At 33.3% G+C, this 72,089-nt stretch overlaps 2 protein-coding genes across 2 annotated transcripts; one reads left to right on the forward strand and one right to left on the reverse strand.

The window, feature by feature from the left end:
• Positions 1-33,024: 33,024 nt before the first annotated feature.
• Positions 33,025-34,546, reverse strand: LOC133037819 (uncharacterized). Its single transcript, XM_061115459.1, has 3 exons — positions 34,393-34,546; positions 33,914-34,311; positions 33,025-33,801 (listed from the first exon to the last, which is right to left on the reverse strand). Exons 1-3 carry the CDS (start codon positions 34,468-34,470, stop codon positions 33,630-33,632), a joined length of 648 nt encoding a protein of 215 aa, XP_060971442.1. The 5' UTR covers positions 34,471-34,546; the 3' UTR covers positions 33,025-33,629.
• Positions 34,547-55,559: 21,013 nt separating this feature from the next.
• On the forward strand, positions 55,560-58,728 carry LOC115717046 (ethylene-responsive transcription factor ERF027). The gene has a single exon (XM_030645987.2). The coding sequence runs from the start codon at positions 55,715-55,717 to the stop codon at positions 56,489-56,491; it is 777 nt and encodes a 258-aa protein (XP_030501847.2). The 5' UTR covers positions 55,560-55,714; the 3' UTR covers positions 56,492-58,728.
• The last annotated feature ends 13,361 nt before the right edge of the window (positions 58,729-72,089 follow it).

The raw sequence follows: 72,089 nt of genomic DNA on the forward strand, positions 1-72,089 counted from the left end.
ATTTTAAATATTTTTTTAAATAATTTCGAAATTTAAATTATTAATTTTTTTAATTTCGAAAATAAATATTTATTTTTTTTCGAAAATTATTTTTTTTATTTATTTAATTATTTATTTAAAATTAAATAAATCCTACTTCCAACTATCCAGCTAACCTTGTTGCAGGAGTATGTGGTTTTAGCATGTATGTAAGTTTTCAAAACCTATTATTACTTGATTGCAAATAGCCATGGTTACTTTTTGCCAGATCTAATGATCTGATGGCTCCCTTGGTCAAGTTAATAATTTGTAACAGGTAAATTTTACAATCTTCTTTCATCTGTGTATGACCTAGCAACATGATAGGATCCATCCAAAGTGTGCCTGTGTGAGCCTATGTGTTTATTTTATTATATAGATGCATATAGGTTGTTGCTAAATAAAATGTCACACCATGATAGATTTTATTTAGGTCCATTTAGTTATTGGACTTATTCAATTAATAACAGTTAGTTATTTTAAGGTTAAATTCCTCTCTTTTGGGCCTTGTGTGAGAGTTGGGAGCCATAGAAGTGGGTACGACATACTGAACCCAGCACCCTCTCACATGAACTACCCCAATTGTGAAGGCCCATTTGCCTGATTTGAATAACTCTACTAGGTTAATTATAATAGTTTGACCTAATAAAATTGAATTAGCAACATAATTAACTTTTAAAATATATGAAATTTATTTTCGTTTTAATATTTTAAAGTTAATTTTAAGAAAAACACTTTTAGTTTAGATATTATTTCTAGACAAACTATTTGTATTTTTCTTATATTTAATTAAATATAGAATTTTAACTAACTAGATTCTCGCTGGAGCTTATTTAATTAAATATTTCTATTTAAGTTATAAATTATTTGTAACAACTGATTTTTCTTATCTAACTTAAATTTGAATATTTGATTTAAATTTTAAATCAAGTTGAGGAATCCTAGGCATTAGTTATTAAAGATTCTTAAGATATTTTTTTAAGTTAATATCTTTTCGAATATTAACTTAAAATGAAATATTTTAGATATTTTTTAGGTTAATATCTTTTCGAATATTAACTTAAAAAGATATCTTCAAATTAAGTGGTTATAACTTAATTTTTGATATTTAATTAAATCTAAATTTGAAATTATTTTAGTTTTAGGTTTTTTCTATATAACTTAAATTAGATATTTTTCAAATTTTTTTGGAAAAGATACTTAGTCAAATAAGATATTTTCTAGATAGTAATTTCTAGACTACTTATTATTTCTAATATTTAAATAGGAAAATATTATACTTTGTGAAATTAATTATTTAAATAATTAATTTTGGCACAATTTTATTAAGTATATTTTTCCTAGTATTAAACTAGAAATAAATAATTAAGCCTTCTCTACACTTAATTATTATTTCTTGAATTTAATACATTTAATTAACTTGAAAAATCTAAATATCTAAGTTGATTTTCATCATGATACTTAAATATTTATTGATTTTTCATGACACTTAATTAAATAGAAAATTATTTTTAGGTTGAAATTTAATTTTTCAACTTAAATTTAAATAATTTTCAATATATATTTTTCTTTATTTTCTTAATCAATTTCGAAAATTGCATTTTATTTATGCAATATTTTTCGAATTTTTAATTTTGAAAAATAGATTGAGTTGTAAATTAACTATTTATTTTAATTAATTCTTGGACCAACTACAATCAATGATTTTTTCATTTAATTGATTAATTTAAAATAAATGAATTTAAAATATACATATTATTAGAAATTGAATTAATTAGTCAAAAGAAAATCTAGATAGGTGATATTTTTGCTTGAAGTATTTCTTTTCTATTTTTATTATTTTCAAAAATTGTATTTTTTATATACTTTAAATTTTCGAACTCAATAAATATATTCTCAAAGGAAATTTTTAAGTTGCTAATTATTTAATTTAATTCAACTTAAATTAATTTTCTTAATATTTATATTTAAGATTATTACTAAGATGGAAATAATTAATTTTATTTCAATCACCATCTAAGTATAATTTTATAAATATTATATTAAATTCTTATTTTTGAATTTCAATTCTAAATTTCGAATTTAATGAGAATTTATTTATTAGAATAATAAAGAAAATACATTTTAAAGAATGAGCTTTATTATTATTAAGATATTCGATCTCCATTGTGGGTTTTACACCGCGTTTGTTTTAGTGAGTAATCCTCCCTAATGGAGGAACGTTCATTAGCAATTTCGCACCGTTTAATCTCGCATGATAAGTGGTTTGTAAGTGTTTTATATGGTATAGATCACCCTAATGGTGGCGACCATATCTGACTTGCAAATTGCGAAACAATGGTAGAAGCTCATGAGATAGAATAGCCTTGACTCTCGCCTAAACGGGACAACGCTGGATTCCAATCTTGATCGAATAAAAGGTTGCTAGAATGTTTAACATTTTAGATGAGCTGACAACTCTATTCAATGGATGGTAGCTTTGACTCTCGCCTAAACGGGACACTGATATCAGTTTTTGTTGAAAAACCTTGGAAATTATTTAGGATTGAATTTTTTAAGTATTTTCTCATATCATTCCTACTTGCTATGTGCTTATAATTTCTGAATTGATTTTGTGTTAAACCATTATTAATTTCTATTTGTTGATTTCTATTATTTTGTAGTATCCTGTATTATCAAAATGAATCCCATGTTATCACTGTTGACTGAAAACAAGCTGAATGGATCTAACTTTAATAAATGGAATGAGAACATTAATATTGCTCTCATAGGAGAAAGTGCCTTGTTTGTTTTAACTGAGCTGTCACCTGAAGTGCCTGGGGACAATGCTTCCAAAGCTGTGAAAGAAAAGTATGAGCGTTGGTAGAAAGCAAATGACAAAGCTCTATACTTTATGCTTTCAAGCATGGTTGACACCCTCAAAACTCGGTTTTGTAAAACCGAAAAGGCTGCTGAAGTTTTGACGAAGTTAAATGAGCTATTCGGTAAGGCATCACTTCAGTCACGCTTTGACGCGACGAAGAAGTACATTAATGCACGGATGGAACCTCATCAAAACGTGCGTGACCATGTTCTCCTCATGTCTAGTTATTTCCAAGAAGCCCAGGATCATGGTGCTGAAATGGACAGTGCTACTCAAGTTAGCCTTATCTTGAATAGCCTGACTCTAGCATTTCTACCATACACATCAAATTATGTCATGAATAAGAAGGAAATTGACTTTCATGAATTAGTCAATGACCTTCAAACTTATGAAAATTTGATTGGAGGACCCAAGAAGAAAGGGAGCAAACCTCATAATCCTGGAAATGGTAATGGGACGATAAAACCTGAAGCAAATGTTGCCTCTGCTTCAAAGCCCAAATCGAAGAGGAAGTGGAACAACACCAAGAAGCGAACAAAAGCCATGAAGAATAAAAAGGTTGCTCCTTCTAGTGATGCAACACTTAAAGGAAAGTGTTTCTACTGCAATGAGAAAGGTCATTGGAAACCCCAGTGTCCTAAACTTCTTGCAAAGAAACAAGGTATTTCCATTTATAAACTTTAAGAGTTTTAGTGAATTATTATCCAATTGGATTTATGATTCTGGACTAACTTTGTTTATTTGTTTTCTTCTTCTTATAGGCCAAGCTCCTTGAACTCAGATGAGTTGGATCAAAAAGCTGAACCAAGGGTGAAATCGTCCAGATGAAGATGAAGCTCTTCAATTTATTTTTCAATTAATTGTTTTAGTTTAAAGACAATTTGGATTTCAAATTTTAGTTAGGGATATTTATCCCTGTTTTTCTCATATTGTTGCAATACATTTTTTTTATTATTAATAAAGTTTCTTTTATTTTCGAAATCAATATTGCAATTTATGAGTTTGAGCTTCATTTAATTTATCTTCATCAATTATTACCACATTATATTTGTATGTTTGTATGTGTAAGTGTTTTTATTATTGATGCAAATTCTATAATATATACAACTCTTCATAGAGTTATATTAAACACTAGAAACTATTTCTATGTTTATTAATAATTGTTTATTCTCATACAATTATTAAGAATTTGTTTAATAAAAGGATCTTATGATCTGATAGGGGTGAAGAAAAGTTAAGAAAACTATGCAGTTCAATGATCTTTTATATCTAATGAACTCTGGATAGTATTCAACTCCACATAAACTCTATCACACTAAGAGAATCATGATCTTTACAACCTTTAGGGGTGGATCATAATCTCTATATACTTAGGGGTGGAGGTTATCCATAGTACCTTATATGTATATTCTTAGGGGTGGAGCATATTCCACAATTCCCTATGTAACACATATCTTCTTTAAACATGGAAGTAATATAATGAGTCAGCTATTATCAATATAAATTCTTGATCTTGATTGTATGTTCCATTTCATTTTACTGTTGTAAGTAAAGTTTGATACCTATGAAAGTTCTTTGTTAAAGTTTCACACTACCTTAATTGAGTGGGAGAATTTTAAAGCTCTATACCCATCTTCATCAGGTTGACACTTGTGATAGGTACTTAAGAACACTACTGAAAAGCAAATCTAACCATTCACATGGATAGGAATAGCTTATCAGAATTATGAGAATAAGATAAAGAACTCTAGTTCAGTCCATTCGAATGACTTGAACCTAGAATTCTTAATCCTCATAAAATTTTATGGGATCTTAATTTTTGATTACTTTATCTCTGGCATGTATTTTTCACTTCAAATACTAGTCTGCTATGTTGATGACTTAGTCTTAACTTAAAGTTTTAGACTAATACAAAAGTCACAACTAGATAACTCTCTAAACAATCAGAGGTTAAAAGTATTATTTAACCAGACATCTGCTATTGAGTGGGAGCTATCTGAGATGTAATCAAATAGGGAACATTAGAAGATATTCAAGAAAGATTTATGAAAGTGATCTATATGTTAGATATTAAGGAACTGTGTATCAGTTATCCTTGTATCTCACCATCTAATTTCGATTTCTATAAGATGGGTCTTACTTTGGGGGTGGAGGAATTATTGTATAATAATTCAAGCTCTACCAGAGAAGAATTATAACTTTGTGTATTCGAAATCCAAGAAAGTTATATCACTGAAGATAAGTCTACACTATATTATCTCAATTACATATTTTAAAATATGAGAGATAAGTCTTCTGTTTATTCAGATGTACTTTTAGAACAGTAAAAGATTTCAGTATCCCTTGATGAGTAAAGCATATAGTAAAGGATGTTTCATAAGTGTATTTATGAACTAGTTTCCAAAAGTTTGGGCGGATTCAAATATACTACACTTGATCTGAAGATCAAGATATTAGATTGACCTATTTGCGTAGTTTGTTTTATATTAGTGCAAGTGGGAGTTTGTTGGGTTTTATGCCCTAAATAAAACTCTTTACAATCTGATTAGTTATCAATATAAGAAATTTGAAGTGATTGATGATTGCATGAAATTTACATGCTAATGGTTTAAATATGTTTATTACATTTACACATAGAATCAGTTAAATCCAAATCATATGTTTATTCACAATTATAGTATCGTCAACACAGTGGAATGTGGTTGTGATCATATGAATCAAAAGACTTGGTCCCTATTTCATCGGTGTTATTGGATTTACACTAATGTGATAATCAGCGATGATGTGTACTTACACTTGGAGTAAGTGTTATGTTCTTTCTAGGACATTAGTAAAGTATACTAGTTTCGAATGTATGGAGTACACATTGGACTTGACCGATATTGCAACTAAGTTAAGATATTACAAACTTACCGTTATACATATCTTTCCAAGTCAATATCAGTAGTTGATCTTAAGATTAAAAGAATCTAAATCCTGATATGCTTAGGCTCAACTCAGGAGTGCTATTCATGTTCTTAGATTTATTAGTTAAGCCTACTTTTGGGTCAGGGTGATACGTATATTTTGGGAACATGATAGTATGATTGAGTGGGAGTGCTGAACATAAATATGGAATCTATAGCTTCTACTTGTGTATAGAAGTCAAGTGATGATTCCCTTCGAGCTTAGCAAATAGAAGTAAATGGATGAGCTCTTCTTTAACAGACTAATTATTAGATCACTAAACACCATTTACAGGTAGCTAAGTGTTTTAAGAGGCAAAATACATTGAGGGGTGAGAACGGTAAAGAAATCCCATCTCAATGTAGATCATCTATATAGAGGATCTTTAAATCACAATAAGATTATAACAATGGTTAAATGAGATAGCATATTGATATCGTGGAACATACAATATGCTCTATATAAGTCTGAGAGTGCAATTCTAAGTTCTAAGAGTGGATTCAACGAAGAATTAATAAGTAGGAATTTACTTGGTAAATTTGGTTCACTTATTGGAAGCTCAGCATATAGATCCATGGTCCCCATTCTAGTTGAGAATATTCTGCTTGTAAGACTCATTAATTGATTCGTGATTGATCAATTATAATTCTAAAGTTAGACTATGTCTAATTTTAAGAATTTTCACTAAGCAGGGGTGAAATTGTAAAGAAAAGAGTTTCTAGGTTTATTTATTTATTAATGGACTTTATATGTCTAATTAATAATTAAATTAAATGACAATATTATTTAATAATCTATTTTAGTTATTAAATAATTAGTTTTGGCATTTAAAAGGTTAGAATTGGAAAATTGGCGTTTTTGAGAAAATAGAGATAAAATTTGATAAAACTGCAAAACCAAGTGGGGCCCACTACTACACCTTGGCCGGCCACTTAATGAGGTTTTTCAAATTAATATTTTCATTATTTTAATGCCAAATAATTCCTAACCTAAACCTAGTAGTTGCCTATAAATAGAAAGTGATGCTCAGTCACATAACATGCTTTCATTAGTAATCTGACAGAAATTTCTCTCTTCAGAAAAATTGAGCCTTCCCCACTTTCTATACCTGGCCGAAACCCTCTCTTCTCTTTTCCCTTCATCAATTTCGAACCCTAGTGAAAGAGTAAGTGCCCACACACAGCAAGCAGTAACTCAATCATAGATTGGAAGACTGTGAAGGATCAAACTTGAAGAAGAAGGACATTCGGGCTCAGATCTTGATTATACTCTGCTACAGAAAGGATACAAGGGTTAGAGATCTGAGTGGAAGGAGACATTAATTCCGCTGCATCAATGTAAGGTTTTCTTAACTTTATATGTGTTTAATTTATCGTTTTAGAAAATTCATATTTAGGGTGTTTAAACAACATACTTGTGAGTAGATCTAAGATCCTGGTAAAATAAATATCCAACACTTCCTCACTATGATTGAGGTATTACTTGATGTGTGTGGGCACTACTCTATCACTCATAGATTTTGAAACAGAGAAGGTAGAGAGAGAGAGAGAGGGTGGCGGCTTTGAGAGAGTTTTTGTGTGAGAAAATTCTGTCAGAATGTTGTTGTACAAAAACTGAAGCCTTTACCTTCTATTTATAGAAGACAACCTAGGGCTATGGTTGAATGTCTTGGCATTTAAAAATTGAAAAATCAATGTGAAAAGCTAAGTAAGGTGGCCGGCCTAGGCATTGTGGAAACAAGGCTTGCCACTTTTCCAACTTTCCTTTTCCTACATTGTTAGTTTCCTGTTTTGTCAAAAACTGCCAATTCCTTTGTTCAACCACATAAATGTCAAATCTAATTATTTAATAATTAAAATTAATTATCAAATAATATATTGTCATTTATTTATTAATAATAAAACTAATTAAAGTTTCCTAATTAATAAATATGCCTTTCCAAATCTCTAGTTACTGTTTTGCCCTTAATAAGTGATAAATTCTCAATTAGACACAGTCTAACTTTAGAATTATAATTGATTAATTAAAATCATTTAAATGAGTCTTACAAGTAATATTATCTCAACTAGCGGGGGGACCATGGGTCTATATATCCGAGCTTCCAATAAGCAGATCAAGAATTTACTACTTAAATTCACTGACTTATTAATTCTTCGTTGAATCCACGCATAGAACTTAGAATTGCACTCTGAGTATATAGAATGCTCTATATGTTCCACCATATAGACACATCATTAGTTATCCATTGTTATAATCCTAATGTGATCAATGATCCTCTATATGGATGATTTACATTGTAAAGGGACTTAATTACCGTAACACCCTACAATGTATTTTATCCTTAAAACACTTAACCCTGTATAAATGATATTTCAGCTAAGTGAAATGAGTACTCCACCATTTATCTCGTTTAGTTAAGCTCGAAGGAAATCATCCTTTGCTTACTATTCGCCAGATAGAATCTATAGATTCCATATTTATGTTAGTGCTCCCACTCAATTGCACTACCGTGTTCCCAAAATATACGTACCACCCTGACCCAAAAGTAGGCTTAACTAACAAATCAAAGAACACGAATAACACTTTTGAGATTGAGCCTAATCATATCAGGATTTCGATCATGTGATCTAGGATCAACTTAGTGATATTGAATTGAATAGATATTATGGTAATTTTTATAAATCTATTTCAAAGTTCAATATCGGTCCATTCCAATGCATACTCCATGCATCCAACCTGAGCTTTACCTTAACCAATGTTCTGGAAAGAACATAGCATTTCTCCAAATGCAAGTAAACTCTGTTGTAGATTGTCATATCAGTAAAACCCACTGTTCTGATAAATCTAGGAATCCTTTATTCACATAGTCATGTTTACTTTCCACTGTGTTGACAACACAATAAACATGATCAAGTATGTGAAAGGGGTTTGGATGAATTTATAAATCAAATAGACAAACAATTGATAAAGTGAACCAAAACATACACAAAAGAATTAAAAATACTTCTGTTACTTTATTGATATTGAATAATTTTGATTTCATTGAAATGGAGTTTTATTTAGGGCATAAAACCCAACAAGTTATTCAAATGCAAGATCGGATCAATGGTTCCATCATATGACGAGACATGCAGGTATTTGAATCCTGAAGGAAAAGGGGTATTAATTATATCTAGATGATACAGCTCAAGCTCCTTGTCAAAGTCATATCCAGATGGTTTCCCTAATTCCCCCACTTGATATCTCATGAACTTGAGCTCCAGCTAGTTTATCTGAAATTCGATTGGATCCTCTTGCTTTAGACAAAGCTGTTGGCGAAGGTCAGGTTTCTTCCAATTCAAGTGCTAACGTAGATCCGGTTGGGAGTAATTGCTGGCAGACCTTGTCTTACTCACAGATTGCGTCCTACTCATAGACATTGTCTTTAAGTGGCTCACGGATTTACTTGTTCCCATACATACTTGATCATTAAATCGTTGAGTACTTTCTCCTCTTTGAGTTGATCAACTATGAGTACTTGACCGCCTCGAGGTCACACTTCCTTCTTCACGCTCTGTTCTTTCCCCCCGATAGCGGTTTGTCATTAATCCCCATTAGGGTCTGTACGAGTCCTTGCTCTATGGGTTTGGGAAGAATGCTAGAGATTTCCGGTAGGTGACCTCTGTTCTCCTAATTGAGTCCCAAGATCCTCCTCATTGTCTTGAGGGGTTTCTCGTTCATCAGTTTCTGGTTGTCTCCAGTCTAGCTGCTCGCTCTGATTTATAGGGGGTGTCTCATGTTCCTTGGGTTGTTCCTTCTGGGCATTTTCCTGTCTCCTTGTTCGTGAGCCACGAGGTCTGCCTCGTGGTCTTCTCACTCCAGGTTCAAGTTGAGTTTAAGCATTTGTCCCTTGTGCAACCTTGGCCGAGGCAACATCACGTTCTAACTCAACGTTTCAACACTGCATCTCTTCCAGACAGCGTCTTAGGCGAAGATTTTCCGTTTCATAAGCTCCTTCTTCCATAGACTCGGCACCTCCACGATTGGGCCCTTCATCCATCATCCCAGGGTTCTGTCCATCCCCACGCCGAGCGTGTTGTCCACGCACACATGACCAACGTCGGGTCGAGTTCTCCTGGAATGTGGGGTCTGTGCACTGGGGCCACCCTCAGGTTGAGTCCTCCTGCAATGGGTAGTTCGTCTAGACCGCGGGTTGGTAGACCACCTGGAGCGCAGAGGCTCTTTCCCAGGATGATGGTTAGTTTCCTCATGTGGGGTGTTAACATTTTTCTAGATTTTCAGCTATGAAGGAGGTGGTTTTTCTTCAACAGAAGGGAGGGTTTTTTCTGAGCTTTTTCACAGAGGCTCTTATTGAAAGCAGCAAACTGTTAACGCATATTTTTGTTAACTAAATTTGAGCCTCACAGTAGTGATTTGACACAGAAAAATAAAGGCTATAAAAATAAAAATATGAACACAGGGTTTTTTACGTAGTTTTGTAGTAAAAATTCTGCATAGTCCACGAGTCAATCTTATTCAGATTTCTAATTATTTTTCTCAGGGCCTCTCTCGTATGAGCTTTTCCTCCCCCTTTCATCTTTCTTTGTCACTATTTATAATTACATAGTGGACAATTAATTACACAGTTGACTGTAATATGTTTACAACAATTGTCCCTATAATTATAGGATTTGATTACATATCACGTAGTGTAAATGCGGTTTATGATTTGAAAATCATGGAACAATGATTTTCCCACTTTCACTGGGTCAAAAAAATTGTGTATTAAACACGTCTTTAATTGTTGTATCTGAAGATGTCTCCACAGAAACTTGGTTCCAGTGATCTCAATAGCGAGTTGGGGCTATTTTTTCTTCCGAGGTTATCGATGCATGTCTTGTGACGACCGTAGTTCTTAATGAGTTCTTCGGGGCTCGTTTGAATGCAATCTTCTGACTTGCCAGGGTTGTAAGCCTCGCTGACGTTAGCTGGATGAAGCTATATGAAGTCTTCCCATAGCGAGACGGACACCTCGCTTATTTGGTCTTGAGCCGCTTATGTAATTAATGAGTTATTCCATAAAAAGCGATTCGATTGAATCACATTTCCTTTATCCTGACACTTGTCCTCCATTGAGATGGCAGCCGAATTTCGGGTATAACAACAACTACTACTTGGATGGAAGTTAATAAGAATATAAACACTTACAATAATACTTATCTTTCGAGATTCTATTACGTTAAATTGCTAATGAACATCCATCTATTGCGGATGAATCTCACTAAAATAAGAACTATGTAGAACCAACAATGGAGATTGAATATTCTTACAATAAAGCTCATTATTTAAAGTGTATTTTCATCTAATATTTATTTTAATTATATATTTTTTAATTAAAATTAATAATTTAAAAAATTCTAAATATAAATTTCAATTTAATATTTGTAAAATTATACTTAGATAGATCTGAAAATAAATAAAATTATTTTCCTTCTTAGTATTAATTCTCAATAAATATTATGAAAATTACTTAATTTAAATTGGTCCAAAATTAATTAAAATTAATTTTCAACTCAAATATAATTTTCTAATTAATCTATGTAATTAATTTTGAAATCTAATGTATTTTGGGGGATGTAGCTCTTGATTACAAGTTGGCCAAAGAGATGTATTGCAATGCTCAGGAATCAGCAGCCTCAAATCCAACTAATTCTATGTTACAGCTCTCGGTCAAAGAGAAACATCAAGCTTACATGACAGCCAAGGAGAGATTAGCTCAAGTTCGATGTCAGCAAAGCAAGATCAACTGGATCAAGTTTAATGATGAGAACTCGAGCTACTTCCATGCAGTTATGAGGAAAAGAAGACTGGAGAACAGAATTACTACTTTCACTAAAGGGAACATGGTTGTGGATGACTTTGATGAGGTGGTTACTCACTTTGTCAAACATTTTGAAACTTTTATGGGAAGCAAGAGCTCGGCCAGCATTATGTTAGATGAGAGTTGTATAAAACATGGGAATTGTCTGAACGTGGAACAACAAGTTAAGTTGATAAGGCCCTTCACTAAGGATGATGTAAAAAAGGCTCTCTTCAGCATTCACACAAGTAAAAGTCCTGGTCTTGATGGCTTCGGTTCGGGTTTTTACAAGAGTCTCTGGAGTAATATTGGTGACGATGTTTCAATGGCGGTTCTGGATTTCTTTGCTAGTGGTAGGCTCCCTAAGGATCTGAATGAGACTGTAATCTCCCTAATCCCAAAGGTAATCAATCCTTCCTCTGCTAAGGATTACAGGCTTATAGCTTGTTGTAATACGGTGTATAAATGCATCTCGAAGATGATTTGTTCCAGATTGTCAGAAGTGCTCCCTAAATTAGTGGACAGTAATCAAGGAGCTTTTATTAAAGATAGATCGTTGGCTCAGAACATCATGATCTTTCAAGATTTGTTGAAAGGGTACTCAAGGAAAAATGTCTCTGCTAGGTGCATCATGAAAGTAGATCTAAGCAAGGCCTATGATACGGTTGATTGGAATTTTGTGAATGATTTACTTAGAATGCTCTGCTTCCCGTCTCGCTTCATTAGTTGGATCATGACTTGTCTGAAGGGCACCAACTACCATATCCTTTTAAACGGCAGAATCCAGGGCAGCTTCAAAGGAAAGAAAGGGCTTCGCCAAGGAGATCCGATGTCCCCATTATTATTTGTAATGATCATGGACTATCTCACAAGGCTGCTTCGACAATACTCGAATGAAAAAGGTTTTGGCTTTCACCCTATGTGTAAGACTCTTCGCTTGATTAATCTGTGCTTTGCAGATGATCTGGTTATCTTTTGCAAGGGAAATCTTAACTCGATAAGGCTCACTTATGAAGCTTTTGAGAAGTTTTGCAGTGCCACGGGTTTGTCGGCCAACACTTCAAAATCTCACATTTACTTTGGAGGTGTTAAAGCAGAGACAAAATCCAAGATTTTGGAGTGTGTGAAGATAGAAGAAGGGGGATTTCCCCTCAAGTACCTTGGGGTCAACCTCAGGCCTACTAAATGGAAGGCTGAAGACTGTGGTGTTATCTTAGATAAGCTTAACAAGAACCTCAATTGTTGGGCTAGTAGAAATCTCTCCTTTGCGGGTCGAGCTCAATTAATCCACTCGGTTTTGCTTGGGATAAGAAATTACTGGATGGGAATTTTTATCATTCCCTCTAAGATAACAGCAGCTATTGACAAGAGTTGTCGAGACTTTTTGTGGGGTTCTTCGGGGAATAGAAGTAAATTCCATCGAGCTTCTTGGGAGAAGGTGTGTCTTCCCAAAAACTTTGGTGGAATCGGTTTTCGAGAGGGGAAGAAGTGGAATAAAGCTTTGTTGGCTAAAAATTTGTGGGCTCTCGCTAGTAAACAAGATTGTCTTTGGGTCAAATGGATTAATTCGATTTATCTGAGGAATCAAGACATATGGAGCTACACCATGAAGTATGATGATTGTTGGTACTTCAAGAAGATTTTGAACTTAAGAGACAACTTGGATGAAGCAAGACTTTGTCAAGCTATTAAAGGTGGTAAGTTCAGCGCCAAAAGGTACTATAACTTGTCTATTGAAGTGGCTAAGGTTGACTATGCTAAAGCTAGCTGGGATAAACTCATGGTGCCGAAACATAGATTTATTTTTTGGCAAATCTTGAACTCCCAATTGCTGACCCGAGATTACCTTGGTCGAATTCTCTCTATTCAAAATGTTCAATGTCCTGTTTGTGAAGCTGAAGTTGAGACGCATGAACACCTTTTTTTCAATTGTATTTTCACCAAACAGGTTATAGTTGCTGTCATGGAGTGGTTGGGCTGCTTCTCTTGGCCAAGAACTCACGTGGAGCTGCTGAACTGGTGCAAAAATCTGAACCAGCAGCCTCAAATGAGGGTGCTGAATACAGTCGTTGCAGCGACTTTGTACTCAGTCTGGAAGAATAGAAACTGCTGTATTTTTGATCTTTGTTGTGCCGCCCCTAGAAGAGTTAGTTTGGATGTGCGTAAAATTGTTCAGCTGAGGTTACTGGGTAAGGGTCCGTTTGAGGATTGCAGGAAGAATATGTATTTTTTAAATGTAATTAACAGTTGGTAATTGGGTGGCTGCTGCCTCTTTCTGGTTTCGGCAGCAGCTGGTTCTCTTGTTGGCTTTTTGCCTTTGTGTGTATTGTTTGTCTTTTTGAATAAAGTTTCCCCTTTTTCAAAAAAAAAAAGAATAAATACATTTTTGAAATTAGAAAATAAAATAAAAGAAATTCTAAAAAATTATAATAATTTATGTTGATCCAAAATTAATTAATAAATTAATTTTCATCACAAATATAATTTTCCTATTGAATTAAATTTCTAAGAAAAATATGAAATATTTAAGTATCTTGAATAAAATTAACTTAATCATTAATTTTCTTATTTTATTAAAGATAACTAGAAAAATACTACATGTATACAGAAAAATAACCATCTAGATATTTCACTAACTAATCACTTATTGTCTAATAAAAATATTATATATTTTAATCTATTTATTTTAATAAATCATTATTGAAAAATTTATTTGATTTAAGTTGGTCTAAAAACTAATTAAATTAATTAATTTTTAACTTTAAGCTATTTTTCAAAATTTTAAAATGTCTGCATTTAAATATCAAAATTGTATGAAAATGATTAATCAAATAAAATAAATATTTTAAAAATTATTCTAACTTAAGTTGATCTGAAATAAAAATTTCATACTTAAATATAATTTTCTATCTAATTAATTTCTTAAAAATAACTAATATTTAAGTGTCTAGAATAAAATTAACTTAAATAATTAATTTTCAATTGAATTAAATGTATTAAATAAAAGAAACAAATAATTCACTATCTTGAATAAAATCAACTTAATTATTAATTCTAATTTAATATCTAAAAAAAATATTCTAATTTAAGTTGATCTAAAATTAATTAAAATTAATTTTCAACTTAACTATATTTTTCTAATTAATAAAATATTTTAAAATATAATATAATTACTTGAAATAACTATCTAGAATATATCTCATTAAACTAAATATTTTTCTATAAATTAATTTTAATATAATCTAATGAAAAAAAAAAGTTCATATGTTTTAAAACTAATAATGTTAATAATTCAATTTTAATTAGGTTAAGCTAATATAATTAGCCTAATACAATTATTTAAATAAGGCAAATAGGCATTCACAATTGGGATGGTTTGTGTGAGGGAGGGCTGGGTTCAGTAGATGGTACCCACTACTATGGCCCCCTAACTCTCACACAAGGCCCAAAAGAGATGAATTTAACCATTAATTAAATAATTGTTATTCATTCAATAAACCAAATACTAATTGGGCCTAAATAAAACTATCAAGGAGATATTTTATTTTAGCAACCTAGTCCATTTAATTAATAAAATTTTAATGGGCTTCTTATATGCATTTAAGCCTAAAAGCAAACATATAGGCTCACATAGGTCAAATAATTTTGATGGGCTCTATCATGTTACTTGGTTTATCACAGATGAAAAAAATTAAAAAATTTACCTGTTACAAATTATTTATAAGATCTATTGATAATTGGACTATGATTAAAATTCGATCATTGGATCTGTCAACAAGTTAGTCATAGCAATTTCGATCAAATAAATAATATTTTTGTTTAAAAAAAAATTGTATAAATAAATAAATAAACATGTAAGAGATATCTCGAATGTAGGATAATATATTTCTATTTTAAAAAGAATTTAAAAATACATCTTAATAAGAATTTAAATTTATGCTACTTAAAAATATTTAAAAAATATTTAAAATCTAACTAATCACCTAAACATCTTAAATTCAAATTGAAATTCAAGTTTTCAGCTAATTTTTAAAATTTTCAATTTATTTAAATAATTTAAATTTATTAAATAACTAATAATATAATATAATATAATATTTAAAATTTGAATCTTTCTAATATTATAATTTAATAAAATAAATTTAACCAAAAATAAACAAACTTGAAAATAAGATATTATCGATTTTATTTAATAATTAAATAAACAAAAATATCCTAAGTTTGAATTTTTTTTTTGGTTACCAAAATCCTAAAATTTCTATTAAAATAAAAATTAACAGCTTTTCAAAATGTCATGTTATTTTGACCAAAAATATAAAAATTAAGATAAATATCTAATAAGATAAAATGTCAAAATTAATATTTTTTAATCGTATAATTAAAATTAATAAAATATATTTTAAAAATAATAAATTTTGAAAATCTGATATGGTTAGCGAATATGAAATTCTAACTAGATTATTTTTAAATTTTATTAGTATTTAATATAAAAAAATAAGATCATTTTAAATTTTAATAATAAAATAAGTAATATCTAATTTTACAATTAAAATAAATAAAACAAACAAAAATAATAAGAAAAAAATTCAAAATTAACCATAAGACTAGGTTGTGTAAAATTAAATTTTTAAATTCAAAGGCTATTAATATCTAAAACTAATTTTAATTATTTTTTTTAAAAAAATTAATTTTATTCCGATAATTAGATTTTTATTTAAAAATTTGAATTCCCTACAAAATTCTACCAAAATTTGAATTTTCTTTCACTAAAGAATGATTTGTTTAATCAAAAGATATCACATAAACAAAATTGGGCACAGGGGTATGCATTGCATACCCTTGCGCGCGTATGAGGGAGGTTATGCATGGAAAGGGCGGCATTGTAGCCTAGCTGAGTGAGGCTACTCGGCGTGGCCAAGGGCTTCAAATAACCCTTGTTCGAGAAACCTCGGACAGGGCATGCCTGAAGCTCGGTCTCAACCGAGTGACACCCCGGCTTTTGCGCGAGCACGTGATGCACTTTATTTGGGATATTTTCATTCAAATTCAACAGTATATACTCAGGTCACAATTCTTTTACAAGTTTTCTTTTACTGGAGTAACTGCTTTTTATACTCTTGCGACCCTCTCCCTCTCGAGATAACCAAAGTGTCCCTTCTTCTCGTGGAATAGGGTTATAATCTTCAGTCGCTCAAGTTATTGGGCAGATCGAACTGATCATAGGAATCTTCTCGCCCCTTTATATATCGATGAAGGTGTCCTTGCGATATGAGACTTTCTATCTCATCTTTCAACTCATGACACTCTTCTGTCCAATATCACCATTGTATTCACACCGCTTACTTGGATCCCTCTTGCACCACGCATGTTTCATAGGTCTTGCCTCGCCAAAAATGGCGTCTTGCACGTGTGCGTGGTAGATCTTTTCTCGAGTTTCATTGAGCTCGGTATATTCGGTGTAAATAGTGATATACTTGTTGGGTTTCTTGCTATTAGTCAACCTTTTGGAATCATCTTTTTTCATCGATCCCGAGGCTTCTAAATCAAGTTTTCCAACAGTATCGTGCCCCAGTTCTCTCCTAGGTTTCGAGATTTGATGTACTCTGGATTTATTCTTTAACCCACTCATTTGCAAATGGAATGGATCCTTTTGTCTTGAATCGAGTCGTTGACGGAGGTCAGGCTTTTTCAGGTTGAGATGCTCTCGTAGATCACTCCCGTCATGATTGTGGCTGGACCGTGCCCTTCCTCTCAAGGTTTGACTCACTTTTTTCTCCCTAGAAGGGTTTGTGCGAGTTTCATTCTTATGAGACTGAATAGTGGGTTGGCAATTTTCGTCTGATGTTCCACGTATCCCAGGTTGTACCCCAAGTCTTTCCTCAGTTTCCTCAGGTTGCATCTCCTGAGAGCTCTGAGCATATCCCTGGGTCATCTTCTGCATCTTGACTTGTGAGCCACAAGGTTTGCCTCGTAAATCTCTTTTCTCAAGGTCGTGTTGTTTTTGGGTACAATCTCCCGGCATTACCTTTACGATAGCTATTTCACGCTCCAACTCGGCATTACACTGGTTTGCTTCTTCCAATCGACGCCTAAGATGGCGATTTTCTAATTCCACAATCGGTATGTATCTGGTTGGGTTGTAAGTGCCATCCTCATCAACCTGATTAGGGAGTGACCGATTTTTGCTCTTCCAAGGTCCGTCAAGCCAAGGGCCTCAATTCTGGGTCTTCCTAGGGCTTGCATTCTGTTCAAGAAATGATTCAACAAATCCCTGAGGACTCAATGGTTCTTTTCCGGGATGATGATTGATTCCTTCTTGAGGACTATTACCGATGGTGTCATCAATCACTTTTATGTCAGGAGTATTTTTTCTAAGCTTTTTCATAGAGGCTCTCAATGAAAGCACCAAACTGTTAACACAGATTTTCGTTAACCAAATTCGAGCCTCACGAATATGATTCAACGCAGAAAAACTATAGGAAAATAAAAATATGAACACTGGATTTTTACGTTGTTTTGCAGTTAAAATTCTGCATGGTTCACGAGTCAATCTTATTCAGATTTCTGAATCTATTTTTCTTTTTTTATTGGGCCTCCTCCTTTTTTTGATCTTATCTGCCACTATTTATAATTGCATAGTGGTAGTTAATTACAAAGCTGACCAAAATACTTTTACGGCTATTATCCCTAAAATTGTGGGATTTGATTACAAATCAAGCCAAATAAATGAGGTTTTTACACAACTATGAATATCCCGACTTTATTGGATCGAGATGAGCGCATAATTAAAGATATACGGTAAGCCGTATCTCATATGGATGCCTCGGTGATGAGGGAGCCAAGATCACTTTGATAGGTAGCCTCTGCTTGTCAATATTGCTTCTCGAGACTAATATTATCTTAACCATGATAGTTACACTCTCTGCAGTCGAGAAGATCTTCCTCGCATGCAAAATATCTTTTAGCGAGATAACCACCTCATTGTCTATTATCTTGGCTTGCCATACTATTGTTGGAATTTATTTTACCAGGATCTTAGATCTACTCACAAGTATGTTGTTTAACACCCTAAATATGAACTTTCTAAAACGATAATTAAACACATATAAAGTTAAGAAAACCTTACATTGGTTGCAGCGGAATAATGTCTCCTTCCACTCAGATCTCTAACCCTTGTATCCTTTCTGTCGCAGAGTATTATCAAGATCTAAGCCCGAATGTCCTTCTCTTTGTGTGTGATCCTTCACAGTCTTCCAATCTATGATTGAGGTACCACTTGCTGTGTGTGGGCACTACTCTATCACTAAGGGTCGAAATTATGAAGAGGAAAAGAGAGAGGTAAAGGGTCGGCTATAGAGAGAGAAGTGGAAGGCTCAATTTTTTTTTTTCTTTTGAAAAAGGCAATTTCTGAATTTCTGACAAAAAGCTTATTTTTGACTGAGGCATCACTTTCTATTTATAGGCAACTACTAGGTTTAGGTTAGTAATTATTTGGCATTAAAATAATGAAAATATTAATTGGAAAAAGCTCACCAAGTGGCCGGCCATTAGGAATGGCAAATGGGGCGGGTCTGCGCCGCCCCGCTTCTGACCCGCCCCGCCCCGACAAGCTATTGCCCCGCCCCGCCCTGCCCCGATTACCTTAAACAATTAATTGGGTCTGACCCGACCCGACCCAATTGGGTCGGGTTTGACCCGATTTTTTTTTTTTTTTTTCAAATTTTATATTATAAGTGACTTTATAAGTTAAGAGAAAAATATTTTCTTAAAATTTTATAAGAAATTTTATTGAATCAATTAAAGTATTTAATTATATTTTATAATTATTTTAAAATTTATCAAATTTAACATTAAGAGTTTTTTTTTTAATAAAAATATATATTCTCTTATTTTTTTTTTATATTCCTTAATAAACTTTTTTTACTAACCGAGTAAATTTAAAAATTACTTTTCACCATGTAAATCGATAGAAAAAAAAAAAGAATATGTTGGCTTTATATAGATATTTAGTAATACATTGCATGCAACAAAATTCATTATAGGCTATAGCATATATTTTGTTAATTTATCTTTAATTATTGGGTCAAATCATGATTTTGTTTTTAAATGGTAATATTCAAAAGGTGATATGCTCGACACATTTTAGGTGCAAACTTTTTTTGGTCAGGATTTTTTAGGTACAAATTGACAAATCGTATATACAATGATGTATTAGTTTTTTTATCTGATAATTTTCTAAAGTATATAATACATGTACAACTATCTGCTCCAAATTATTACTGATATTATATTATGTAATATGTATATTTTAATTAATTTAAGTTGTGATGATGTTACCTCAATAGGGCTGGTATTATACATAAGCATACGCTGAAATTGAGGTGGCAAATGGGGCGGGTCAGCCCCGATCCGAAAAAATCTGACCGGGGCGGGGCGGGGCGGGGTGAAAACTCGATTAGATATTCGATTGTACCGGGGCGGGGCTGCCCCATCGGATCGGGGCCCCGACTCGAACCGCGAAAAATCCCCAATTTGCCATTCCTACCGGCCATAGGTGTTAATGGGCCTTACCTGGATTTTGCAGTTTTTACAATTTTTATTTTTATTTTCTCAAAAACGTCAATTTTCTAATTCTAACATTTTAAATGCCAAAACTAATTATTTAATAACTAAAATAGATTATTAAATAATATTGTCATTTAATTTAATTATTAATTAGACATATAGAGTCTCTTAATTAATAAATAAACCTAGAATCTCTTTTCTTTACAATTTCACCCCTGCTTAGTGAAAATTCACAAATTAGACATAGTCTAATTTTAGAATGATAATTGATTAATCACAAATCAATTATTGAGTCTTACAAGCAGTATAGTCTCAACTAGAATGGGTACCATGGATCTATATGCTGAGCTTCCAATAAGTGAACTGAATTTACTAAGTAAATCCCTACTTATTAATTCCTCGTTGAATCCACTCTTAGAACTTAGAATTGCACTCTCAGACTTATATAGAGCATATTATATGTTCCACGATATAGATATGCTATCTCATTTAACTATTGTTATAATCTTATTGTGATCAAAGATCCTCTATATAGATGATTTACATCGAGATGGGATAATTTTACCGCTCTCACCCCTCAACGTATTTTGACCCTTAAAACACTTAGCTACCTGTAAATGATGTTTAGTGATCTAAGAATTAGTCACTTAAACAAGAGCTCATCCATTTACTTCTATTTAGCTAAGCTCGAAGGGAATCATCACTTGACTTCTATACACAAGTAGAAGCTATAGATTCCATATTTATGTTCAGCACTCCCACTCAATCATACTATCATGTTCCCAAAATATACGTATCACCCTGACCCAAAAGTAGGCTTAACTAATAAATCAAAGAACACGAATAGCACTCCTGAGTTGAGCCTAAGCATATCAGGATTTAGATTCTTTTAATCTTAAGATCAACTACTGATATTTACTTGGAAGGATACAATGGTAAGTTTATAATATCTTAACTAAGTTCAGTATCGGTCCAGTCCAATGTATACTCCATACATTCGAAACTAGTATACTTTACCAATGTTCTGGAAAGAACATAACACTTACACCAAGTGTAAGTACACATCATCGCTGATTATCACATCAGTGTAAATCCAAAACACTAATTAAACAGGGACTTAGTCTTTTGATTCATATAATCACAATCACATTCCACTGTGTTGACAATACTGTAATTGTGAATAAATATATGATCTGGACTTAGATTTTGTGTATAAACATAATAAACATATTAAACAATAAGCATGTAAAATTCATGCAAACATAAATCACTTCAAATTTCTTATATTGATAACTAATCAGATTGTAAAGGGTTTTATTTAGGGCACAGAACCCAACAAACTCCCACTTGCACTAACATAAAACATACTGTGCAAATTAATCAATCTGTTGTCTTGATCTTCAGATCAAGTGTAGTATATTTGAATCCAAATTAATCAATCTGTTGTCGGGTATAACAAATATTATTATAAATTTTTAAGAATTTATTTATTGTTTATCCATAAAAATATAAGAAATTATTTAGCAATTTATTTTACAATATTTTAAATAATATATAGATACAGTTTTTACATAATCTTCAAGATGTATGCAAAATATGATCTTTAATATTGCCACATGCAATAATTTCTAATATAAACATTACAAGTAATAACAATATATAATAACATGACTAATATATAGAATACGGACAATCTTTAACAGTAATTGAATTCAATTTGTATCATTTTCCGCATGAAATGATGAACAATAAATACATATCTAATGTATTTAAATATCATTAGTCATGTTCATTAGTAGTTTTATACTTTGATGACTCGATACAATTTTTTTAACATTCTTTTTGGGTATTTAAAACTCACTATAAAATTGCATCAACAATAATTATTTTTAATGATTCTTTAGTTGTATTCACATAAATACTATAATTTTTTTTAACTGAATAACATATTATAATATAATATCAAATATATAAATAAAAAAAGTAAAAGAAAACAAGGGTTCTTGAAATTGTTTCAGTCAGATGAGTATATATATAAATATATATTTAGTGTATCGTGACCTTAGAACAATTCAAGAACTTTAACAAAATATTTACCTTGGGGCTTAGGCAGAGACTCGTGCTGATAATGCATTATAAAATAATATAAAATATATAGGAAGAAAAGAAGAAAAATATGAAGAGAGAAAGAGAAACTGAATGAGAATTTCTCGGTTGTTTATTCCAATGAGGCGAACTCCTATTTATACAAAAATATGACTAAAAGAATAATACACTAAATCAATGTAATAAAAGGAAAATACAATCAAGCATTAATGATGATAATTAATTTAGTGATTTGAACATCCATATATAATATTTCATAACAATATCTACATTTTTTGCTTAATTGGTTATCTTCTTTTTTCTAAGTTAATATTTTATCTTTTTTTTTAAAAAAAAATAAAAATTAAGGTGAGATATTTTATATTTTTATTATTTAAATAATTTCTATAAAATGATCTTATTTGCAATTTAAAAATATAATATTTTTTTAATAAAATAGTCTAGATAATTTTGAAAAACTAACCAGATATTTTGTCAACTTTCAAAAATTTGTTATTTTATTTAAATTAAATTATAAAATTAGATAAATGATATTTATTTATCATTTTATTTTATTAGATATATAATTTTATTTTATTTTTTAAAATAACATATATTTTAAAAAGTTAGTTGATAATTTTCTTAAAGATATTTAGGTTTGTTATAAACATAAATTTTAAATTTATAGGTTTGATTTTTTTAAATTAATTTATTTATTTTTGAAATAAAATATTTAATTGTTTAAGAATTTTGAAATTAAATTAATTAATTAATTAATTAATTTAAATTAAATAAATCCTATAACCAACTATCCAATGTTGTAGCATGTGTTTTTTAGTTGTTGTTTATATAAAAACTTATTTTATAAAACCTGTTGTTGTTTGATCTAAATTGCTATGATTAACTTGTTGACAAATCCAATGATCCTATTTTAATTATAGTCAAATTGTCAATAGGTCAAATAAATAATTAGTAACAGGTAAATTTTGTAATTTTCTTTCAACTGTGTATAAACCTAGTAACATGGTAGGATCTACCCAAATCAGTGCGCACATGTACCTACATATTTGCTTTGTGCCTAGATGCATAAAGGGAGCCCATTTAATCACTACAAGAATTATGGTTAATACCAACGCCACTATTACTAACGCCTAAAAGTCCTCATTAAAAATGAGAGTATCAATAACAACATTTGCCTGTCGTTGGGAAAGCTATTAAGTTTTTTTTTTGAAAAAAAAATAGTTAATAAATAACGACATTTTTTTTTCAATAACGACAATGTCGTTATTGAAAAAATCTTCAATAACGACATTGTCGTTGGGAATGTGTGTGTGGTTTTTGAAAAGGAGCCGTCGATTTGGGCGGCAAATTTTCCCCCAAAAATGTCCCCAACGACATCCCCCAATGACATTGGGGGATGTCGTTGAGGACATTTTTGGTATAAAAAAAATTGCAGAGGAAAACCATTTCATTTCATTCTCATCCAGCCCATTTCAGATCACTCCGCCTCTCCCCCTCCAAAAACCCCATTTCAGATCCTCCCGCCCAGCACCACTCTGTCCCCGACGTCGTCTGACCGCCGAGGCTCCGGTTCTCCTCTGCTTGTAGCGTCGGCCCACCACCGGCGGCGTTTGTGAGGTAATATCTCATTATTTTTTTTTAATAGAATAAATTTTTATATATGTATTTGTGTTTATATATTTTTTTGTTTTAATCTTTGTAGCTATTTAGTTGTATTTATTTTAATTTGTAAAATGTTATATGTGATTGTAGTTAATGTTTTTTTTCTTTTTAATATATATGGGTGAATATTCTGAAATTGGTTTTTTTTGAGATAATATTTGTATTTGTATTTGTTTTTGTTATTGTGTAAATGAAATAATTCCCTTAGATATATATATATATATATAGATGCGACTCGTTTGTTTTTTTATATATATTTTAATAATTTTTTGGTTTATATTGAAAATATGTAATATTTTAATATTTGTGATGTATTTGAAAATTTTTAGATTGTGTAAATTAGGTTTAAAATTTTTGGGTAGTTTAAATATAAATGTTATTTTGGCCAAATTTTATTAAAATTTTGATATAATAAAAAAAATATAGAAGTTATACTTAAAAAAGAAAATTATAAGTTAACAATTATTTATAAAAATTAATGAAATTATTTTAAAATTAAGTAATTTAACTAAATAAAATTTGTATTTTTTTAAAAATAATAATAAATAATTAAAAATTTAATAAATAACTTTTATTAGTTGAAAATCGATAATTAATAATTGAAAAAAATGATGAGTTTAATAATTAATAAATTCTTAGAATAAAAAATATTAATAAATAATTAGATTAATAATAAAAAAATAATCTAATATTTTATTAAATAAAAATAATTTAAATGAAAAATTAATATTTACTTTTAGTTAAAAAAAATTAGAGAATCTTGTATTAAAGTTACATGCAATTTTTTTTAAATATCAAACCTACACTATTTTTTAAATAATATTTTGATATATCAAACTTAAAAATTACGTTTATATATTCTTATATATATTTATATAAGTTAGTTTTATTATCATATGAAAAGTATAAAAAGTGGTAATAAAATATAGTATACTTATTTATGGGGATAATCAAGGTGCTAATGATCCAAGTTACTACTAATTAAAGTTTTTTTTTTTAAGGAAAAAAAATGGATGAATGACTTGTATAAGAACATAAAAGCTATGATATTGTCACATAATTGAAAAGGTTTTAGCATATGTTTAGTAATGAGGTTCACCCCAACATATATAGTTTACATATATCCCAGTGTGGTCTTGAGAAGTGGGACAAGAGTAAAAGGAATAAGCTCAAATATATAGAGATGAGGCCGAGGGTATTCATAAAATATATAAAATATCCTAAAATAATAAATAATTAAATATTTAATAAATAAGTTTTATTAGTTAAAAATACATAATTAATAATTGAATAACTAATGAGTTTAATAATTAATAAATTCTTACAATGAAAATATTAATAAATAATTAGATTAATAAAAAAAATATTAATCAATAATAAAAATAATAAAAAAATTGTTAAAATTTTGGGATAATAAAAAAATTATGTTAATTTAATACTTTATAATAAGTTAATAGTTTCTTATAAAAATGGTAACAAGTTATATTTTAAATGGACAATTATTTAACAAAATTAGTGAAATAAATCCTAAAATTAAGTAATTGAAGTAAAAAGATTTTTTGTACATTTATAAAAAATAATTATAAATAATTAAATAATAATAAATAACTTTAATTAGTTGAATATAAATAATTAATAATTGAATAAGTAATAAATTTTATAATTAATAAATCCTTGTAATAAAAAAATAACAAATAATTATTAGGGCGAGAGGTAGGGCGAGAGGTTGCACTGCATGTGCCTGGACATCATCCAAGTTGGGCAAATGTCCCGGAGCAGTACGAACACCTCATCTTAACCAAACTTCGAGTAAATAATTATTAATTTATCTACACTAATAAATGTGATTATTATCATGTTATTTTAATTTTTTTTTGTCATATGCAACATTATTACCAGTTGGACAGTCATCCAAAGTTAGTAGCTATTTCGATAGCTGAGATTGCCGAGAAGTACAAAACAAGAAAGAATATTAGATTGCAACATTTTAGAGAATATTACAAAAACCCAAAAGACTTTGAAAATGCAGTCAAGAACCCTCCCAATGAACTTAATGAAAACCAATGGCGACTAATATGTGAATTGTTCACAACTCCTGATTTCATTCAACGGTCGAAGCAAAACACTATCAATCAACAGAAGATGAAATTCTCTTCAACACAAGGGTCGGTAATTATGGCTGAGATTCTTCGTCAAAAAGTAAGTTAATATATTAAATTTCTATTTTATAAAGTTTACTTTAAATATAATTTTCTAACAAGTTATATTTACAGCAAGGAAAGGGTTACATTGAGACATGGAAAGATTGTCATACTAAGAAAGACACCAACCCCTTCATCAATGAGGCTGCCAAAAATGAATATGTAAGATATATAAAATAATAACTTTTAAATTTTTTCAAATAATTGTAATTTTGCTTGATTTCTAACTTATTTATATTATAGGAAGAGATGTTGACAACTCGAAATAGTACTCCTGAATCTTCACAAGTTTCAGAACTTGAGATTCTTCGGCAAACTCTTGGAAAGAAGTGTGGCCATCAACGAGGAGTGGGTCGCAAATTGAAAGGCCAATCATCAGGACGACGCTCACAACCTGGAACTGCTGATCAACCGGACTTACAGGAAACAGTTGTTGAGTGACAGAAACAAATACAGACATTGACTCAACAAATGTCACGTGAACATCGGGAACTAATGGATGTTGAGATGAATGATGCAGCTCCAACCCAACCCATACGTCCACAACCGTCTCGCTCTCAAATGGGTTTTAACCCAATGGGTTTTTAGCAGCCGCAGCAGACTCCTTCTTCGTTTCAGCAATTACTACAACAACCTCTGCTACAACAGCCTCTTGTTCCTTTGCCTGGACTGTTAAGTCCTGAGCAATTTCACAGTCAAATGTACCAGTCATACTTGTAGTTTATGTTTCAGTCGCCAAACAATTCGCAAGTATTGTTGAATATGATGACACAGTCGCGTCAGACGTCTCATGTGTCAGAGCCTCGGATGCCACCAATGTCACAGATGCCGCAAAATGTTCAAATGATGTCGACACAAGGGCAGCAATATCAGAACATATCGCAGACGATGCCGACACAACCATGGGAGAAGACATCTCAAATGATGCCGACACATCTTGGACAATAGATCTCTCAGATGATGCCGACACACAAGGGCAGTAGACATCTCAGATGTTGCCGACACTACATGGGCAGCAGACATCTCAGATGATGACAAGTTCGCAAATGCCGCCATATTACCCACAGATGTCGGATGTTCCTGGGTCGAATGTTCCTGGAGATGCTAGTGATGAGGACGATGCTACTACAAACTTCTTTAGAATATTTATTTTAATTTTACGAACTATCGGTTTAATGTTTGTTAATATTTTATGAACACTAATTTATATTTAGGTATGCAGTACTGTAATGTTTATGACTCATTTTTTATTGTAATATTAGTGACTCTAAATATTTACTTTTAGTTAAATCATTTCATATCTTAATTAATTAAATAATTTTTATATAATCAAAAAAAAATTTAAAATTTAAAATAATTATTTAATTTAATAATTTTAATATAATATTATATATTAATAATTAATTATAAATATTTTTAATATAATTATTTATTATTTTTTTTTTTGAAAAGCTCTTCAATAACGACATTGTCGTCATTGATAATAATATCAATGACGAAAATGTCGTTGTTGATGCACTTAGGTTTAAAAATAAATAAATAAAATATTATTCCCAACGAAAGTGTCGTTGTTGATAATTTTTATTCCCAACGACTTAAAAAGTCGTTGTTAATAATCGTTTTTACCGACGAACTATTCCCAACGACTTTTTACCAACGAAATGTCCTCATTGATGAAGAATACTGACGAAAATGGGGGTTTTTACCAACGAAATTTGTCCTCATTAATACTCATTTTTCTTGTAGTGAATTTTGATAATTAAAATGAACTAGGTTGCTAAAATAAAAAAAAATATCAGCTTTGATAGGTTTTTTTAGGGATATTTTCAAAAATATGAGAAAAATGAGCCATCTTATGATAAATATGGCAACAAAAGTAAATGCCACAAAATATGGCATTAACTAAGGAAGCAAACTACAAATATGGTTTTTTTTAAAAAAAAAACCATCTAATAAGTTAAAAACAGACACTAATTTTAAATGAATAAAACTTACTATTTTTAACCATATATAAACCAAATCTGTACACGATTTTCTCTCTCTCTCCTGCGATTCTCTCTCTCTCTACTGTGATTCTCTCTTCTCTCTCTACTGCAATTCGTTTTCAGGCCTGTGATTCACTTCATCCTCTTCTCCGATTCAATTCATCACTTCTCCCTGTCCAAATTTATTCTCTGATTCATACAAAACTGATCTGAAAAACAGCCATGGCCATGGCAAGCAACCTGCAACATTGGCACCTGACAAGCAATGAAGCTCTCACCTTAAACCAGAAAACGCATTCTTAAACTCAGAGCAGAGCATCGATCAACCTGCACACATAAAATTCAATCAACAAAATCAAGCCAACACCGATCGTCCCTCTCAACAACGATCAAAATAAAATACAGGTACACTTATATAAATTCTGCTATGAATATTATAGGCATATATATATACTACAAAAGAAAATTACACCGACTATGTACAATTCCAATTTAAACTTAAAAGAAAAAAAAAAACTAGATTGAAGTAAATTTCATACCAAAACTATATGATCTTGCATTGCTTCATAATGAAATGTCCATACTTAATCTAGATTTAGACTATGAAGTTTCACAAACAAAAAAAAAAAAAGAAAAGAAAAATTAAACATTATGAAAAATTCAGTTTTAGACGTCCACGATCAAAAATGAAAAGATTACTGAAAATTATGAAGATAAAACCGGTTTCTAAAAACATTATATATTTTAACTAAAAGTTCTTAAAATGATATTATCTGCTAAACATAAACAAAATATAAAGTAATGTTGGAAACCGGTTTCTGAAATATATAGTGAAACAAACACATATAATTTTAAAACAAAAAAAAAAAAACAAAAACTGGTTTCTAAATACATTATAAATTTTAACAAACAGTTTTCAAAATGATATTACCTGTTAAAAATAAACAAATATACAGTAATGTTGGAAACCAGTTTCTCAAATATATAGTGAAAAAAAATATATAATTTTAAAACAAATAAAAACAAAACAAAAAAAATAAGGAAACCGGTTTCTTAATACAATGTAATTTTTAACTAACAATTTTCAAATAATGTGTACAGGAATGGACTCAATAATGTGTGTGGTCAAATATGGAGGGCAATGGAAAGAGGATAAAAAGTATGAAGACTACATAATGACTGGACTACTAATACCAACAAACTGTGATCTAAAAAGTTTGTTGGAATTAGTAAAGGCTAAAATCAAATGCAACACAACAATAGAAATGCATTACCAGTTATGCCCAGACTCACCACCAATGAAAATAATTAGTGACAACTCACTGATGTTCTACTTACAACTGAGAAAGACACAAAATGCAGTTAGTGAGTCTCCACTCTGCATCACAACAGTAGACGAGACAAGACTCCAGATCATTGCTCAACAAAAACCAGAAAGTGAATCTGTAAGACAAGATACAGATGTTCAGAAACTGGTTTTACAAATAACCAACCAGCCAACATACGACTGTATGGAATACGATGATGAAACCTCAGAAATAAGCGAGGTACTTGCCTTACCAAACATATTTCAAGTAGCTGATAGTGTTGCTGATTGTATCATTGAGAAAACACAAGAACACAAAAGGAAAAGACAAGAAGAAGAAAGACAAAGAATAACAGATCATAAGGTTTTCAACATTGAAAAAGGACAGATCTACAAGGACAGAAAAGTATTGAAGACTGCAGTGGGTATTTTTGCTATGATCAATAATTTCCAGTTTAAAACCAAAAGATCTGAACCAAGAGAGTATGTGGTGACTTGTGTGGATGACAACTGTAACTGGTTTCTGAGAGCTTCAAAGTTCAAGAGTACCTCAACATTAAAAGTAAGAAAATATGTCCAAGATCACAACTGCTCACTGGATATTGTAATGGGTGACCACAAGCAGGCAAACTGCAACATGATTGCAGAAATGATAAAAAAGAAATTTCTGTCAATCAAAAGAAATCACAGACCAAATGACATCATGATAGACATGATTGATGATTTTGGAGTGTCAATGAGCTACCAAAAAGCATGGAGAGCAAGAGAGAAAGCTTTGGAGATGGCAAGAGGAAGGCAAGTTGAATCTTATCAACAACTACCAAAATACCTGCACATGCTAAAAGTAGAAAATCCTGGAATAATTGCACAATTTGAAACCGATAAGAAGGATCGTTTCAAATATTTGTATCTAGCTTTTGCAAACTCCATAGAAGGTTGGAAACATTGCAGGCCAGTCATTGTAACCGACGGAACATTTTTAAAAACATCATTTGGAGGAACCCTGTTCACAGCCTCTACAATGGATGCAAACAACAACATATTCATTCTAGCATTTGGGATATGAGACTTAGAAAATGACTGCTCTTGGGAATGGTTCTTCACAAAAGTAAGGGAAACATTCGGAGATAGAGAAGGTACGCTATCGAAAAAACTGGTTCCCTTTAATGTAAATTCCGTCTAAAAATTTAACTTCATAGCTACTGATCTTAGACAAAAAGATAACAAAATCTAGAAACTGGTTTCCACAAAAAAAAAATTGATTAGGCTTCCAAAACATACCTACTTATCTTGTAAAAACTGGTTTCTGTGAACAGGTTTGACAATAATATAAGACAGGCATAAGAGTATAGAGAAGGCGGTTAGCAATGTCTACCCAAACCACTTCCACGGAGCATGCATCTTCCACCTGATAAACAACATCAAAACAAACTTTGGAGTGCATGGAGATGATCTGACCATAAACTTTGTAAAGGCAGCAAAGACGTACAAGCTCACCTCATTCGAGAGATACATGGCAGAGATAGATAGAATAGACAAACGAATAAGACCATACCTTGAGAAAATTGGACATGAGGTTTGGACCAGGAGCCACTGCCCTACAAGAAGGTACACAATGATGACTTCAAACATAGCAGAATCAATAAATTCGGCGATCCTAGCTGCAAGATCATTACCTATAACAACAATGATTGAGTGCTTCAGAAGCCTTGTACAAAAATGGGTGTGGAAAAATGGCAATGAAGCACATGGAATATTTACTAAAGTAGCATCAGATGCTGAAAAACTACTGAGAGACAATCTGCTTAAAGCAATGAAATACCAGGTACAATAACTAAATCATAGAAAAAAACAGTTATTAAAAAACCTGTTTCTTGATCATCATCAAAAACTGGTTTCTAACACATATCTTATATTTCAAAAAAAAAAAAAATAATAGGTCATCGCAATCACAACAATCCAATACCAAGTAAAGGTGCAAGAAAAAGGTGATTTCACAATCAACATACTGGAAAGAACATGCAGCTGCAGAAGGTTCCAACTAGATGAGATACCATGCTCACATGCAATAGTTGTATTTGCAAAAAGATGATTAAGAGCTTATGACTATGTTGCCGATTACTACAAAACAGCAACAATGAAGGCAACCTATGAAAGAACTGTACATCCTCTACCAAATGAAAGAGAATGGACTATACTTGAGAGCATGGAAAGAATAGTGTGGCCACCAAAATCAAGAAAACCAGCCGGGAGACCTAGAAAGAAAAGAATAAGATCAAAAGGAGAACCAAAAGTTGTCTTGAAATGTACAAGGTGCGGAAAAGTTGGTCACAACCGAAGAACGTGCAATAACCCACAGCTTTACAAACCAACAAAACAGAATAACAAAAGCAACGAGTCAAAGAAGAATGAATGATCAGCTACAATAGAAATAGATATTCATTGACAGTTTTATAAAAACTGGTTTCTCAGTATTGAATAAAGTAGAACATTATATAATTTTAGTGATTGACAGTTTTATAGAAACTGGTTTCTCAACATTGAATAAAGTTGAACAGAATATAATTTTTTCACAAGGATACACACAACATTTTTACACTTTTGAAATTTTATCTGTTTACATAATCATTGTTTTAAAGATTTTATTCTTAATATCTTAGATTATTTCAAAAAGGTACATTCCAAATTATAAATTTTATAAAAACAAGAAACCAGTTATTGAGAAAGTATACTAAAAAAAAACAAGTGCCACTTACCAAATAAATAAAAACACATACTGCCATTGGTATCACCTACAAAAAAAAGAAAAACAAAACAAAACAAAAACAAAAATCAGTTAACTGTACATTCAAATAAAAAAAATTGAAATTAATAGTACAAAAGAAACCAGTTAGAATAAAAAAAGAAAGAAAAAAAAATTAGCCATGAACTAAAAATTTATAATACAAAGGGTTGTTGATTCATTGAAATATCCAGTCTTTACAAAAAAAAAAAATACAACCACTTTAACTAAGTAGCAAGTCTTTCAAAAAAAAACAACACTAAAAAACTATATAACATTGTCTTAAAATACCAAATACAAAAAAAAAAATAAAAAAAAACCAAATGAAACCAGTTTGTCTGAAAACTAAAAACTATAGAACATTGTTTGAAATCATTTCGCTTTGCCCTTTCCCTTTGGAATATCCTTCCCTTTGACCTTTGCCTTAACACTTGCATTATCCTTTGATTTCTTCTCCTTTTTCAACACTTCATCATCAGTTATATAACCACCAATTTGTTTCCTCTTAGCATGAATAAACAAACTCACAGCAATATCATCTCTATATACCCCTACCAAATAAGACATGTTAGCCGGAATGTCATCAATTTTCCCACGAATAAAAAATTCAGCAAATTTGATGACAAACACTCCACAGTCACTGCAATAAAACAAAAAAAAAAAAATCCAGTAAAAAAACCAGTTTCTGTCCAAACAAAACAAAACCTGACAAAAAATATAAACAGAACCAAACATAAAAACTAGTTTCAATTAAAAAAAATATATGATGAAAAGAGGAAGAATTACCTATTGACTTGACTTAGAAGACCATCTATGAACTTGAAATTCAAAGGTTCTCTTTTCCCAACGGAATATGGACCTTGATCCAAATTAAGATCCGGCCTAGAAGAATAAACATCAAGATACTCCAAATAAAATGGTAGCATAGTAGAATAAGCTTTCACATGATCCAAAGCGCGTTTCTTGTTGAGAGCACCAGACATGCAGTTATATACGTTCAACATCCTCTCCTTGATGTCAAAATGGACCAATATCCAATGTTTGTGCTTTTGAATATTGACATATATAAGAACATGGTCAGTAAGCACCCAAGGAGTATTGCAAAACAAATACTCACCAACAATGTATCTAGGAATGACATTATCAAAGTCAATCTTAGAAGGATTAGAACCCGATTTCAAGAACTGATTGTAGGAATTCCACATGATCAAACAAACAATTGGTAGTGGTAATCCTCTGTTTCAAAGTATCGTCTTGCTTAATCTTCTTCCTAAGGTAATAGAATACCACATCTAAATGCTACAGAAATGCAATAAATACATCATCAGAAACCGGATTTTTACCAGAAACATAGACTCAAATATCAAAGACATAGAAAATAATAAAAAGAAACCAGTTTCTTACACTGTCACGCAGAAATACACCACAAGCGTGAAGCTCGTAGAACCACATCTTCTCGGAAATTTCAATGAAAGAAAAATCAATCGGTGGATATAAGATGTTGTCCGCATCAGAGTACTTCTTCACACTGACAACACAAAAAACAACAAACACAAAAAAAAAAAGTCAATCACATATAAAAAAAAAAATACACAAAAACAAATGTAAATAATATAAATATAAATAAAAAAAGTACTAACCCCCTATTCATGACAATGTTCTCATCAATAAATTTGGAAAACTTAATGCACTGCTCAGCACCAGTATTAAAACCAATTTCATCTTTAAAAGGATTGATTCCATGCACAATAAATTTATCATCTTGCACAATCCTCATTAAGCCTTCCTTCGAAGATGACGAAGACCCAAAGTCCACAACATATGGCGACAGAACAAAAGAGCTTGGTTTGGGCTGTCTCTTTTGAACCTCCGGAGACAAATACGATTCATCGTACAAAACCAAACTCAACTTATCACTATCATCATGAAACGAAACATAATCTGTCTTCAAAGCACTCTTAACAGTGCTATCAACCACACTCTTAAGAAAATCAGGATCGATAAACATATTTTCAAAATTCAAAGTGTCCTTTTCCTCCTACAAAATTGAATAAAAAAATATTTAGAACGAACATTAACATCCAAACAATGCAAAACATAAATGGGAAAAAGCTTGTACCTCAGCTTGAACAGAATGAACGGACAACTGTAACCCACCACCATCATCCGATATATCCTGATAGTATGCCTGAACCATAAATTAATTGAAACAAGATTTTTAACATAAATATAGAAACTTGTTTCCTACAGAAAATAACACAGAAACATGGACAGAAACAAAAACCATAAACTGGTTCCTACAGAAACCTGTTTTCACTAACAGTGAAAAATCATGACATAACACATCCAACACAAAAACTACATTAAACAAGATGATGAAAAAAATATAAAAAAAAAAAACCAAGAACAACATAAATCAAGAAACTGGTTTCTTAGAATAAAACACAGAAACATACACCTAAACCCCACCAATAAACCAGTGCCAACAAACAGAAAAAACGTTTTTCAAAACAGAAACCTGTTTCAAACAACTGTGTAAAATAATATAAAAAGACAATCAATACAGAAACTAGTTTCAACAAAATGCTAAACTATAGTAAAACCATAAACAACAAACCTATAATCAAAAAACACTAAACAAAAGAAACTAGTTACCTCTCTTATAGGTGATGAAAAAAATTCAGAGTCCTTAGAGCTTCCATCATTCGCCTTCTTCTTCAATCCTTTGATAATTTCTGCTAATTTAGCAAATTCACTCAAAAACTCAATCCTCAAGCTGGAAATACCATCCTTGATTTGTTGTTGGCACTCTTTGATAGAAGTAATTTCAGCACAAATCTGGTCCAACTTTCCATGAGATACCTGAATATTATATACATAAAAAGCATGAACATAACTAATGATAAACATACACAAAAAAAAAATGCAAACAGAAACCAGTTTTTAATACCTTCACATCATCATTTACTTCATCAGAAGACACAGCGCCACCAATCCTCTTTGGAACATATTTAGGATCAAACTTGAATTTAGAAAAGAAAAAAACTTTGAGATTTTTCACCACTTGAAGCAACAAAATCCTTTACAACAATCTGGAAACATAAAAACACAAAACAATTTAAAAAAATCAAAGAAAGATAAAACAAACAATAACCAAAAAATAAAATTTGAAAAAAAAAATTACCTTCGAATTGTTGAACACAGCCTGAATCAACTCACTAAACTCCGTTGTAGGGCTATTCTCCCAATTCAGAACGCGAGGAATCTTGTTGCTGACTCTATTGAAAAATCGAGGAGACAAAGACGGGATAATCTCGTACAGCCAAATAAGAAATGCAATAGGAAAGCATTTAAGCTTGTAACCCTTCTCAATCATCTTCTTCTTAGCTAGCTGTTCAAAGGTGTTGTTCCCTTCTTTTGATGCAATCTTCAAGTGATGAAAAGTCTTCTCCCACAATAATTTCCCCCATCCAAAACGATTAAAAACTTCAATGTAATCATCCCCATTAACCATAGCAAAGATGAAGTTGTCAATCTTTTTCCCTTGGGGATAACCATACAAATAACCAGCGAAGAAGTATACAAGGACTATCTTCACATAATCTTCGTCGTCTTTCAAAGCACCACTGAAGAAGACACTAGCAACTTCCTTCACAGTAAGCTTCTCAGTAAGCCCGTGCATGCAAAAAATACCCTCCTTGTAAGCAAGCAACTTCTTTAATTTGAAGAGATCAATGTCATAGGATTTAGTACAATCCAAACCAGTTATTGTGGAAAACTCTTCAACTCCGAAACGAACAGCCTTGTCTCCAAGTTTGAACCAAAGCTCGACATCATCTCTTTCGGTGTGAATCTGCCGCAAAAGAACGAGATGAATCAGCTGTATCTGATAGTTGAAGTTGCTCACATCAAGAAAATGCCCAAATGGAGACTTACAAAACAACTCCTTCTGTTCATCTGACAGGTTCTCATTGATATCATCAGTGACATTATACGGATTGTAGAGTTGAGGTTTCCCAGCAAACCTCTTCTTCACATCAATTTTAAAATAATATTCCTGTGATAGAAAAGACAATATAAACAATCAAAATTAAAAATACGCAAAGAAAAAAAAAAGAAAAAATCAAAAACTGGTTACCCACCACAAAGATAAAAACTAAAAACTCAAAATAAAAACATATATATTATAAAAAAAATAGATTCAAAAAAAAAACTGTAAGTAGAAAACCTGAAACATGCACAATTACAAATTGAAAAACCGGTTTCTAAAAAAAAGAAAAATTACCAAAGGAATATCAACGGAAGGAGCCTCGCTCTTCTTCTTGCCGAGCGATTTTGAAACCGGTTTCTTCTTGCCTTTCTTGGCAACATTAACAAGCTTCGGATCATCAGCAACCCTAGGCTCACAAACTTTGTCATAAATAAACATAAAACAAAATACAGTTAAATCAAAATGAAAAAAAAACAAAACTATTAAATTAAACAAAACAAAAGAACAAAAAAAATATAAGAAAAAATGAAGATATACCAAATTAGAATGTTCCCCAACATCCTTTGATTTTCTTTTCTTTGACGCACTAGCGTCATCAGAAACAGCTTTTCTTTTCTTGGTTGAAACAGGTTTTGCGACAATTTTTTCGGTTTCAAAATCATCATCACTCGCAGATGGAAGGACATTCGTATCCTTCTTACTCACTTTTTTACAACCGTGTTTCTGAGAAACAACATCGGCTTTAGGCAATTCAATATCATCCTAAAAAAATAAACAAAATAAACATAAACAAAATAGAATAGAACAGATAAAAAGAAACACAAACAAACCAAAAAAAACCAGTATTATATAACATATTAAAATAAATACCAAACCACAATGAAACATAAAATAAATTTGAAACCGGGTTCAGTGAAATTTAATACATACTTTAGTTTTCCTTGGAGATCTTCTTAATGGTGGAGCTTTCAAAGGTTCCATAACATGATCAACCTTAAAAAAAACAACACACCATCAGTTTCAATAAAAAAAAATTAAAACCAGTTTAGAATAACCGAAAAAGAAAACATATACAATTAATAAAACCTGGTTTCAATACAAAACATAAAACATACTTTGCCTTTGCGTGAATCTTTTTTCAGTCGACCTTTAGCCTTCTTAGAAGGCTCAACCTTTTGAACATTAGATGGTACTTTATCATCTTATTCTCTCTCCATCTGATAAAAAAAAAACACAAAATAAACATTACACACAAAACAACAAAAACAGTCATGATAATTAACATGAAAATCAGTTTCATACAAACTAACAGTAACACACCTCAACCTTAACCTTAAAACCACCCACACACCAAAAATCACAGAGCGCACAAATAACACAAATCAATCTGTAAAAACTAGTTTTTGACATGTTTCCAAAATAGGTATGATCAAATATGTGCATTACATTGCTGTTTGAAACCAGTTTCTCATTTTATATCATTCAGTAGGGTACTAGTGATTACACTAGTTTATTTCAATCTAGAACCTCTAAAACACAAGTGTCTAACTAGAATTGTCTTATATTCCCCTGAAGAGGTTATGTACCAAGAACAAACAACAGGCAAGAAGGACAATAACCTGAATCTCACGTGCTTAACCTGAACATTAAAATACCTCACAAACCAAAAATCTGAGGATCCCAAACAACACCTGCATCAATTCTAAGTAATATAGAAAATGTAATCTCAAAAACCGGTTTTTAACTGATTCCAAATTAGGTATAGGATAAGGCCAAACAACACCTGATATAGAAACTGTGATCTTCATATAGAAACAGGTTTTCAAATAACAATTTTTAAATTCACAGAACGCCCAAATAACACAAATTAAACTAGAGAAACTGGTTTCTGAAGAAAATTAAACTAACACTGACACTAACAGAGTTGAAACTCTTGAAAACAAATCAGGAAAAGGGGCAGAAAATTACTTTGCTCGTTCGCGATGGAAGGCTACCAGGTTCTGCTACTGCTTTTACTTGATTCTCAAAACTGTTTTGGAAATAATTAAGCCAAATAATGGTTACACTACATTACTTTCTACATATATATATATATGTACACAAACACAATTGTCTGTGAAAGAAGACAACCAAACATACAGAAATACATAATAATTAGGGATTCTATCCAACTTGCATTCATTATCTGAATAATTAACAAAAAGGAATTCTAATAAAAACCAATCGTATCCAACCAAATGATAATCACAGTACTAATTTGTTCCACTAACAATGCAACGCTTAATAGGACTTAGTGATTATTCATAAACAAAAGAAAAAGGAAAGTTCCATGTAAAATTGCAATAAATCAATGCCCGAGTTCACTTCCATGAATGATTCATCAAAAAAAAAAAAAAAAAGAGAATGTTCATTAAACTCAAATTTGCATAAAATGCATAAAATCCGTCTAATGTGTACCTGTAATTAGATATAAATTACAGTACAGTTTCATTTATTGTATATATATATATATTTTTTGCTAAATAACACTGAATGTGTATAAACCATAAGTATTGCCCAGTTAATCATAAATATATAACATACTGTACCACGTAAAACGTTTGTAGCCTAAAGTAATACAACAGGGAATGAAAAACATAATCATATAGACCCTGAAATGTAAAACAGGAAAATTGGCAGTGGTTTTCCTATTTGTGTGGTCCATCACAACACTAAAAATCCTCCCTTTGGTCCAATCAAACAAATTAAAGCCAGCACAATGAGTTATAATTATGTTATAATAAGCTTCAATATCATCCTGTAGCTAATAGTAATAATAAAAAGAGCAAAACCCACTTTGAAAAACAGCTCACGTAGTCCAACCACAGCCAAAATCCAAAATAAAATCATGTTTTACTTTAATAATCCACATCAACCATCAAACAAAGCTTCACTTCTCGTATAACCATCAAACACACATTAACCAAAGACCGTGAATCTTCATTAAAATTGCAAGAAAAAAATAAAAAAGAGAAAAGCAGAAAAAGGAAAGTTGATCTTGGGAAATAGGAAAAAAGGGCTTCATAAAACAGATAAATGAAAATGGAAAAAAAAAAACCCTAACATCTGAAAATTCATAAAATGGAAAGATAGAAGCAATACATTGAAGAACCAAAAACCCAAAACACAATGTGGCTGATTTCGTCCCAAAGTCGGTAGCCAAAAAGCAAAAAAAAAAAAAAAAAAACTCCATGAACAACCAAAAAAACATCATAAAACAGATAAATGAAAATGGAAAAAAATAAACCCTAACATCTGAAAATTAATAAAATGGAAAGATAGAAGCAATACCTTGAAGAACCAAAAACCCAAAACACAATGTGGCTGATTTCGTCCCAAAGTCGGTAGCCAAAAAGCAAAAAAAAAAATGAAAAACCAGAAGGAAGAAGAAGGAAGCCGAACAGAGGAGAGAGGGAAAAGGAGAGTGATTTGATTATGAGGTAGGTGGTTTATGAGGTTTATAGGGGTTACTTGAAAACTGAAAAAAGGAAGTTAAAATGGGGAAGCAACCATCACATCACCATGATTACATGCAAAAACCCCTCTACAATAAACGGTTATCTTAAAAAAAAACTGTACCAAAAAATTCAAACACTTAAAATGACTAAAATAACCCAAAGAAACTACAAAACACACAATATGGGCTTTTGGCAAAATAGTTCCAGCCTTATGGACTTTAAAATCCCATAAACTGTTGCCAAAGTTGAAAAAAACCATATAAAGGGGTCCATAGTTAAATATGCCATATTTATCATAAAAGGTTTAAAAAAACCATATACCACGTAAATTCTACTTTTTTTTATTTAGGTCCAATTAGTATTGTGCTTATTCAATGAATAACAATTGTTTAATTAAGGTTAAATTCCTCTCCTTTGGGCCTTGAGTGAGAGTTAGGGGGCCATTAGTAGTGGGTATGACATATTGAACCCAGTCATCTTTCGCATGAATAATCCCAATTGTGAAGGCCCATTTATTTTATTTGAATAATTGTAATAGGCTAATTACACTAGTTTAACCTAATAGAATTGATTAGCAACATATTTAATTTTTCAAAATAAATGGTATCTATTTTTCATCAGATTATTTTGAATTAAATTAAAAAAAATACACTTAGTTTAATAAAATTAATTTAAGATAAACTATATGTATTTTATATATTTAATTAAATAGAGAAGTTATAACTAATTAGATTTTCCTAGATACCTAATTATTTGAATTTTCTTAGAAAATATATTTAAGTTGAAAATAAACTTTTGAAATTGATTTTTTTCGATCAACTTAAATTAGAATATTTTTTTAAAAAAAATTAATAATTAAGTAGATTTTTCTAAGAAATTAGTTATTAAAATATTCTTTAAAAATATATTTAAGTTGAAAATTTGTTATATTTAGGTCAACTTAAATTAGAATATTTTTTGAAATTAAGGTGATTAGTTCAAGATACTTTATTTGTTATTTAATTAAATTTTGAAAATTATTTAAGTTGAATTTTTTTTTTCATTTTAGAACAACTTAAATTCGATATTTTCTAGTATTTATTTTATTATATTTTAATTAATTTCGAAATTATATTATATATATAGATTTTCGAATTAAATTAAAGTTCAAAATTAATTTTCAGACCAACTTAAATTAAGTAATTTTCATAATTAAAATATATAGATTAAAATTAATGATTTACTAAAAATAGATTATTTTAAATAATGAGCTTTATTCAAAAGCACATTTGATCTCCATTGTTGGTTCTACATAGTTCTTGGTTATGTGAGATTTATCCTTAATAGATGTTCATTCATTAACAATTTAACGTCGTACAATCTCAAAAGATAAGTATTATTGTAAATCTTTTATTCTTAGTAACGACCACCCCAATAGTGGCTGCTAAGCTTACAAAGTATGAAACAATGGTAGAAGCTCGTGAAATAGTAATGACCTTAACTCTCGCCTAAATGGGATAACATCAAATTCTCTTTTCGATCGAATAAAATGTTGCTAGAATGGTGTCTATTTTAGATGAGCTGACTACTCTATTCAATAAACGATATATTTTACTCTCACATAAGCGGGACACTTTATCAGTTTGTTGGAAACCTTGGAAAATAATTTAATATGTTTCAATTTTTTGTATTTTTGCAAACTTATTTTCTGTACTTGTTATTTTCTGAATTTGTGTATGAATTTATTTGAACCAAGTAATTTATTTCTATTTATATTTGTAGCGTCAAAAATGAACAACCCTCACCGCAATCATCATCTATTATATGCCTTTGGAATTGAACTCTATAGTGTGAAGATATCTTCTAGTCAGAGTGTCACATCACACTTACTTTTGGTGAACTTAAAATTCCAGAAAGCAGATCTTCTAGGAATTATTCTATCAAAAGAGCAATGGGTTCAGTTCATTCTCAGCAGCCTTTCACTTGAGTATAACAAATTTGTTGTACCATACATGATCAACAACTTTAGCTCGTCCGACATGCATAAGCTAGAAGTTGAAATGCGTGCTTATGAACGGACATTATCACTTGCAAGGAGGGCTCGCTCGAGAGTTACAGATAAGGAGAAAAGGAAAGTTGAAGATATTGAGGATGATTCCTCCCACAATGCTACTTCTTCGAGTTCAATTTTGAGAGCTAGAATTGAAATTGAACCGATAATGGAGACAATTAAAGAACAATATACTTTCACCAAAATGAAGATGAACCTTGTGTTTACCAACTGAAGGATAATAAAGCAGTAGTATTCTTGGTCCTTTATGTTGATGACATTTTGATTGTTTGTAAAAATATCAAGAAAATAATTGACATTAAGGAATGACTTAACACTCAATTTGAAATTAAAGATTTAGGTGAAGCTAGTTATGTTCTTGGTATTAAAATCATTAGAAAGAGGAAGAACAGATCACTTGCTCTCTCGCAAGCAACTTACATTGATAAGGTGAGAGTGATTTTTCATGAGTGACACCAGAGGGGCAGTTATGCCTTCTAGACCTGGTATCCGTCTATCTAAAGAACAGTGTCCCACTAATCCCCAAGAGATAGAAGACATGAAAAAGGTTCCTTATGCTCCAGTACTTGGAAGTTTAATGTATGCTATGTTGTGCACTAGACCAGACATTTGCTATGCAGTAGGAATAGTGAGCAGGTGTCAGAAAAATCCTAAAGAGGAACATTGGACTGCAGTTGTAAAGCCCGCTTAGTTAATTTGGAAATTAGCAGTTGTTTATGTTTAATTATGAAATTATTTATAGCTATTTAAATAATTTATTACTGTTATTTATGGAATTCAGAAATGCATGATTATGTTTTCAGTAGTTGCATATTTTGCATTTCCGGTGCCCGGTATTTTGGAACTCGGCGTTTGGCTCAGTAGAAATCACAACTTAGTATGTTAGTAGTTTGGGGACGGGTTTTAGACATTGGGAATGTCGGGAATGGCCGGGAATTTAGAATTTCCCAAAAATACCCCTTTAGTATGATTTATGTGGTTTTATGGTGGAGGGACAAAATGGTCTTTTTGCCCCATTAGTATTTTGTCTTATGTGATTTATTAAATGGATTAAACGTTTATTTTAAATATTTATCTTGGCTGAAATGAGGTGTTATATGCATGAAAACCTTATTTTCTCTCAAATTTTACACTTAGCAAAAATTAGAAAAAAGCTTTGAAAAAGAAAATTTCTCTCAACTCTTCTCTCTATTTCGGCTGAGGCTTTTGGGTGCATGAAGCTGATTTTCCTCTTTGATTTCCAAGCAGCTCTCATCCTTTCAAAGCATTCTTCAAGCTAGGTTAGCTTCTCTTGATTTTTCTTCTTTGAAATTATGAAAAAAATGGTGAAAAGTGAGTTAAATGCATGCTTTTGTGGCTGTTATTATTGCTGTGTTTGGTTGTTATTTTCTGAGGTTCAAAGCATGTTTAATTGATGTTATTTGAGTTGTTTGAAGCATGATTAGTTAGGTTGTTCAAAGCTTTGAGATTTCTATGCAAAAATGTGGTTTTTGGAAGGAAAATATTGTGAATCTGTTCTGTGATGTTGCTGTTGTTTCTAATAGTTTTCAGAGGTGATATTATGCTAGATTGAGTAGAATTAAGCTAGTGGAATGCATGTTTAGGTGGATTTGCTCAAGCTTGAGTTTGGAACTCAAAGCTTGAGCTCCAATGGTGATTTTTGCTTATGTGTTTTCTGGGTGGTTTTGAGGCCTTAGATTTGTTCTTTAGGGTCTAATTAGCAGGTCTGGAAAGTTTGGTTGAGTTTGGAATCGTTTTGGTTGGTGAAATGATTTTTGTGGTTTTTCTGGGTAAAACCGGCTAACCGGTTTTACACTGCGTGTAAAACCGGTTACCCGGATTTTGCAGTAGGGTGAGAAACCGGTTTTTCTCAACTTTCCGTTTTGTGCTAGTTTCGGGTTTTCAGACAGTTTGTTCTCTGCTAGTTTGGGGGTATTTTAGTATTAAGTTGCAGTGAGTTAGGTTTGGTTTTAAAACCTTTGTCCCCGTTGTGATTTAGCGTGTCACTTATCGGTGTTGTGATTTTTACGGTTTAGGAGCCTGTAATCCGCCGCTCAGCTAAGTTCCAGTCAGGTTGACCGGCACACCTGAATTCGGAATCCAGGTAAGATTAGTATAACAGTATGCATATGTAGATTACATGTTTAGCGTGCATGTAGGAAGCCTGCTAGATTACATTAGTTATGTATTTAGGCTTCGAACCATCCAACCCTGTCACGTCGGTACAGGCTGGAGTATGACCAGCAGCCGGAGTATGACCGGTTCGACCGATCAGGCTGACACTTGGTTGGTGGTTCAGTGCTATTGACCTATCCCGTCGGTACAGGCTGGAGTATGACTAGCAGCCGGAGTATGACCGGTTCGACCGATCAGGAGGATACTTGTCAATAGTACCGTCCCTATGAACGTTCAAAACTCAGTACCATGTTGGACATGGCAGTAGTGGCTCAGTACCATGTTGGACATGGCAGTAGCGGGACTCAGTATCGTGTTGGACACGGCAGTTAGAATTATGTATGATATTTTTATGCTTTTCTTACTGAGTCTGTCGACTCACAGTTTATGTTCATGTGTAGGTAAAGGCAAGGCTATAGCTGATGGACCGTGAGCGAGCTTATGAGATTGTACATGTCGGGGCGGTTAGGCCTGGAGCGTACGATCCTCGGGACAGCAAGGCTGAAGTTTTGTAACTGGTCGTTAGACGACTTTTATTTTGATGTAATAGTTAAACAGTGAAACTTTTTGTAAATATTTTTATAATCGGGATCCCGAGTCTTTTGTAATATGGTTTATAAGTTTAATTAAAAAGCAAATTTTTTATAAATCACGTTTTTCCATAAACCTCGTTGATTAGCAACGAGCTGCACAGCAACGAGCTCCTGCAGTTCCTGTGCCCATAGTTCCAGTGGCACCTGCCCCTGCTGCCCAGGCCGAGATAGTGGTGGCGGCCCATAGATTGGAACCTCTGTATGAGCGGTTCCGGAAGCAAGCACCTCCGGTTTTCCTGGGAGGTCCGGACGTGATGAAAGCCGAGCAGTGGCTGACGGTGATCACCAAGATTTTGAATTTCATGGGTGTCACCAGTAACGACAGAGTGGTGTGCGCCACGTTTCAGTTCCAGGAGGACGCGTTGGTATGGTGGGACATGGTGTCTCAGATCCATGACGTCACCACCATGACCTGGGAAAGGTTCCAGGAACTCTTTAACGCAAAGTATTACAATGAGGCGGTCAGAAGCGCCAAGAGGAAAGAGTTCGTTCACCTGACCCAGCGGGAGAACATGAGCGTCACTGAGTATACTACTCAGTTTGATCGGTTGGCGAGGTTAGCCTCGGGAATTGTGCCGACCGATTTCAGCAAGAAGGAGAAGTATCTAGACGGGTTGAATCCCAAGATCAGGCATGATCTGATGATTACCACCGACGACAGCACCACCTATGCTCAGATGGTGGAGAAGGCACTGCGAGCTGAGGGCGCAGTGGGGTGCATGTCAGAATCATTGAGTACTCCGGTTAGTGGCGGGGCTCCTACCCCTCCTGCATCAGGCTATAGCAGGGGGAGTAGTGGTTCGGCCATTGATCAGATGAAGAGGGCACCCACTGCTTCCGGCGGCTCGAGTCAGAACAAGAGGTTCCGGGGGAACCGAACGGAGGAGTCGTCCGGTGGTGCGAGACCCGATTCTCCTACCCCGAGTGCCCTAGCTGCAAGAGGCACCATCGGGGTGAGTGCAAAGGTCAGGGATGCTTTCATTGTGGCATGCCCGGACACTTCAAGAGGGAATGTCCCCAGCTCCGACCAGAGGCACCGAGAGCTCCAGCGATACCCACTCCAGCCAGGGTGTTCGCTATCACGCAGGCTGATGTAGATGCCAGTCCATCAGTAGTCACAGGTCAGCTTTTTATTAACAACTCGCTATATTCAGTGCTGTTTGATTCTGGGGCTACACATTCTTATGTGGCGGCCAGAGTCTTTAGTAAATTGGGTAGACCCTATGATAGATATGAATCAGGGTTTGGAACCCTGTTACCTGGCGGAGAATTGGTTATCTCCAATAGGTGGATTAGGTCTATGCCGATCAGGATAGATGGTAGAGAGTTAAGCGCTGATCTGATAGAGATGAGCTTAGTCGAATTTGATATTATTTTAGGAATGGATTTCCTATCTAAATATTCTGCGAGCATTGACTGTAAGAGGAAGATGGTGGTCTTCCAACCGGAAAGTGAAGAACCATTTGTATTTGTTGGTTCGGTTCAGGGATCTCGGATCCCGGTGATCTCGGCTATGTCAGCGAGAGAATTGTTGCACGACGGTTGCTTAGGGTTTCTGGCCGTGGTGGTGGACACCACTCGGCCAGACACCATTCGGCCAGAGGACATCAGAGTGGTTCGGGAATTTTTGGACGTCTTTCCCGAAGAACTTCCAGGGTTACCACCTCAGCGGGAGATTGATTTCGTGATTGACTTGGCACCAGGGGTGGATCCGGTTTCCAAAGCCCCGTATAGAATGGCTCCAGCTGAACTTAAGGAATTAAAGATTCAGCTCCAAGGGTTGCTTGACATAGGGTTCATTCGGCCCAGTGTATCACCTTGGGGAGCCCCGGTTTTGTTCGTCAAGAAGAAGGATGGATCTATGAGGATGTGCATCGACTACAGGGAGTTGAACAAGCTGACGGTGAAGAATAAATATCCATTACCTAGGATCGATGACTTGTTCGATCAGCTTCAGGGGAAGACGGTCTTTTCTAAGATTGATCTCCGTTCGGGTTATCATCAGTTGAGAATCCGAGAGGAGGACATTCCAAAGACGGCTTTCCGCACTAGGTATGGACATTACGAGTTTCTGGTTATGTCATTCGGACTAACCAATGCTCCTGCAGCATTCATGGACCTGATGAATAGAGTATTCAAGGATTTCCTCGATATCTGTGTGATTGTGTTTATCGACGACATCCTCGTGTACTCTCAATCAGAAGAGGAGCATGAGTTACATCTTCAGATGGTACTGCAACGACTTCGAGAACATAAGCTTTACGCCAAGTTCAAGAAATGTGAGTTCTGGTTGTCTCAGGTGTCCTTCCTAGGGCACATTGTGAGTAAAGATGGGATCAAGGTGGATCCCGGGAAGATTGAATCCGTCAGGGATTGGCCGAGACCGAAGACAGTGACAGAGATCAGAAGCTTCTTGGGATTAGCTGGGTACTACCGTAGGTTCGTGGAGGGGTTCTCCAAAATCTCAATGCCCCTAACCGAGCTTCCAAAGAAAAATCAGAGATTTATTTGGTCAGATAAATGTGAAGCTAGCTTTCAGGAGCTGAAACAGAGATTGATTACTGCACCGGTACTAGCTTTGCCTTCGGACAAGGAGAAGTTCGTAGTCTACTGTGACGCATCCAAACAGGGTTTGGGGTGTGTATTGATGCAAGCCGATCGGGTTATCGCTTATGCCTCCCGTTAGTTAAAGGATTATGAACAGCGATACCCGACTCATGATCTAGAGTTGGCTGCAGTGGTTTTTGCACTGAAGATTTGGCGGCATTACCTTTACGGGGAGAAGTGTGAGATCTATACCGACCATAAAAGTCTCAAGTATTTCTTTACTCAGAAAGATTTGAACATGAGACAAAGGCGTTGGTTGGAATTAGTGAAGGATTACGATTGTGAGATCCTCCATCATCCCGGGAAAGCCAATGTAGTGGCCGATGCCCTGAGCAGAAAGGGTCCCGGGCAAGTAGCTAGTATGATTCAGATCTCACCTCAGCTAGCAGAGGATATGGTTAGATCCAGCATTGAGTTTGTGGTAGGTCAGCTTCACAACTTGACGCTGCAATCTGATCTGTTGGAAAGAATAAAAGTCGCTCAGAAGACAGATCCGGAGTTAGTGAAAATCCGAGATGAGGTGTTGGCTGGTCAAGCCAAGGACTTTTCAGTGTCAGATAGTGGGATGCTTTTGTATAAAGCCAGGGTTTGTGTTCCGAACAGTGCGGAACTTAGAAATGAGATCTTTGAGGAGGCTCATTCTACCCCGTATTCTCTGCATCCCGGCACCACCAAGATGTACCAAGATTTGAAACCGTACTTCTGGTGGAGCGGTATGAAGAAGAATTTAGTAGAATTCGTATCGAGATGCCTCACTTGTTAGCAGATTAAGGCTGAACATCAGAGACCAGCAGGGTTGTTGCAGCCTCTAACCCTACCTGAATGGAAATGGGAGGATATTGCGATGGATTTTGTGGTCGGGTTACCTAGGACCACGGGTTTATTTGATTCCATCTGGGTAGTGGTGGATCGATTTACGAAATCTGCTCATTTTCTGCCGGTTAGAACAACATTTACAGTGGATCAGTTGGCAGAGTTATATGTCAGAGAGATAGTGAGACTTCACGGGGTACCGAAGTCTATAGTTTCGGACAGGGATCCGAAGTTTACCTCCAAATTTTGGCAAAGTTTGCAACGGGCAATGGGTACAAAGCTAAAATTTAGTACAGCATTCCATCCTCAGACAGATGGTCAGTCCGAAAGGACAATTCAGATATTGGAGGATATGTTGAGAGCCTGTGTTATGGACTTTGAAGGCTCATGGAATAAATATCTACCGTTGATAGAATTTTCGTACAACAACAGTTATCAGAGTACGATAGGGATGGCTCCCTATGAACTGTTGTACGGTAGGAAGTGCAGATCCCCTATCCACTGGGATGAGACAGGGGAGAGGAAATACCTAGGTCCAGAGTCAGTGCAGCGGACCAATGAGGCAATAGAGAAGATAAAAGCTAGAATGCTTGCCTCACAGAGCAGACAGAAGAGTTACGCAGATCCGAAACGCAGAGATGTTGAGTTCCAAGTAGGGGAACATGTGTTTTTACGGGTATCTCCGATGAAGGGGATTAAACGTTTCGGGAAAAGAGGCAAGTTATGCCCTAGATTTACAGGACCTTTCGAGATTCTCGAGAAGATAGGTCAAGTGGCATATCGGTTAGCATTGCCTCCAGCCTTATCAGCAGTGCACAACGTATTTCATGTCTCAATGTTGAGAAAATACGTTTCAGACCCCTCTCATATACTCAGTTATGAGAGTCTTCAGCTTCAGCCAGACATGACCTATGAGGAACAACCAGTGCAGATCCTGGATAGAAAGGATAAAGTCCTTCGGAATAAGACCATAGCATTGGTCAAGGTTCTCTGGAGAAACAGTAAGGTGGAAGAAGCCACCTGGGAGCTAGAGTCAGATATGAGAGCTCAATATCCGTAGTTATTCGGAGTTAGATTTCGGGGACGAAATCCTTTTAAGGGGGGAATAGTTGTAAAGCCCGCTTAGTTAATTTGGAAATTAGCAGTTGTTTATGTTTAATTATGAAATTATTTATAGCTATTTAAATAATTTATTACTGTTATTTATGGAATTCAGAAATGCATGATTATGTTTTCAGTAGTTGCATATTTTGCATTTCCGGTGCCCGGTATTTTGGAACTCGGCGTTTGGCTCAGTAGAAATCACAACTTAGTATGTTAGTAGTTTGGGGACGGGTTTTAGACATTGGGAATGTCGGGAATGGCCGGGAATTTAGAATTTCCCAAAAATACCCCTTTAGTATGATTTATGTGGTTTTATGGTGGAGGGGCAAAATGGTCTTTTTGTCCCATTAGTATTTTGTCTTATGTGATTTATTAAATGGATTAAACGTTTATTTTAAATATTTATCTTGGCTGAAATGAGGTGTTATATGCATGAAAACCTTATTTTCTCTCAAATTTTACACTTAGCAAAAATTAGAAAAAAGCTTTGAAAAAGAAAATTTCTCTCAACTCTTCTCTCTATTTCGGCTGAGGCTTTTGGGTGCATGAAGCTGATTTTCCTCTTTGATTTCCAAGCAGCTCTCATCCTTTCAAAGCATTCTTCAAGCTAGGTTAGCTTCTCTTGATTTTTCTTCTTTGAAATTATGAAAAAAATGGTGAAAAGTGAGTTAAATGCATGCTTTTGTGGCTGTTATTATTGCTGTGTTTGGTTGTTATTTTCTGAGGTTCAAAGCATGTTTAATTGATGTTATTTGAGTTGTTTGAAGCATGATTAGTTAGGTTGTTCAAAGCTTTGAGTTTTCTATGCAAAAATGTGGTTTTTGGAAGGAAAATATTGTGAATCTGTTCTGTGATGTTGCTGTTGTTTCTAATAGTTTTCAGAGGTGATATTATGCTAGATTGAGTAGAATTAAGCTAGTGGAATGCATGTTTAGGTGGATTTGCTCAAGCTTGAGTTTGGAACTCAAAGCTTGAGCTCCAATGGTGATTTTTGCTTATGTGTTTTCTGGGTGGTTTTGAGGCCTTAGATTTGTTCTTTAGGGTCTAATTAGCAGGTCTGGAAAGTTTGGTTGAGTTTGGAATCGTTTTGGTTGGTGAAATGATTTTTGTGGTTTTTCTGGGTAAAACCGGCTAACCGGTTTTACACTGCGTGTAAAACCGGTTACCCGGATTTTGCAGTAGGGTGAGAAACCGGTTTTTCTCAACTTTACGTTTTGTGCTAGTTTCGGGTTTTCAGACAGTTTGTTCTCTGCTAGTTTGGGGGTATTTTAGTATTAAGTTGCAGTGAGTTAGGTTTGGTTTTAAAACCTTTGTCCCCGTTGTGACTTAGCGTGTCACTTATCGGTGTTGTGATTTTTACGGTTTAGGAGCCTGTAATCCGCCGCTCAGCTAAGTTCCAGTCAGGTTGACCGGCACACCTGAATTCGGAATCCAGGTAAGATTAGTATAACAGTATGCATATGTAGATTACATGTTTAGCGTGCATGTAGGAAGCCTGCTAGATTACATTAGTTATGTATTTAGGCTTCGAACCATCCAACCCTGTCACGTCGGTACAGCCGGAGTATGACCAGGCGGAGTATGACCGGTTCGACCGATCAGGCTGACATTTGGTTGGTGGTTCAGTGCTATTGACCTATCCCGTCGGTACAGGCTGGAGTATGACCAGCAGCCGGAGTATGACCGGTTCGACCGATCAGGAGGATACTTGTCAATAGTACCGTCCCTATGAACGTTCAAAACTCAGTACCATGTTGGACATGGCAGTAGTGGCTCAGTACCATGTTGGACATGGCAGTAGCGGGACTCAGTATCGTGTTGGACACGGCAGTTAGAATTATGTATGATATTTTTATGCTTTTCTTACTGAGTCTGTCGACTCACAGTTTATGTTCATGTGTAGGTAAAGGCAAGGCTATAGCTGATGGACCGTGAGCGAGCTTATGAGATTGTACATGTCGAGGCGGTTAGGCCTGGAGCGTACGATCCTCGGCACAGCAAGGCTGAATTTTTGTAACTGGTCGTTAGACGACTTTTATTTTGATGTAATAGTTAAACAGTGAAACTTTTTGTAAATATTTTTATAATCGGGATCCCGAGTCTTTTGTAATATGGTTTATAAGTTTAATTAAAAAGCAAATTTTTTATAAATCACGTTTTTCCATAAACCTCGTTGATTAGCAACGAGCTGCACAGTACGTTTAAAAATCACGTAATACGCCTAAGGTAGTTAGGGTGTTACAGCAGTTAAGCATATTCTAAAATATTTAAAAAGTACAAGGCATTACGTGTTAGTCTACAAAGGTGGTACTTTAAATCCCATAGGCTATAACGACTAAAATTTATAGGCTTGTCTTGATGACTGGAATTCTACATCTGGGGTGCTATTTATTCTTGGGGGTGGAGCAGCTGTTTGGAGAAGTGCTAAGCTAACCACAACATTAGACTCTACCATGGAGGTCGAATACATAGCTACCACTGAGGCTGCTAAGGAACTGGTCTGGCTAAGAAAGTTCTTCACAGAACTTGGTGTTGAAGGGAAAACCCACTGATTTACTTTGTGACAACACTGGTGCAATAGCCAATAATTAAGAGCCTCAAAGCCACAAGAGAATCAAACACATTGAGAGGAAGTACCGCATCATCAGGGAATATGTTGCAAGACGGGACGTACTGGTAGAGAAAATTGATACTGAAGACAACTTAGCTGATCCATTCACTAAAATTTTGACTGTAACTGCATTTGAAAAACACAGAACAAATTTAGGATTAATTGAAATGTACGGATTGTTTTACATTAGTGCAAGTGGGAGTTTGTTGGGTTTTTTGCCTTAAACAAAACTATATTTTAATATAATCTTCAATATTCATTTATCAATATAGAAAACATATTTATTTCATTACTTATTTAATGTGTTATTTGGTTCATGTGATCACCTGTTTTGATTTATAAATTCATCCAAATCATTATCACATTTATATTCTTGTTTGTTGTGATGTCAACATAGTGGAAAGTAATCAAGTTTATGTGATTGAATGTATTCCTATGATTTATAAGAACACAGGGCTTAACAGATAGGATAATCTACAATGTTGTTTACTTGCACCTTGGGTAAGTGCTATGTCTTTTCCAGGGCACTAGTTAGAGGAAGCTTGTGTTGGATGTATGGAGTATGCATCGGAAGGGACCGATATTGAACTTGGATAAGATGTAATAAACTTACTGTAATATCTATCTAATTCAATATCACCTAGTTGATCTTAGATCAAATTATCTTAATCTTGAGATGGTTAGGTTCTAGTTCAGTTGTATTATTTATGTTCTTCAATCTGTTCCTTAAAGTCAACCAATGGATCTTCTCGTGACATATAGATTAAAAACATGGTAGCTTAATTGAGTGGGAGCGCTAAACATAGATATGGAATCTATAGCTTCAATCTAAATATAAAAGTGAAATTTATGATGATTTCCTTCGAGTTTGGCTTAATGAAGATAAATGGTTGAGTACTCATTTCAATAATTATATTAGTTTACTGAAATATCATTTATCGGTAGCTAAGTGTTTTAAGAATAAAATACATTTAAGGGTGTAACGGTAAATTTGTCCCTACTCAATGTAAATTATTAATTTATATATGATCATTCATTATTAGGATTATAACAAAGGAAAATTTCATAGCGTATCTATAATATCCTTACTACTACTACTAATTAATTTTATTTTATATTTTAAAAATAAATTAAATCAAATTAAATAGAATTTTTTTTCTCCCTACTCCTCTTGATGTGTTTTCTTTGTTGTTAGAAAATTCAATAAAATGTAAAGCTCTTCTTGACTGTATTTCTTTTTTCTAATTTAATTAACATTTTGAAAAGTTTTTAAAATATAATTAGATTTTCTTAATATACAATTTAAATAAATTTTTCAATTTACATTTTTACCTTAATTAAGGTTGTATAAATTCTATGTTTTAAAACTAAATTTTGTATTAAGTACACTAATTAAAAAAAACGTTCACTAATAATATCGATTGAGAATGGTACGTAGGGTCGGAGTTAGATGATAATTGTTGTCAAAATGGCCAATAACAAGTTGGAAAAATAAAATAAAAGATATATCTATATTTTTTAATGAAAGATAAAAGATATATTTTATGATAGTGATTTGACATTTGTTAAACTTGGTACATGTGAGCAACTTTAAGACGAATGATGGTGACTGTGGAAGGCCTCCATCTCATTACGATGCTTCCAACGAAAAAAGCCGTATTTATTGCTGAGTTTATTAATTTTGGCTAAGTTTGTAGATAATGAGGTAATAAACTGTATATATTTTGCAGTGAATATATATCCACTATGGTCATGGTTTAATTTCTGTAGTTATCGATGTGTTAAAATACAAGTCAAAGTTTTATATATAATTACAAATAAGTACTAGTTTGGTGAATAGTGGTGTTATGTATATATATGTAGCTAAGAATATGTAGTACTCTACTACTTACTCATCCCTCTTTAATTTATATAACAGTTCATAATGACATTGATTTTTTCTCTACAGTACAATGCTCTATAATAGAATTACACATATATAGTGGGAGGCATTTCAATCTCTAGTTTGTTTATTGGTTAATATTATTCAATCTCTAAATAGTTTTGAAAGACAAGAAAAAGTAATCATAATTAAGAAAAAAAAAATAATGAATACAAATAAAGATTTATAATTTTGAATTATTTAATTAATTTCGTATATATATATATTTATGGGGAACTTTTTATATATTTATTTAGACTTGAGAGAGATATGATAAAGTAATTCTAATTTAATTCCACCAACCTTAATAATTTAATTTGGGTTAGAATTTTGATGTTGTGTATAATTGATTCAATTTGGTGTGTTGAAAAATGTCTTATTATTTTTGTGGCATACATAAATGCACATATGGGCATGATTTAAATTTACTGGAATGCACAACTATAATTCCCAACAAACATTTAGTATCCACAGTGTTATGCCCATAACTTTTTATAATTGATATATTGAAATTGTAAAATTAATTTGGTAATGGTATGGATTTTCCTGTTTTTAATTTCTACAACTTCATTGATGTATATATGTATGTCAAGATCAACCATTTAGGAAGATGCTTTGGTTGGCTTATTTTTCAGAAAAATAAATATAAATGAATAAAATTAGCTCATCAAGGCGATTAATTAGCTAGAGTTATGACAAACTAACTCAAATATAGCTTTATTCCAACAAAAATAATAAATAAGCAATAATTAAAACCAAACAAGAAAAATATGTATAATTTTGTGATCGATTTACATTATACGTACTAATTTTTGCTGCTTCCCAATTAAAAAATATATTTTTGTGATCGATTTACACATCTTATTTTCCATTAATTTTCCTGTCTATGTTGACATATTTTTGAATAAAAATGTACTGACAGAGAAGATTTCTTTCTTATTAATTTTTTTATTGAATCAATTAATATGCTAACTATATCGACGATATAATTTTTCAACATCCAAACTAATTAAGAGAAAGATAAATTCAATTTACACTAAAAACAAATAAAGATATTATTTTTTATTGTCTTTTAAAAAGCAACCATTTAAAATTATAATGAAGTAAATTTTAACATGGGAGTTATTACTCCTTATTTTTTTATTTTATTTGTTTTAATTTTTAGAAAACCTTTTCTTAGGTCAAGTTGACTTGAATCTAGAATAGTTGTTGTCAAAGCTACAGTACTTACAAATAATATATCTCAAATATACTATATATGTACAATCAACACAAAAACTTATTCAAAAAAGTTGTTAGTGATGATATCTTCTATTCCACTATAATAAAATATTTATGCTAATTAAGATTTTCAAGTAAATTTTACATATACTAAATTATATTTTTTAAAGTTTTAATTCGTTAAAAGTTTTTGTTCATGATTTAATATATATATATATATCATAATTTAAGAAAAATAATTTGATACATAGTCTATTACTATATATATTAATAAAATTAAATGAAATTAAACTAACATATTTAAATTTCATAATCGGGATACTTTTCTAAATATCTCAATTAACCTAATATTTATATATATTATTTTATTGTTATTTTTGTCGTTTTTGTCTTTTTTTTCACTATATATCTTTATTTAATTTCAACATTTGAATTAAATATTATTTATCGAATTACTAAGTAGTATATTTTGTTACATATTGAAAGACGACCGAGCCGAGAGTATGAGATGTACATGGTTATATTACAGCTAATCGCTAGCTAAGCTTGCGCCTTATAATTTATAGAAGGCTGGCTAATACGTGTGCCCACTGCGGCCTCACATCACTTAATATTAAAATGGTCCGCGATTTTCCCACGCTCCACCCTAATGTTTCACTTTATAGCTCAATAAATTGAAAAATATATATATTATTTATATATAAAAAATGAAAGAATAAGACCCCATTTGCCACATTCTCTGTCTCTCTCTCTCTTTAGAAATCTCACAACTCAACATATATATAAATATTTGAAAGAATAAGACCCCATTTGTGACATTCTCTCACTATATATATAAATAATTGTATATGAAGTCGTATGGCTAATCCTCCAACAGACTCGCCCAAAAGTGACCAACCACCCAACCCATCCATATCACCATCAGTACTCCCACAGTCTGAGCTGAGCCCAATATCATCTGAAAATCAACTACCAAGCCCGGTTAAGGCCCGGCCATCAGAAGACCCGCCCCCGCAAAACCCGTTTCATTCCCCACGAACAGGGTCTGCTTCGGTGAGGAAGCACCCGTTTTTCCGGGGAATCCGTTGTAGGAGTGGGAAATGGGTTTCAGAGATTCGAGAGCCAAAGAAAACGACACGCGTTTGGCTCGGTACGTATCCGACTCCCGAGATGGCCGCCGCAGCATATGACGTTGCGGCGCTCGCCTTGAAAGGCCACGACACTGCCTTGAACTTCCCTGATTTGGCTTCCTCTTACCCAGTACCAGCTTCTACTTCGGCCGCCGATATTCGTGCGGCGGCGGCTAAGGCAGCCGAGTCCAAACAACCCCAACAGCAAGCCGAGCCTAAGCCGATACCGAATAAGCAGGATAAAAACTGTGGGGATCAGGAGAGTTCGAAAGCTGTAGACGATTGGGTGATCAATGGGGAAAGTTGTTCGAGTACTACTGCAAATAATAGTGAGTTGAGTTCAGGCGGCGGTGAGTTTATGGATGAGGAAGCCCTTTTGAATATGCCGAATTTGCTAGTGAACATGGCTGAGGGAATGCTAGTGAGTCCACCAAGGATCAATACGCCGTCGTCTGATGACTCACCTGGAAATTCAGATGGAGAATGTTTATGGAGCTATACTTAATAAATGTATCGGACAAAATCATTATATATTCTGATGGATGGTGGTGATGATATATATATATATTTTATATATTTATGGATCATCATCCAGTTAAATGATCCAGATTCAAGGCATCAATATATTAAATATGATGCAAAATGATGGTATTAAAAGACCAAAAAGGTACGGGTATGTTTTTTCTTTTTCTTTTTCTGGTACTTTTGTATTTTTGCTTATTCTCTGTGTGTTTCTCTGATTTTTGCTACCCTTAATTGCCTTTTTTTTGGAATTGGGTATTTGTTTTTTGGGAGAAGGGGTTCTTCTATTATTACCTTCTTTCCCCACCACTGGATTTTTGCAGCTGATTATAATGTATGTGGAATCCGTACGTGTAAAGCTGGGCAGCTACACGTGCAGGAGATTTTGCTGCTAACCTTTTATGATTTAGTAGCTGTATGTATATATATTTATATATTATATACATATATGTTTATGAAAGAAGAAGTACTAGTACTCTTTCTACTCATGTTTATGCCTTATATTCTTGTTTTGGAAATAGATCATTCGGGAGGAAGATTTTTAATAAATTTATATATATATGATGAGAGAGATATTTTATGTATACTTTCTATGTATTGGATCTCTACTTTTAATTATGGATCTTTACCATTTTCAATCAAAACATACTACTCCTTAATTACTTACGCTCATGATTACTTACATATTTGTTCTAGATTTTGACCAGGTTTACCTATTACAAGGGGCATTATTATAAAGTCTTAGTATATGAATGATCAACTAGCTAGGCTTTTTAGTAAGTCTCAGAATTAATAATAAGTGATAAATTCTTCTCAAAAGACAAATAATAATAATAAGTGATAAATCAATAATAATGACTTTGAAGTTTTGAATGATGCTATTTTTGGGTTAAGAACGAATCCTCTTCTCTCTTCTTTGTGTCTGATCGTTCTTATTATACTGTATAAGGGAAAGAAGTAATAAATTAATTTATAATAAGATATGGTTTGATATGATATGGATATTATAATAAATATAAATATATTAGTAGCAACACTATGTTTCCATGTAAGGCCGGCCATAAGTCGTTTATTGTTAAAGTAGCTCAGACAAGAAGCAACAATCGTGCCGATTGTTAAGGTCATGATTTTTAGAAATTCTTTCGTATTCAAATGATTTGCGAACTCCATTAATCTCTTTAATATCCATGATTAGTACCTACCCAGCTTTGAAAAAAAGACTCGAAATTATAATCTGTTTGGACTAGTACTTTCGATCCGAAAGATATCTCTATAGAGCACTACATTAATTCTCAGCTATATTGGGGCTAACTTCTAAGATTTTATGAAGCAAATCAGGTAGATAGCTATTTCCAAATACGACATTGATTGGCAGTATAATCACATTTGCTATATTACTTGATTTACATTACATATATATGTGTGTATCATTATTATGTATATTACTGCAGTACATCAAACATGCATGGTATGCATGTTATTATAATTAACTATATATCATATGCATTCCCTACAAAAGAACTATATCGTCATATATATGCCTCAAACTTTTGTTAAGTACTATATATATATATTTTTATATGTATATCATGTGATTATGTATGTATGTATGAAGTAATAAAAGTAGATCGATGAGAGGGGAGGATGGGGGGCAAAACTCTAGTATAGTCTGCAACGAAGGTACAAAGAAAAAAAAAAGTTATAGGAGGAATCCGTGTGCAACTAATAGGTTAGGGGGTCCTATATATTTACATATTTATGGCAAAAATAAGGAATGGACTGGCCTAGCTATGGCTCAACAATAACTACCAGACTCACTACAATCACTGAAAGTATATGAAAAGATATATGTACAGAAGATAATAAATTAAGAATTAATATATATGTACATATAGGTGGAGTAAACCCACAAAATAATTTTGGAAACATCCCAAAAATAGTGTACCGATGCATCTTTGTTTCGGCATTCAGGAAAATCTTTTAACTTAATTTATTTTATCATCGTTCATATTGTAGTTATTTAAGAAAGGATATAAATAGCGGCATAAGTACTTAAAGTTTTATGTTTGTAAGCGGCATAAACCTGATGTTTATTTTTAGCGGCATAAGTATCCATAATTTGTAAAACTATAATTTTCTTCTAGTTTCGTCAGTATAGACTCTGTTTTGAATTTGTTAAAAGAACATTTGGAAGTAAATGATACTACATATTTTTATTTAGATCCTATGATCAAGAATTTACGCCTTATATAGTTATATGTGCCCTGTTTAAGACACTAACAGAATCTGTACTGATAAAATTAGAGAAAAATTATAGTTTTGCCGCTAAAAATAAACATTGAGTTTATACCGCTTACAAATATAAAACTTTGGATACTTATGCTGCTATTTACCCTTAAGAAATATCATGCAAAATTTTAAGAAACTTAAAAAAATTTTAAAAACAAGTCTATATAAAACAAAAGAGGTAGGTATGCAACAAACTGTTTCAACTTTATTTTTGCAATATTAAATTTTTTGAATGTTTTAAAAAATTTATTACATATTTTAAATCATTAAAATATATACGACTATTAAAAAAATTATATTAAAAAATTTTCTAAGATACCAAAATAAATAAAAATTTTATATCGGTGTAACCTTTGAATTTTAGAGAATTAATGCATTGAAGCATTCTATATACACTATAAATATATATATAGGGATATGATTTTGTCCCGTTATTGTACTTTCACGGTACGACAGTCGTCAGATGAGGGAGTTATTTGATCTGACGGCTGAGATTGATGTAGGGATAATTAGGGTTAAAAAGTAGAAACGTACCCTGACACTCATTTAATGTACCCTGAGACCCATCTAATATACCACAGAATACATTCCGTGAAAGTACATCGCGGGACAAATCATATCCCTATATATATATATATTTCTTTAATTGTGTCAATCATTTAGTAGACAAACAAACTATATAAATCACTACTTCCGTAGCTATAACTGCTGATTAATCTTATTATGCCTTCCCTTATTAATAGTTAATAATTTCTGTGATGTTTGGTTTAACTGTGTGCAAAATGTGATTGATTTACTGATCATCTGTTATCATAGATGACACTAATATTAAACACTTTATATATTCCATGTTATGTAATCAATGAGTAGTTGACGTTAGTTAATAATTTGGCAAAGTTCATATTCAAATGATTCAGATTGAAAGTATTTTATATATATTAAGGTATATATATATAATATAATTCTGGGGTCAGAAACTTTTGAGTTTTTCAATACCCTTAGTTAATTAAGGGGACCTGCAATCTCTACTACTTCTTTCTCATTATTGTTTACCTGAATTTTCTTTTATTAGAAAACAAACCAAATGCAAGTGACAATTTAAAAGAGAAAAAGAAGCAGAAAAGAAAGACCCACATTTATATATATTAGCTCCCTCTGAAAAGAGAAAATCTTTGACTTAATCTTATATGTTTATTGTGTTTAGAATGATGAGTATCTATACATATATGAATCTATTTATATATATTTATAGATCACTTTGTGGCGCAGTGCTCTTTGATGATAGGAAAGTTTATGTTCTTTTTTTAATTAATTACTTTTCATAATCAGATGTTAGTCGCTGATCGATAAATCATATATATGCATGTATATATGTATGTCGGTACGTATTCAAATATATGTTAGTCGGCACGCCCACAAATAAAATGGATTACAATTGCATGTTCAAATGAGGGCTTTTCTATTAAATTAACTTTGCTTACTTGTAATAATTGATATGTTAATTATTAATCATTATATCATAATTGTACTATTAAACTCTCTAATACAATGCATGTATCATGTCGTATTTATAGCGAAATTAATTGATGGAGATATTGATAAAAGTTATATTAATTAGTTTGATTGATATATAATTTCATTTTTAATATATTAGGATTTCAATTGGTAATCATTCTTAATTTGGTTTTCAATGAAGGATATGTACAAAGTTATCTAACGGTTGAACTGTATACATGTATCTAGATCACTAGATGTACACCAGAACATTTATATATATATAGGGAATCCATACATTTCAGCTCACAATATATCTATTCTATATAAAGTGTGTCTATATAACAGAATTTTTGGTTTATGAAAAATTTATAAGTCACTTTTTATTTATATATAATAAAATAAATCTCATTAAGTAAATACTGAATAAATTAAGAATTTTGTCAATACGTTGCAAGATCACATTTTAAGTAAATGTTCATTTGAGGCCTATTATATATATATCTATTCTATATAAAATGTGGCTATATAACAAAATTCTTGATTTATGAGAAATTATTGAGTGATTTTTATTTTAAAAAAAATTATATTAAATTTAAGTACACTCTATCGTGAACTCTTAAAAAATATAAATAAAACCTAAATATAAATTAAACCCTTAAAATCCTGACTCAACTCCAACAATATAAACTTCTCTTCAGCCGTGAACTACTCAGAGGATAAAACAATTCTGAATAAGCTTAATTAAGAAAATCTGCATATATGTATAAATAGTAATAAATATTAATGGGTTTCTTCACAATTCCTTGATTCTCTATCTCAATTCATGATCGACTTTTCAGGAAAGAAAAATTAGTTTTGGTTTAATGTTTTATTTCCTATCTCTAACCTACATTCTTTTTCTTATACATCTTTCAATGGGAGCTTTCTTTCCACTGAGTTTTGGGGATTCTTCTTTTTGTAATTGAATATATTTACATTGTTTCAAATTATATTATACCGATAACATTATGTATATATATATATATTTATTTAAATGTATTATTTAGTTTGCATTGGATTTTTAGTTTGGAGTGTTGATGTTGAAAGAAAAAATTGTTTGAGACAATTAGTTAGATTTTAGCATGATTGACATCTATGAATGAAAAAGAATTGAAGCTTATTTGTAAAAACGATGAAACATAGATTTAATCAAATCATATATCATACTAAAAGAATGATATGGAAGTAAATACGATTTAGGAAAATAGCATTAAAAAAAAAGTAATTAACACTCTTTATATATATATATTCTCTCGCTAATGCCAATTTTATTGGTACTCTTTTGTATTTTTTTATTTTCATAACAGTATGCATATTTTTCATAATGTGTATAAAATACTCGTACAAATTTTTTTGTTTGACATTGATCATAGTTTTCCATTCTCTAGGGAAAATGAAAACTTTGGTGCCTAAAATATTGATGATACATAGTTTAATTTTCATTAACTAGAAACTTATACCCACTTCCACCCACTTAATCCGTTGAAAAGTTCTTGGTGGATTCAAGTGATCATGTATATATGTACATAATTACATATTGTGTTTGATGATAACATTTGATCAAGTATAGAAGCTATTTTTTAGCTTTTAAAATTAAAAAAGTCATTCTAAGAGTGTTCGGATAAAAAATTAAAAGTCCCGAATTTTTTTTTTCAGAAGCTATTTTTATAACTAAAATAATTTATATAATTCTTAATTTACTTATAATTATTTTTTTAATAATATTCAAACACTTCAAAAAAATATTTTTTATTAAAAAAAATAAGTCAAAGCTTATACTTATTTTAATCTAATTAAACAATATTAAATTATATATAATTATTTATTGTATCATTAAAAAAATAATTTATAACATCTAAAATAAACAAAAAATACGTCGTAATTTTAATCTAGTAGATTTAAAACCATTTTGAAATGTGTTTGCGTACAGATCTCAAGTTTCCAAATTATAGAAATTATATAATTGTCCGCCCCTATAATGACAATATATTTATTTTAGTGTCTCAATTTAAACTGTAATTGAAATGTGTTAATTATAATTAAAGGCCACAACCCTTATGTATAATCCATGAGCCTATAAACAAGAAAAATAAAAAGCTCATTGCTTCATAATTGACTCGCACTATTTGTAAAAATGTTAACTTATTTATTATTTTCCTATTATTAATTTAGTAACTTTTTATTATTATTTAAAAATTTTAAGTTATATTTTTCATATTTCACATATTTTTTCTACCACTCCTATTGGGCGAAGATCCGTCCAAATGGGAAGAGAGCGGGGAGGAAGATCATATTTTTTTTTGTTGGAGAGTATGGACTCTTTGTTTAGATGGGGACCTCTTTAATATTTTATTTAGTTTTGTAATATATCTTATTTAAGCAATTTTATAGTATTGTGGTAACTTTTTTTTTTTTTTCTCTTTTTTATAAATCTTTAAATTGTATATTGGACAAAATAATTTGTATATTAAAAATGCAATATTTTATTTTTAATTTAGTTTTTTTAGATATAAATTTTCTTTCTACATAAATGGATCTGTGTTGAGATTTCTTACATTGTTCTCGATGAAGAATATGTAAATATGGATTAAAATTCTTAATGAGAACCAAGAGATGAGAGACACTTCATGCCAATTCTTCGCCAGTGCGCGCTTTCCTGTGTTTTAGAAATTTATTCATCAGTCGACCTCATTTATTAGATTCAAAGTAGTGGTCATTACATTAAAATATAACATGTATAATAAATATTATTATCAATATTTGAGATTGAACTACTATTTCATTACTCTTTATTCATATATATGATTTATTTATTATTATCCAAACTGGTGTTCAACACAAATATACCTAGTCTTTTTTCACAGCTTTCAATTCATATCTCAATGTAAATTTTACCACACTCATTTTTCACCTTAAATCATATATATGTGACCAAAAAAATATGATCTTTAAGTCTTTATTTATGTACATTTGAAGTTATCGATTTTTTTGGCATTGGATATGTTCTAATATTGGACACATTTTAACTTTGGTTTACAAATAATTTTTATTTTTTGATTAATTTTCATTATTATTATTTTTCTTTTGTCAAGATAACTTACAAAAGTCACAAAGAAAAAGTCAATAAAGTTCCTCATCTATTCAAACAGCACAATAAGCTAATCCATGGATCACAATATGAAATTAGAAGACAATTAAATTTTAACAACTTTGAAAAATAAACAACTCGAGTAAACCCTTACCCAAAAAAAAATGAAAAAAAAAAAAACTTGAGTTAATAATTATTATACAATAATTACTATTAGTGCACTTGGGATAAACTTTGCTTGCATAAGCAAGATGGTGGAGTAGGTTTCCGAGACATACATTTATTTAATTAGGTTCTTTTATCGAAACAAGCTTCAAGTATTTACAATGTTCTTTCTTCTTTGGCTGGTTGTGTGTTAAAAGAGTTGTACTTCAAGAAAATATCATTTTCTGAGATTAAAAAAGGGCTCTTTTGTTTGGAAAACATTTTATGGGAGAAGAAACTTTTTGATTCAGGAGCTATTTGGCAAGTGGGGAATAGAAATGACAGTGCTACTTACTCTAATAAGTGGATTCCTTCAGTCCCGAATTCCTGTATTTTATCTCCACCTTAGCTTGATGTTTCGAGAAAAGTTTCTTTGTTGTGCGATGCATCTGGTGTTTGAGATAGAGATTTAGTCTATGTCAGTTTTCTTTTTTTCGAAGCAGAAGCTATTCTCACTATTCCTTGGTCCTCTTTGGATGCTCCAAACAAACTGATATAGAACTTTGAGAAATCTTGTTGGTTCTCTATCAAGAGTTGTTATTAGCTTGCTCTTTATAAGTTGGGCTTGGGTCGTGCTTCTCTGGGAGTTTTTCGAGTTGGTAGAAAAAGATTTGGACTCTTAAGGTGAGGTTGTTTTCCTAGAAAGTTTCAAATAATTGGATCCCTACGAAGATTAATCTAGCTCGCCATGGTCTTTTATCTGATGGTTTGTATCCTATTTGTGATATGAAAGATAAAACTACTCATCATGCTCTTTGGGGATGTTCTTCCTTGATGCCTTGTAGGTTGCTTTGTGAGTTTTCTTTAGGGGATCCTTTTGGTCATTGTGAGGTTTATCTTACTTTAATTATAGATGCATTGATCCACTTCGACAGGAAATGATTAATTTGGTGATGGTGATTATGTGGAGAATTTGGCACATGCAAAATAAAAAGGCCCATAGTAACTCTAAATTTTCGTCAATTCTAGTGGTTAGTTGGGGAGAGAATACCTTAGAAAATCTCAACACAAGAAGCACACGACGATGGTGTCTTCTTCTTCTAGGTTGGTGGGGAATCCTCATGCATCCCCGTCGATTCTTATATGGTTCCCTCCTTATTTGGGCAGTCTCAAAATATAACACTGATGCAACTATAGATGTGGTGGGCAACTGTAGTGGCTTGGGCATGGTGGTCCAAGATGAGTTGGGTGTTGTTTGAGCTTTGGCAAGCTAGAAATTGGAAGGTCATTTTGATTTTGAAGTGGTAGAAGTTTTCGCTATCTGCAAAGCGTTGGCTAATTGTCTCTCTTTTGGGTATGGCAACATTATCATTGAATAAAGTGTTCTTAAAATTGAGGGCTTGTTTTGGATGACTTTGGTGGTCTTTGTAACAGGTTCCAAGCGATTAGTTTTGCCCATTGTTATAGATCTTGTAATGTTGTTGCTCATTCTTTGGCCAAACTTGTTTTGTCAACAAGTAGTAGTATGGTTTGGTAGCCAGATTTTTCTAGTTGTATCCATGACTTGTTGATAACATGTACTATCCCTGAATAAATTTTCACCCCCACCTTTTAAAAGTACTTGTTGGTCTTGGTGTTTAGTAGTTTAGACTTTTTTTAAAAAAAAAATTCAAATAGAAATTAATTGAAGTATAGAAATCTAAATCAAACATATGAATAACCCTATAATTAGTGTAATGACCGCTCTAGTAATGTGGATTAGAAAAGGCAATTAGCACTAATTTTTATTATTTTATTATTTTAGTATTATTTGTGAATTAATTTTGAATATGGACCCCAATATTTAGAAATAAATATTAGAGTTATAATTTCTCAATTCTGGAGATTTTATTAAACTCTAGGGGTATTATTTAGCTTATATGTGAAATATGTTAATTTTGTAATTTTTGCTCGGCGACAACGGAAAATGCGATGGATGGCTAGATTGATCACATGGGTAAGTTTAGAACCCTATTTCATAGTGGGAAATAATTTAGAGAAAATAAATTATCAGGATTGAGCGGGGTTATGGATTTTGACCATTTTACCCCTAGTTTTAGAAATACCTAAGTTATACCTTAAAGGGCATTTTTGTCATTTAAAAATAATAAGTGATAGGTGGCTGCCTTAGGTTTTTGACACCTAATCAAGTTAATTTCAGCAAGGGATTAACTTAATCCTTTTGTCTCATTTGAAGAAAAATCAAGGAAAAGGAAAAAATTAGAAAATTGCATTGTTCTTGAACCTCTCTCTCTTTCTTGCTTTCGGCTGAGACAAACCAAGGGAGTTTGTTGTTGATTGTTGGATTTCAGCAAGGATTTCATAGGAGATAATCAATCTAAGGTAAGCTTCAATGAACCCTTCTTAGTTTTTAAGTTTTTAAGTTAGGTTGAAATGGTATTTTGGGGTGTTAGGAGCTGTTAAGGTTTGAATTGCTTAGGGTTCGAATTCTGGAGTTATTTTGAGTTGATTTAAGTCCCTAGCTACTGTTTTTGATGCTTGAGAATGGTTTTAAGCAAGCTTGAGTTTTGAAACTCAAGCTTTGAGCTTTAATGGCATAAATTGAATTATTGGTTTGTTAAATGATTTGTTGGTTGGAAATGGATGTTTATACATTGTATAGGTATCTTTTGGAGAGTTTGGTAAAGTTTGGGATTGATTTGAATCAAGGGGGATAATTTTTGGTTTCTGCAGTTGAACCGAATTCGGTTAGGTGGAAATCTGTACCAACCGGTCGACCGGTTGGTGACCCAGAAACCGGGATGGCCGGTTGGGAACCGGTCTACTGTTGGGGGATTTTCCAACCCTAGTTTTGGCCAATGTTGAGATATTTAGGGTATTTCCATGAGGTTTATCGATAGGGAAACTTTTAGTTTCAAGTTTTAAGTCCGAAAGTGATTTAGCGAGTCACTCATCCGTATTCTTGTTATTGTGATTAGGACATCCATCTAGCACGTGAATTAGTTCGTGTCGGCCAAGACACTTGAATTCGGAAAACGGTGTAAGAACGTGTATAATGTATGATATGATTATCTGAATGTGTGTATATGTGTTTATATATGCATGCTTGAATTATGTTAAACACTACCAACACTTGTATGATTAAGTTATAGAGTGTATTGGTACAGTGATTGTTGTTGATTTGAGTACGATACAGTGATACCAACACAAGCATAGGAAAATGCTAAAGTGTGTGGTACATCACTCAGAGTTACTCAGTGATCGGGATAAACCCTACCAACACTTGTACAGCAAGGTACGATGTGTATGTGGTATAGTGGTTGTACCCTGGTATTGAACGTTCATACTCATCTGATAAGCTCTGTAAATAGGTGTATGGGCGCCTATTTACAGGTCGGAAATTATATGATATGTTATATGCATTTCTTGCGAGTCCGTTGACTCACGATTTCGCTTCCATGTGTAGGTAAAGGAAAGGCGAAGGCTGAACAAGAGTGAACCCTGAGCTCGGGTGAGATTGTACATGCCGAGCGGCCGCGACTCGGAGTGTTCGGTCTCGGGACATGCAGGTGTTGTATTTTGAAAGTCGCTGTGCGACCCAGAACTTGTATATTTTGAATGTAAAGTTTAAACAGTAAATTTTCAAAAGTTTGAAATCGGGATCCCGGGATTTGTAAATATTATATTATTTTACAAAGTTTAATGTTTAAAGCAAAAATTTTAATTTGACACGTTTTTCGAGAAATTTCTTTGATTAGCAAAGTTTGCACAATAATTGAAAAAGCACTGTAGCGTGCCTTAGCATTAGGGCGTTACAATTTTGGTATCGGCCGCCAGTTTGTCTACCGAAGCTTGCTATGACATGTACAATCTTCATCAGAGAAAGCTCGGTTCACGGTTCAGTAAGCCCGTACTTGTTTAGTATTTTAAATAAGTGTGATGTGAAAGCATGTTAGGAAGCATATTAGATTTAAATTAAATATATCTCTTTAAAAAGAAAAGAAAGTGTATTGCCTTTTAGTTATTTAAGAGCGGTGTTAATTTTGATCGCTGTCTAACCTGCCTGGCTTATGGATTCGCAGGCTAAGTCCTATTAAATGGACGCCCCGCGAAATACAAGAAGTTAGGGTGGCATGGTTGAGACCGGAGGCGGTCAGGGGAATCCTCAAAATCCCCGTGGTCACGGCCGTGGCCGTGGCAGAGCTCAGGGTGGTCGCCCTGTAAATCCACCTCAAGCTCCTCCTGATTGGGAGCAAAGATTTGCTGAAATGCAAGAGAGAATTCGTCAGCAAGATGAAGAGATTCAGAGGTTGAGGCAGCAGGTCCTCTCCCGCCGTGCCTCCTCAAGAAGTTCGGGCCGTTGCCAGGTTCCGGCGGTGCCGGCGGGGTAACAACTGTTGTTGGCAACCGTATGGAACCGTTGTATGAAAGATTTCGAAAGCAGGCACCTCCAGTGTTTCTGGGAGGCCCTGATGTGATGAAGGCCGAGCAATGGCTTTCGATGATTGAGCGTATTCTCAACTTCATGGGAGTGGTTGGAAATGATCGGGTGACACAACGCCCACTTTCCAGTTTCAGGAAGATGCCCTCGTGTGGTGGGAATTGATAACCCTCACACGGGACGTCACGCTGATGACCTGGGAGGAATTTAGGGAGTTATTTAACTCCAAATATTACAATGAAGCGGTCCGCAGTGCAAAGCGGAAAGAGTTCACTGATCTAGTTCAGACTGAGGGAATGTCAGTCACTGAGTATACAACGAAATTTGATCGGTTGGCTAAGTTGGCGGCGGGAATTGTGCCTACGGACTTCAGTAAGAAAGAAAAATACTTAGCGGGTTTAAGTGCAAAGATCCAGCATGATCTGGTTATTACCACTACCGAACGGCCACGTATGCGGATATGGTTGAGAAGGCTTTGAGAGCCGAGGGTGCGGTAAAATTTCTTCGGGAGCCCCGGGTGACTCGGAGTGTTAGTGGAACCCCCACCGTTCCTACTCCGTTTATGGTAGGGACGGTGGTGACTCCACCATTGAGCGGAAAAGAAAAGTTGTTCCAAATTTTCCTATGGCTCGGGGCAAAGCAAGCGGTTCCCGTGGGAACCAAGGCGAGGAGGACGTCGGGGTTACTCTTATCCCGAGTGTCCAAGGTGCAAGAAACATCATCCGGAGAGTGTAAACGGAAGAAATGCTTTCAGGTGGCATGGTGGGGCATTTCAAGAAAGATTGCCCCCGAGGCAAAGAGGAGCCGAAAGCCGAGGTGAAACCGGTTCTGTCGTGTGTTTGCCATTACCTGCCGGTCTTGCGGCAGCCGGCCCTTCATAGTGACAGGTCAGCTTCCCGTCAACAACTTGTTATTTACAATATTATTTGACTCGGGAGCTACACGTTCATATGTGGCTACAAGGGTGATTGATCTTTTGGGTAGGCCTTGTGATATTTTAGAAAGAGGGTTTGGAACCCTAATGCCTAGCGGGGAATTGGTTATCTCTAATAGGCGCATTAGGTCTATGCCGATTAGGATCGAAGATAGGGAATTGAGTACTGACCTTATAGAGTTGAAATTAACTGAGTTTGATATTATACTGGGAATGGATTTTCTATCCAAGTATTCGGCCGAGATAGATTGTAGGCGTAAAATGGTGACTTTTCAAATGGGAAGGTGAAGATCCATTTGTTTATGTTGGATCGGTTCGGGGGTCTCGGATCCCGGTTATTTCTGTGTTGAGAGCTAGGGATTTACTATGCAATGGTTGTGTAGGATTTCTAGCAGTAGTTTTTGACTCCAGCAGACCTGAAGCATTTGGGCCTGAGGTAGTCCGGGTGGTGAAAGATTTTCTTGATGTGTTTCCCGAGGAATTGCCGGGATTGCCGCCACAGCGAGAGATTGATTTTGTAATTGATTTGGCACCTGGAGTCGAGCCTGTTTCTAAAGCTCCATATAGGATGGCTCCAGCGGAACTCAAGGAGCTTAAGTTACAACTTCAGGGGATGCTTGATATTGGGTTTATTCGACCCAGTGTATCGCCATGGGGAGCTCCGGTTCTTTTTGTGAAAAAGAAAGATGGTTCCCTCACGAATGTGTATTGATTATCGGGAACTAAACAAGCCGACGATTAAGAACAAGTACCCGTTGCCTAGGATCGATGATCTATTCGATCGGCCCTTCGGGGAAAGACAAGGTGTTTTCGAAGATTGATTTACGGTACGGTTATCACCAACTCGGATTCGGGAGGAGGACATGCGAAGGCGGCTTTTAGAACAAGATATGGGCACTATGAGTTTCGGTAATGTCGTTCGGATTGACCAATGCTCCTCGCAGCCTTTATGGACCTCATGAATAGGGTGTTCAAGGATTTCCTCGATAACAACGTTATAGTGTTTATCGATGACATTCTTGTATACTCTCGATCGAGAAGAGGAGCACGAGCATCATCTTCGAATGGTGTTACGGCCGACTTAGGGATCACAAGGTTTGTATGCCAAGTTCAAAAGTGCGAATTCGGTTGTCCGAGGTGTCCTTTCGGGTCATATTGTTGGGAAAAATGGAATTATGGTTGATCCAAACAAGATAGAATCGAGTGAAGAATTGGCCAAGGCCCAAGTCCGTGACGAAATTCGAAGTTTTCTCGGGTTAGCGAGGGGTATTATCGACGTTTCGTCGAAGGATGTTCTAAACTTTCTATGCCCCTAACCGAATTGACCAAGAAAAATCGAGAGATTTGTGTGGTCGGATAAGTGTGAATCAAGCTTTCAGGAGTTGAAGCGGCGATTGATAACGACTCCCGTGTTAGCTTTGCCATCGGATCAAGAGAAATTTGTTGTGTATTGTGATGCATCCGGACGAGTGCAGGATGCGTTCGATGCAAAGCCGCGAGTCATAGCTTATGCCTCTCGTCAGGCGAAGGATTATGAGCAGCGTTACCCAACTCATGATTTAGAGCTCGCCGCTGTGGTTTTTGCTTTAAAGATTTGGCGACATTATCTTTACGGTGAAAAGTGTGAGATTTATACGGATCATAAAAGTCTTAAATACTTTTTCACCCAAAAGATTTGAATATGAGGCGAGAGAAGGTGGTTGGAGTTAGTTAAAGACTACGACCAGTGAAATACTATATCACCCCGGGAAAGCCAATGTTGTGGCCGATGCTCTCGAGCGAGGAAAGGTCCTGGGTCAAGTGTGTACTACAGTTATGATAGCTCCTCAACTAGCCTCAGAAATGGTTAGTGCAGGAATTGAGTTCGTGGTCGGGAAATTACATAATTTAACACTCCAATCTGATCTGTTGGAGAGAATCAGAAAGGCACAACTGGAAGATTCCGAGCTAGTTAAAGTTCGAGATGAAGTAGCGGCTGGTCGGTCTAGAGGTTTTTCAATCTCGAGCAGTGGAATGTTGTTATATAAAGCTCGAGTTTGTGTTCCTAGTGTTGATGAGCTTAAGAAAGAGATACTTGATGAAGCTCACACCACGCCTTATTCGTTGCATCCAGGAACCACCAAGATGTATCAGGATTTGAAACCCTACTTCTGGTGGTATGGGATGAAAAGAGATGTAGTGGACTATGTGTCCAAGTGTTTAACTGCCAGATTAAGGCCGAACATCGGGGAGACCGGGTGGTTATTACAACCTTTAATCCTTCCGGAATGGAAGTGGGAGGACATCGCAATGGACTTTGTAACTCGGGTTACCTAGAACTACGGATGTATGATTCGTATGGGTCATTGTGGATAGATTTACAAAGTCGGCTCACTTTCTACCAAAGAAAAGTTACCTATTCGGTGGATCAAGATCTTTGAATTGTATGTGAAGGAGATAGTTCGTCTCCATGGAGCCCCTAAATCTATTGTGTCAGATAGGGATCCAAAGTTTACATCGAAGTTTTGGGTGAGTCTTCAGAAGGCTATGGGTACCAAGTTAAAGTTTAGTACAGCCTTTCACCCTCAGACTGATGGTCGATCGAAAGAACCATCCGGATTTTGGAAGACCTACGCGAGCTGTGTTATGGACTTTGAGGGTTCATGGAGTAAGTACTTACCTTTAATTGAATTCTCCTACAACAACAGCTACCAAAGTACAATAGGGATGGCTCCCTATGAGATGTTATACGGTAGAAAATGTCGATCTCCTATTCATTGGGACGAGACAGGAGAAAGGAAGTACTTGGGTCCAGAGTTGGTGCAAAAGACCAATGAAGCTATTGATAAGATTAAGGCTCGGATGCTTGCTTCTCAAAGTAGGCAGAAAAGTTATGCTGATCCGAAGCGCAGAGATGTCACATTTCAGACGTGGAACATGTTTTCCTGCGAGTTTCACCCATGAAGGGTATTCGGCGCTTCGGGAAGAAGGGTAAGTTAAGCCACTAGGTTCATTGGGCCATATCGGATACTCGAAGGTCGGGCGGTGTAGCGTATCGGCTAGCCTTACCACCAGCATTATCAGCTGTTCATGACGTATTTCACATCTCTATGTTAAGGAAATACGTGTCAGACCCGACTCATGTCTTGAGTTATGAAGCCCTTGAACTA

The sequence above is a fragment of the Cannabis sativa genome, chromosome 5, assembly GCF_029168945.1.
Source record: "Cannabis sativa cultivar Pink pepper isolate KNU-18-1 chromosome 5, ASM2916894v1, whole genome shotgun sequence".
NCBI lineage: Eukaryota > Viridiplantae > Streptophyta > Magnoliopsida > Rosales > Cannabaceae > Cannabis > Cannabis sativa.

Excerpts from the sequence above, each read along its gene's own strand:
- LOC133037819 (XM_061115459.1), bottom strand. The coding sequence starts at position 34,470 with ATGGTTCAGGCATACTATCAGGATATATCGGATGATGGTGGTGGGTTA. Across the intron at positions 34,312-34,392 it reads TTCATTCTGTTCAAGCTGAG|GAGGAAAAGGACACTTTGAA; the intron begins GTACAAGCTTTT and ends TCAATTTTGTAG. Across the intron at positions 33,802-33,913 it reads AACATTGTCATGAATAGGGG|TGTGAAGAAGTACTCTGATG; the intron begins GTTAGTACTTTT and ends TTGTGTTGTCAG.
- LOC115717046 (XM_030645987.2), top strand. The coding sequence starts at position 55,715 with ATGGCTAATCCTCCAACAGACTCGCCCAAAAGTGACCAACCACCCAAC.